Genomic DNA, 64,710 nt, shown 5'->3' on the forward strand with positions numbered 1-64,710 from the left:
CTCCATGAGGTGTCCTGTGTCTCTGACAGACCTGTCTTCTCTGGAGTCTGAAGGTCCAAAGAGTCCTCTGTTCCTCGTCGACATGTCTTCTACTTTCTCCATCAGCTCTTTCACTTCTGAGATGTCCAACTTGGAGAAGTTTAGAACATGGTACCTGTAGCCACATTTCTCCAGGATCCTCCTCAGAGGTTCTCCTTCAGCCTCGATGTACTCCTCAACACGTTTCCCTCCCAGCCACCATCCCCATGTGAACAGAACCAGAGTGTGTCTCCAGACTCTGTCCCCCAGCAGCTCCATGTGTTCCTCCACTGATCTCCTGTCAGCTTCACAGAAACTGTAACAGACAGGAACATTCAGCAGGACAGCGTGGGGTCCAGGAGAACACAGAGTCACACCGTGTAGAAGGACATCTTTGATCTCCTGTGATGGAGGTGCAGTCGACCAGCCTGGACAGATCACCACACTCACATTTCTGTCAGCAACTCGTCTCTGTTGTCTGACACATTCTGTCTGTTGAGGATGGAATATGAGGTTTACTGTATGTTAGTTAAATCAAACAACGATGGACATACTGTAAGTATGGAGACAGTTATCAACAGAAACATGACACATTAACACAACCTACTGTAAAGTAGACAATGTAAACCTAAAAGACACCACAGTAACAGTGGATTAATCCAGCATTCTAGTTGATTGTATCATAGGAGGAAGAATGGTATACAAGATTCATTAAATGTTAATACAGGAGACAGACATGGAACACACACACACACACTCTCGCTCGCTCACACGCACACACACACACACACACACACACACACACACACACAACGTGTGTGTGCGTGTGGATCACTGACAGTCCAAATTGGGCACATGATGGTCACATGATGGCTCAAACATTCAAGACATCATACTTTCACAGAAAACGTTGATATTTGATGTATTTATGACTTTGAGGTCATTCATTATAAAATGAAGTTCATATAATATTACTCATGAAGTTCATATAATATTTTTACTCATTATAACATGAAGTTCATATAATATTACTCATGAAGTTCATATAATATTTTTACTCATTATAAAATGAAGTTCATATAATATTACTCATGAAGTTCATATAATATTTGTACTCATTATAACATGAAGTTCATATAATATTACTCATGAAGTTCATATAATACTTTTACTCATTATAAAATGAAGTTCATATAATATTACTCATGAAGTTCATATAATATTACTCATGAAGTTCATATAATACTTTTACTCATTATAACATGAAGTTCATATAATATTACTCATGAAGTTCATATAATACTTTTACTCATTATAAAATGAAGTTCATATAATATTACTCATGAAGTTCATATAATATTTTTACTCATTATAACATGAAGTTCATATAATATTACTCATGACATGACATTCATATAATATTACTCATTATAACATGAAGTTCATATAATATTACTTATTATTACATGAAGTTCATATTACTCATTATAACATGAAGTTCATATAATATTACTCATAACATGAAGTTCATATAATATTACTCATTATTACATGAAGTTCATATTACTCATTATAACATGAAGTTCATATAATATTACTCATAACATGAAGTTCATATAATATTACTCATTATTACATGAAGTTCATATTACTCATTATAACATGAAGTTCATATAATATTACTCATAACATGAAGTTCATATAATATTACTCATTATTACATGAAGTTCATATTACTCATTATAACATGAAGTTCATATAATATTACTCATTATTACATGAAGTTCATATTACTCATTATAACATGAAGTTCATATAATATTACTCATAACATGAAGTTCATATAATATTACTCACCATCCATGCTGTAAACACATTCTCCTGCAGTATGTAATCTCCAGCCGAGCTCCTCGTAAGCTCTTCTCCTCCAACCAACATCAGCCTCACATCTGGCAGACTCTGATGTTCTCCTGACACACAATATTTGACAGTTTGGCCAATTTGGTATTAACACATTTATACATTTTTAACTTTATAAATGTGCAGATAGACTGTATGTTGGCGCCCCCAGAGTACTTTGGGGACCTCCCAGAGTACTTTGGGCACCCCCTTGCGGCAGTGGTTCCCAGTTTAGATTGACTGACTGACTGACTGACTTTATAATCACCTTCAAACAGAGCTTTCAGAACAGCTCTGTGTCTGTGTGTCTTGGTCATCAATGTCAGGACATGTTCCTCCATGTTCCTCTTCCTCTCTGCAACAGCTCCATCAACTTCATAGTGTCCACCTCTGTTTCCAGCCACCATCTCCTCTATCTTCTCCAGCAGCTGTGTGACCTGAGTGTCATCTCTCTGCTCATTGTTGAAGACATGATACCTGTTCCCACATTTGTCAACAAGCCAACGGAGGTGTTCCCCTCCAGCCTCAATGTGCTGCTCAATGCTTCTGTCTCCCAGACGGTCTCCAAAGGTGAACAGTACTATAGTGTGACTCCACACGTTCTGTGACAGAAGTGACATGTGTTCCTCTAATGCTACTCTGTGTTCTTGGGTGAATGCTTCATGAAGTGGAACCGTCAGAAGAGCAGCATTTGGTCCAGGAGGACAGAGACACACAAAGTTCTGGATGTCCAGTTTGTCCATCTCTGGACACTCCTGTAGTGGTATGTAGTCCCTCCAGCCTAGTGAGTCCACCACTGTCAGATGTCTCCCTGATACTTCACCATGTCTTACACTCTGCACTGACCGTAGAATAACTCCAGCTTTAAAAACACTTCCTCCCAGAATGGTGTTTCCTGATGAACTCTTTCCAGACCAACACTCTCCAAACAACACAATCCTGAGGTAAGCCATTCCTGTCAGATAAAACATTGTTTAGTCACAATAAGTCACAACAACCACAATACACAAACGCATGCACACACAAACGCACGGACGCACGCACGCACGCACGCACGCACGCACGCACGCACGCACACATTGTGGTTCACATCTGATATCATTTATAGATTAGGGATCATTGTAACATCTGACATATCAAGATACATAAAGAACAAGCTTTTATTTGTCCTTTTCTTCTTTACAAAGGTCAGATTCTAACCTCTTATCAGGATGGAGTCAAATGGATTTAAATTCACAGGGTTGGATTGGTCAATATGTGACCTCATTTGGGTCAGATCAGTGCTTTAGAAACATTTTCATATGAAGGACCCCCAAATGTATTTTACCATGGACCCCAGATAGCAGACCATGGATAGCAGATCTACAAGCTCACAATGTGTCACATTGCGACGTAGTCAGACAGATGGTGATGCTACACAAGGTCCATCCTTCAGCATGGGGTCTGTACACCAGTGGTTCATCCATTAGTCTACTGACCCCTGCATCCTCCATCCTTCAGCATGGGGTGAAACGGTGTGTTTCTTGGGGAGGTGAGTGTGGGATCCAGACTGATTGTTTAGTTTATTATTTTATTTTTTATTTATGTTTTTTTGAGCGGTACCTCCGCTCCATTACGGAGCTATGTGTGTTTATAAGCGATTTTGGGATTATTTTTTGTGTAAAGTAGATTGAAAACATATTGTGGGTCCTTTGCTCTTGGCATGGAAATGTTTGAGAACCACTGCTCTAAAACGATATTAGACACAGTTTGAGCCACAAACACATGTCCTCGCTCTAATCTCCTCCTTTTGCCTAAATTAAATAGTCCTATTCATGATTCTGCTTATAAATACAGAAGTAGCCTATGTTAGTTTGTTTTATGGAAACAGTTGTTTGTGTTGAATGTGCTAATTGCACAGAATTATTCAAAAGAGAGAAAATGGGATGCACTTTGCACTTCTCTTTTCATACGTCATGTGGAAATAAGGCAAATACAAAATCATTAATGTTGTCATTGTATCAACCGGCCCCTGGCCCCTTGCCATTTTCATAATGTGGCCCACATGTTCAGCTATTTGAGTATCCCTGCCCATTCTGGTCCTTTGTATAATAATCAGAATCGGTCATAATCGGTATCGGCAGATATGACCCTGCATATAATCGGTGATCGGTGATCATAATTTCATAATAGTGCTTCGTCAGGTGCTATGACGAAGCTCACGGCAAAAGGTTTTTCTCGTTTTTATGTCTATGCCTGCTAACTAGACTTGCACCTCCCACGGGTCTTTTTGGATGTGCAGGAGTCCTTTTTTGTCTCTCATATATATATATATATATATATATATATATATATGAGAGAGAGAGAGATATACACACACACACACACACACACACACACACACACACACACACACACACACACACACACACACACACACACACACACACACACACACACACACACACACACACACACACACACACACACACACACACACACACACACACACACACACACACACACACACATACACACACACACACACACACACACACACACACACACACACACACACACACACACACACACACACACACACACACACACACACACACACACACATCTAAGTAGACTTGTTATGAACCATATATTGGAATAGGGAGCGCCTTCAATTATATATGTGTTCTTTTCCTCTCCAGGTTGGATTGACTGTGTATTGCCTTGTCATTGACAGTGACATCAGCGAGGGGCCGGCTTTAGTCAGGACTCAGGAGTCTGATCAACCCTGCCTTCCTTATTGGCTGCCGGTCAGGTGACACCCAGTGGCCATGGGTGCACCGTCACCTACATATTTCGTCGGGGAACATCACTATGGTCTTCCTCCGACCCGCCACTACTGTGAAACTTCCTTATATTGTTTGACATCTTACTCTGTTCTGAACGCCCTTCGGAAAGGCGTTGTTTTGCTCATTGTATTTTCTTTTGCTAGAGAGCCATTTATTGTAAATATTCACTTGATTAACTTATTATTATTATATTCTATTATAATACAACTTTGCATTTGATCATGGTTTCCTGTTCCTCCTTCATATGTTGCTCACTCATCTTACCCCTAGACTTATGAGTTGTAAGTGTTAGTTATAGAGTCAGTTATAAGTGTTAAGTGTTATATTGAGTCAGGTATAATTTGCAAGTAGTGTCTTTTTGTAACACAAGATCATTTTGATTAGGTTGGATTAGAGTAGTTAGTTTACTCTTGTCTTGACTCTTGTTGCTTGTTTCTCTGTTTTGCCTCATACTGTACATCCGTCCTTAGTTGTTTGTTTAAACCTCACCATAAGATCTTAGGGCTAGGACAGAGTGTTCACTCTTTAATTAAGTTGGTTGGAAACCCGTTAAAATACCAAATCTTAATAGTAGTACGTCATGGTTGTCTAAAAGAGTACTGGCATTATATTATTCCCTGTTAGGTCTGTGATTGCATTGTGACCGCTTTATATGGAAAAACAAGAAATGATTACATAGTGATATTTGTCAGGTGAAAGAAGGGCCGTCTCCGTTGTGTTCCCCCATATTAGTATGATTATTATTGTAGTAACGTCTATGTTTGTGTGTCTGTGGCCAGGTTTACATGAGGACTGAAACCCCCTTTTAATTCTGAATAAAAGTTAAATCCTATTAAAAGTTGTCATGTAAACACCTACAATACTGACCGGATTATTCCGATGTTGAATGCGATGGAAAAACAAATGGATTCATGTATACACTCATTCGGATTTAAGTTCACCCTGGTCTTTCTGAGCATGCTCATTTCCAAGGCGTTCCAACTCCAAGGCGCTTAATTTATTCCAAGGCGCTCATTTCAACAACAACAACAAACGTGGAGCAGCAGCAGTGAGAGGATGATCCCCCTGTTTTGATCACTGATAATTTTCAAACATGTTTGATATAGGCTAGCCTATAGAGCGTCGCAGTCCCGCCCCCTGTCATGACGACGCCAGGCCCAGGAAATGAATCCCAATGCATTTTCCCCATAGACATTTCATAAAGTATTTATTTAAATACCTTTTAAGCGCCGTACGAAGCCAACTCGAGTCGTGACAAATCATGACAACAAACACAATATTTTGGACCAAACTAATAATTACAAAGAAGAAAAACAACAAAAAAAAGTGTTTTTTTCTACTTTCTAATTCTTTGTTTGGCCCAAAACATTGTGTTTATTGTCATGATTTGTCACGACAAGAGTTGGCTTTGTCCGCGGCGTAAACGTCTTTATATAAATACTTCTAAAAGTCTATGAGGAAAATGAACGGGGATTTCTTTTCCGGGTCTCTCTCGGGGGGGGGGGGGGGGGCGGGACTGTGACGCTCTATACATGTATCTGGATTGCTACTGTACAGTGCAGCAGGGCACTCACAGAAAGACAGTGCAGGAGAGGACACAATATAATGCCGTCATCCCGCTGATCAGTGATCACACACACACACACACACACACACACACACACACACACACACACACACACACACACACACACACACACACACACACACACACACACACACACACACACAGTCCCAAGGATACGCTATTATCGCTATACTGTCCAAAGTGTCCATATCTATCCTATCCCCTTAAACTTGTATATAACTTGCCTATTCCAAGTTGCAACCAAAACGTTGATGAAACATAACGGTTGATGAGCAGCTGCAATCACACTAGTATTAAACACCCAATTTATTCTCTGGTATAGCCTCAGGGCCGTAGGAACCACGGGGGTCCCGGGGGTCTTGTCCCCCGTGGGCCGCGAGGAGACAAACAACACCACCGAGCTGCCCCTGCACCTGATGTACACTCGCTGTATGCGCTCTCGGAGAGCCCACTCGGCTCCTGCAAGCTGCGGGCCCTGGAGCACGGGGCCCTGGAGCAAGGGGCCCTGGAGCCCAGGACCCTGGTAAACTGCGGGCCCCATTCCACTGTTAATCCGGGCCTGCAGCCAGGTATTAACTAATCCACCAGTGTATTCGGTGTTTTTACCTTTTTTGGTGGAACCAAAACCAGACAAGGGATCCATGACTGCAGAATACAAAGCGGAGTTGGAGTGGACCTGGAGTGGACGCATGTCTTTATTCCACCCCCGAAAAAAAACACTTTAGAAATGTGATCATTGGTTGTTTATTTAGTTTGGGCTGTTAAAAAAATGCTTGTTTTGATGCTTGGCGCCCTATGGGTGAGATAAATACACTGTCCCTATGTCGCGCCTGCCCCAAAAACCTGCTCAGCCGGTCCACCATCCAGCCCTTGCACGCACGCACGCACGCACGCACGCACGCACGCACGCACACACACACACACACACGCTTGCAAAAGGATCGCTTGTGTGTTCTGGCAACAACCCTGTTCATCTGTATCACTGTTATCTCATACAATTATTGGTATTATATTATACACCACATGTGCCACATACTCATCATAATATTCTCTTTAGGATTCGTACCTGGTGAATTCACGTCCAGTCAAAGTTGACCTTCATCTGCAGAGGATAGAGACGTTGATAATGAAGACCATGTTTTGTTTTTCCACCTTCGTCAGTGCTGACTCATAGTGTAGGATCTGAAGGAGGGTGTGGTCATCACGCATCCTCATACTTCACTCCTTCACAGTCTGACACACGTCTGTGTGACGTCACACTGTAGTCAGGTTACTGTAGCCAGGTTACATGTTGTCTCAGTAAGACGGCCATCCCCCCCTATCCACAAGGAGGAGCAGTGCACCAAAGCATTATGGGAATTGTAGTAGACTTCTTCACAGTCTAACACACGTCTGTGTGACGTCACACCGCTCTAACACTGGATCTAAGTGTCAGGTTACATTTGCTGTCATTAAAGGCTCATTCATAGTCTGGATTTTAGGTGGTGAGGTGACCACCGAACTACAACATGACGTCACAAGCCGCGGTGAAGAGCAAACCACCACCACCGCTCCAGCCCTTATCTCTGTTTTGACTCACTACCGCTCAATGTTATTTCATCTCCGGTGGTCAGCTCACCACCGAAAATCCAGACTATGAATGAGCCTTAAGAAATCTCTCAAGACAAAATATTATTATTATTATTAATATTACTTGCGCAAGCAGAGCGCGCAAGTAATAGTTTTCGTTTTCGTATGTCGCCGTTTGATGTGTATATGTGCAGTGCCAACATATGACGTAATGACTACTTGTGCTTGATATGGCAGTGGTGTCAGATTACATACATGTATACATAGGGGCATTACCTTCAATCCTCCCGATACTAAAACATATCGTCATTACGTCACCATCGAAAACCAATTACACCCTGGCATTGGGTCCTTTAATCCACATCTTTATTACGTCATCATTGAGAGCTAGTTATAACAGTTATACCCTGACGTCATATGCTACGATACATACGCATCAAACAGGGCATACGCAAAGTAACCACAGTCAACTTACAAATTACATATACATATACATACTTACATAGAGGCATTTCCTTTAATCCACCCGACACTGATCGAGATATACGTCACCATCCTTTAATCCACATCTTTATTACGATACACTTCATAATACTACTCTTTTACGTGCAAAAAGTAGGTACGTAGCAAATAGCTAAACCTAATAATTCAATATTTAAATCGTTCTTTCAAAGCGAAGCTGAGATTTGACAGATTGTAGCGGTCGACAGTACTTGCGTGCTCTGCTTGCGCACTAGTAGGCCATTTATGGCCTACTTGTGTGCAACAAGCAAGTAGGCACTCGACAGAGTGCAGTTCTAGTTAAAGGACCAAGCAGTTTTGAAAGAACTTGGTCCTTTTTTGAAATTGCTATTTATTTTCTTCCGCCAAAAGTAGCAGTTCTGGCTGAACCGTGCAGTCGGTTTTCGCAAAATTTGGAGATATGGTAGAGGGCCATGCCAAACGGTGAGGATGCGAAGCCCACAACCATTGGCCAAAGGGTGGCGCTATATTGAAAATGCAAACTTTGACCAGGCATAGCTCATGAACCGTTTGACCGTCGGCAATGAATCCTCGACACACATATGCGTCTCCTCATGCCGAACAAGTTCTGTGCTGTTACTTTTGACCTCTGACCTCTAGATCACCCGCCATTTTGAATTATATGAAAATCAATTAAAATGCATCTCCTCCCATGATCTTTGATCAAAATGCACGAAAACTTCTACACGTGAACTTTGGACCTATACGGACATGGGAAAGTATAGAACGTTTTGTAAGTGAAAAAATTAAGGTTTTATGAGCCAATGAAAATTGCCGTTTTGTGAAATTCTGTCTTTACTTTGTTCTGTTGTAGTGCCTGTGACTGCTGACCTCTGCTGGTCTAAAGTGCCTCACCTGTCAATCACCTGAGCCACACCCTTAGTCAGCTGTTCTTGATTAGTTGCAGGCTATATAAGAGGACTTGTGGCCAGCAGCTCATTGTCTCCCAAACACCCAAACTGAACAGTTGTGTTCCCTTTTTGTTGCTGTTATTAGTTAAGTTTCAGATGGGCTGGTCGTAAGTACTGTATTCTTGTCCATCAGTCCCTGTTTTCCAATGCAGGATTTTAAATAAATGTGTAATATCTTTGTAAACTTTTGATCTGACTTTGTGTCCTTTTATGTTAGCCCTTGGTTGAGCCAAGTTTAAAGGGCCGTAACAATGCTAGAAACTGATTTGTTTAGTGAGAAACATGTATAAAGAACTTGATCCTGATCAAATCAGGTTCTTTACTCATGAATTGATAGATTATTTGATGTTGTACAACAGTGATTTTGAAACAAAGACTGATTTGGACACCTGGCCTTTCAGTTCAGGTTTTTTGTGTCCTGAAAGGATTCCCTTGCATGGATGGTTCTGGTACCGGATGGTACCCAGACCTGGCGAGCCGACCCGGAACTCTGAACCCCCCCCTTCACCCACAAATGTGGTAATCTGGTTCTCCAAATTGGAGAAAGAGACTGCTTTCCCTGAACTGAATAGGAACTGAACTGGGACTTTTCAATTCAACAACTTAAAGTGGGCCCCATTTGTTTGTTTTTCATGAATGTTCAAAGCTGTTTATTTTCTGTGACGTTTAATAATAATTTTTCAGTTAACCTTTAATCCCTGTTTCATTTCATTGGTTTTCACTCACTCATTGAGCTCCTCGTCTGAATCTGGTACATTTTCTGGTTTATATGCAGTCAATTAATTTATCTTTACCCACCTTTATCATTAGTTCTCCTTGCGCAACTTGCTACAAAAACACTGAATGATTTTGCTTGTTAGCTCGGTAGGTAGAGCTCTTGCCTTTGCAACAAGTTCATGGGTTCAAATCTGGGCACCGCCAACTCTGTGTATGAGTCTTCAAGAACCCGTACCTGCCCCCCACTATAAAAAACCGACCCTGTCACAATTCCATGGTCTTTTTCTCAAGTTTAGTCTTCCATGTTTCTTGTGCATATTATTCTTATTGCCTTCCTGCTTGGTCCGGCCTTATCGCTGCTTGCAGCGATCCTTTTCTAGTTAACAATATTATTATTATTAAAGAAAATTACAGCACACAACCATTTGCATGGGAAAGATTATCACTGATTTAGAAGCCCAAATAATATTGAGGACAATGACAAAGACAAACACACATCATGCTAAGTACAGTGCATTTTGTCTCAAAATGCCCCATCAGTTAAATCTAATTAGATTCTGACACCTGGCTGTTCACAAATCCTTTTGGGATTCAGTACATTCATCTGTTGACTACATGCAAAATACAGAGGAAGAGTGTTTCTGCTTGGCTGCTTGTTTGAAGAGAATGGATGACTGGTTGTAGATTGTGTCTTATATAGAGGATGGATGGGTTTACTCTTTAGAGTCTTTACTGCTTTCTGTCTGTGAGGCTTCCTCGTATAGAAGGCGATTCCACTGAAGTACAGAGTATAGAGCGTCGCAGTCCCGCCCCCTACCATGGACCAGGAAATGAAACCCAATGCATTTTTCCCATAGACATTTCAAAAAGTATTTATTTAAAGACTGTTACGCCGCGGACAAAGCCAACTGGAGTCGTGACAACTCATGACAACACAAACAATATTTTGGACCAAACAAATAATTACAAAGAAGAAAAACAACAAAAAGTGTTGTAACCTGCCGTTTTTTCTTCTTTCTAATTATTTTTTCGGCCCCAAAAATTGTGTTGTCATGATTTGTCACGACTCGAGTTGGCTTTGTCTGTGGCGTAAACGTCTTTAAATAAATACTTTCTGAAATGTCTATGAGGAAAATGAACGGAGAATCATTTCCTGGTCCATGGTAAGGGGCGGGACTGCGACGCTCTATAGTGAACAGATTTGTAGCGCCTGAACTGATCAGACAATGGCCCTTTCTACAGCTTCACTCACTGCCCTGCTTTTGACCTTGAGCAGTAAGAATGTATGATACCCACAACTCATTCTGTTTGAATATAATCTTTGATCTTTCTTTTTAATAAGTGAGTTTGTTATGGTTTTAAAAGTCAGTATACATAAACATATCTTTGTATTGTACACAGGTTTAGAGGCGGCTCTTGTTCTGACCCAGCCCAGGTCTGTCTCTGTGAACCTGGGAGACAATGTTCAGATCTCCTGTACTCAAAGTGGTGGCACCTATACTTTGTCCTGGTACCAACAGAAACCTGGTGGTGTTAAGTATTTACTCTACACCAGTACCACTGGCACTGGACCCAGTAGATTCTCTTCATCTGGTTCTTCTTCAGCCCAAACTCAGCATGCTCATCAATGGAGTCCAGGATGAAGATTGTGCCATGTACTACTGTGCTTGTGCAGGCTGTGGCTCAGACCACAGTGTTATACAGTCCAACGAGACTCCCGTACAAAAACCCTACCAACATGTTTAGAATGAACTAGAAGCAATGGAAGAGCAGAACCTGTTTGAGTTGTGTCAGGTAAAGTGATGATCATACATTAGACTTGGGCTCAGAGTCTATAACATCATGGTGTTTCATGAATTAAAAGTTCAACTTCTCACTTGTAGTGAGTGAAGCATGAAGAGAACCCCTGAGCAGCAGATTACAGCACAGAGGTTTTTGTACGGAGACAAATCACTGTGTAGACACTGGCTTTGGTGGAGGGACTGAAGTCATTATTGGTAGGTTTCCTGAAATTATTGAAAATAATGTGCAGCAGAAAACTATTTCACAAGAAAGCAAATGCGTTTTGTATTTTATTTAGAACTTTTAAAATGTCAGTTTTTCCAGATAAAAATCAACATGATTATAAACTTTAATTTTGATTCTGAGTTCTGACTTTAATAGTTTTTTGTAATTGATTTAATAACTTCTCTTTTCTGATTCCCTCATTAATGAAGTTAATACTTTTCTATTAATAATGATTCTTTATCCAATTAGCATCCAACTTACCGTAATATCCAAGTCTGTAGCAAATGAAGCTCTGAATGGAAAGTACACTAATGTGCTGCTTAAAACTGCTTAAAAATAAATACGTGGATTTTGTGCATTTTTTACAGGCATTTAATGAACTTTTAAAATATTGCAGAGGTTTCCTCAATCTATTCAAATTTGAATTTTTCAGTCTGTAGGTCAGAAACAGATTTTTTTTGTTACAGTAAACATTAAGTGACATGTTGGTCTCATGTGCCCTCTCCTCTCAGCTCGTCCTCCGTCTCCCCCCAGTCTGGTCCTGATGGCTCCGGTCCAGCCTCCTCTCTCTGGGGACAGTAGTGCCGCCCTGCTGTGCCTGGCCAAGGGCTACCACCCTGACGGTGCCACCCTGTCCTGGTCAGAGGACGGAGCCTCTGTGACGGGCACCCAGGTCCACACGGGCCAGTCGCAGCGCCAGCCTGATGGCAGCTACACCCTCAGCAGCCATCTCACCCTGGCCTCCGCGCGCTGGCACTCGGGACACAGCTTCAGCTGTCACCTGAGTCACTCAGCTCTCAGCAGCCCGCTGAGCAAGAGTGTCAACAACAAGCAACAGTGTTCCCTCTGAGACACGCAGAAAACGTGTATGAGGAAGATGCTCACCGATGAGCAGAGAATAGAAGGGAAACGTGAAAACACACACATGCAAGTAAAATAGTCTGCTATATGGTCTATATATTATGTGTATATACTGTATATCCACTGACTGAGGCCCTTTTTTCATATTTTGCTTCTCTGTGTTGAATAAAGTCATTAAATCATGAACTGTCTCTAACAAGTTTGTCTTAACACTCACTGTTATTGTTCAAGGTTCTAGTTATTGTGTTATGTCTTGTGTACAGCTAATAGCTATACACATATATACATGTGAATTTAAATTACCCAAAGAAATTCTAATCACTACTTAAAGTAAACTATCACAAAAGTATGGGCATCATACCCTCCTGCTTTAGTCTGTTTAATCCAGATGTTCAGCAGCTGCTGGACATCTATCTAACACTAAATTCAGATGTGCTATCATCATTAACACATTGTCGTAACAAACCTTCTGGAAAATTAAAATAACAACTCAAAAATAAGTTGAACTTTCCGGGGAATAGACCCTTTTGTGTAAATAGCATAATTATTCTAAATGATTAACTTTGTAAAAAATAAATAATATTATATATTATTATATAGTTGGTTTTATTATGGTAAAATAAAAACATTACTTTCCTCAACCTCCTATGGGTTAGGGGGTCTTTAAGTTGAAGTTACTAATGCTATCTGGGAAATGCAGTGGCATACTTTGGGCATGTTTTGATACATGCATGTGCATGTATGCACATAAGACAACAAAAGCATATCATTTAGATGTGATTTCAAATGCTTTTATATCTGCAATAGCTTCATCTTTAAAATGTAAAATCATCAAAAGAAATGTAGTTGCTTTACTCTGCATTTCATAGTGATATGTGATTAGTGATCCAGATCCTGATTTGCATGTAGTTTCAGGTAGAGAGCTTCAGGACAGAAACCGACATCTGAACTCGCAAAAAGACATGAAAGAGGAACTGAAACAGCGTGCTTGTCCTATATGGGATCATATAGGACTCTCTCTCTCTCGCAGGCAACAGTGCAGCACTATCTCACTCTCTCTGTTTCTGGCACAACAGCCCCACTTTGTGTGTGTGTGTGTGTGTGTGTGTGTGTGTGTGTGTGTGTGTGTGTGTGTGTGTGTGTGTGTGTGTGTGTGTGTGTGTGTCTGTGTGCGTGCCTGCGTGCGTGCGTGTATATCTTTGGCATGTACCTGCAGTGCACAGCCTTTGTGATAGAGATGTGACGTTCGTGAACGAGTCGGATCTTTTGAACGGCTCTTTGAAAGGAACGATGGGATCCGGTTCACAGTAGGGAGCCGTTCCTTTTTAGAGGAGGAGGGGGGCAGGGGGGTTTCAACTGGGGGGGGGGCACTGGGGAGACACTGGGGAGGCACTGGGGAGTCCCTAGGGAGGCCCTGGGCAGATATTGGGGAGGTACTGGGGAGGCACTGGGGGGGACACTGGGCAGACTTTTTTTTTTTGCCGCCCTCCCCCCCCACCCCTCCCCCCCCCCCCCCCCCCCCCCCCCATCGGGAACGTCGTTCAAAAGAGCCAGTCTTTTGAACGACTCTTTGAAAGGAACGGATCCCAGAGATCCGGCTCCCTTCAAAGAGCCATAAATCCCATCTCTACTTTGTGATCTACTGGTAGATGGCATCAACCTTTTGGGCTACAGTCATGAATCATTTTTCAGAATTAAATTATTAACTTTTCAGCTCAAGACCCAACAGAGGAATGTAGTATCTCCCATGCAGGACCCAAACTTACAAGAATACATTACCAATTCACCACTCATGACCTGCCTATAGTTTGTTGTATATTATGTCAAATGGCGTTAATAGCTTGTGAACTTGTACTGTAGATCTGTTCTACAGTATACTATTGATTGATTGAAATATGTACTAACAGTTTGCAGAATTACAGTACATTTCAAGCACAAACTCAATACAAAGACTGTTAACTGTGAGTGGACGACCCAATTAAGCATTACACTTGTTTACAAGAGGGTCCACCATGTTCAATTCATCAAAACATTTAGAGACGTACAAATAGTGGTTATGTTATATGGCTGTGTCTGTTGTTATCTCCGCCATGCTCTGACTGGACATATCCAGATCCATTATAAATAAACACACACAGAAAGCTCTTGTTAACATAAATGATCAGGGTATTCAGTTCCTTGGCCCCTGCTGGCAGAGTGGCCGTGCACGCAAGAAATGAGAGCACCAAGTTCCTTATGGACACTGCCAGTGTAGGAGAAAGAAGTACCTCGGTGCATCGCTTCCACGTATTTTCCATGTATTTTTGAAATATTTCACGTAAAATCGTAAAAACTTACTATGTAAGTGAATAGGGCTTGGATGTATAGCTGAAACCTTTGCACACATTTAGCGTCATGTAACTGTACATCATAGATACATCACAGACTGACGTCATAGCTGTCAGAGATACACATCATCCTGGGAGCCACACATGTATTATTAGCACTTGTTACTTGTGCAGGCAGTGCGTGCAAGTATACTGTGGTCGGCTGGATCCAAATGCATGGTAGGCTATGCGTGGTTATAATTGGCTGTTGATGGTGACGTAAGTAAGATATGTTTCAATGTTGGGTGGGTAAAAGGTATAACTCATAGGAATAGACTATGTGACAACCAGGTATAGTCTGGTGACCACCGGAGAGACGGGTGACAGCCGGAATGTAGACGGCACCCGGGTGAGCAGTATGGGTTAGCGCCCCAGCCTGTGTCCTCCGTGAGGAGGAAGCCCAACAAACCCTCGCGGTGAGGCCTTTAGGAGGGCCATTCAAGCAGCAAGCGGAGCCCGCAGCACCACCTTCTCGCTCGGGTGGAGTCTGCGGAACCATTGCCCACCACTCCTGAATGAAGTGTCTGGTGCTGGGACTCTGGTGCAACGCACAGGTCCTGGGCCTGGTGAGAGCAGGAGTGGACCTGGTGAGACGTAGGAAGGACCCGGACAGGAGTCAACCCACGGAGCCTAGTCCTTCCATGCGCCAGAAGCGTACCTCCCAGCCCTGGCAGAGTAGTTCTGGAGTAGTTCCAACGGATTGTGTGGCCCTGGTTTTGCCCTAGTGGGACTGATTGAGGGTACCTAGCTACTGGGACGTAAGTCGGGACTTGATCACCCCGGCTGGGTCGCCTGAGTGAGGGGTATGATGTTGGTAGACCCGAAACCCTGTTGACCTCAGGATACATCACTGAGGATACGTCCCAGGTGCATCCATGCGATGTATTTCTTAGTTAGTTATGTATGTATGTATGTATGTATGTATGTATGTATGTATGTATGTATGTATGTATGTATGTATGTATGTATGTATGTATGTATGTGTCGGTAAGAATGGTGGTCCCTTATTGGCTGTTGACGGTGACGTAACTAAGATACGCTTCAAGGTAGGTATATATATTTTATAGAGGAGCTGATCGTATGTTCTTAGAGGTCAGAGGTACTTGCGCGCTCTGCTTGCACACAAGTAGGCCATGCATGGCCTACTTGTGTGCAAGTTGGCACCTCGACAGAGTGCATGTCTAGTTAAACCCTGTAGCCCACCGTTATTATGTTGCAACCTCACGTTTGATTGGCTGAGAGGGATAATCCACGTCATGCCTCAGTGGACCGATTGGATACTTAAACCGTCAGTCTAGGCTTGTTTAGTTTTTCTATGTTTTATTTCTGCGTAGAGCACAAAACCAAATGTGCCGCATTAGTATCTGCTAATTTAGATACGGCTGGATCTTCCTCCCCGACCAAAGAATGGCCTGTGGCTTCGGGAGAATTATCGTCGGCTGTAATGTGGAAATAAAGTGCAGCGACGGGCAAATCCACCAAGTCATAGTGACCTCTCTGAACGAGGACAGCGAGAGCGTCAACGTGGAGTGGACCGAGAACGGAGACACAAAGGGGAAAGAGATTGAAGTGGAGAGTATCTTCGCTCTGAACCCAGATGTGGCTCCGGAGGAGGAGCCCGCCCAGCAACCCGCGCAGCCCCCGGCAGCGCCGCCAACGCAGACCCCGACTCAGCTGAAGAGCTGGAAGAAGTCCAGCTGTGTGAAGGAGGTGGAGAAACTCCAGGAGAAGAGGGAACGACGCCGGCAACAGCAGCAGGAGCTGAGAGAGAAGAGAGCGCAGGAGGGAGACACTCCCAACTGCGAGATCTTGTACATGATCAAGGACTTCCGAGCCAGTCTAGACTACAGACCTCTGACCCCGGGGGACGCCATTGAGGAACACAGGATATGCGTTTGCGTGCGGAAGCGCCCACTGAACAAAAAAGAGCTGACTGCGAAGGACCCGGACGTGACCACCATTCCCAATAAAGACGTGGTGATGGTCCATGAACCCAAACAGAAGGTGGACCTGACCCGCTACTTGGAGAACCAGACCTTCCGCTTCGACTACGCCTTCGACGACTCGACGACCAATGAGATGGTGTACAGGTTCACCGCCAGGCCTCTGGTGGAGACCATCTTTGAGAAGGGCATGGCTACCTGCTTCGCCTACGGACAGACGGGAAGTGGGAAAACACATACTATGGGCGGAGAGTTTTCCGGGAAGAACCAGGATTTCTCCAAAGGGATCTACGCATTAACGGCCCGGGATGTCTTTCTCATGCTGAAGACGCCCAACTATAAGGAGTTGGAACTGCAAGTGTATGCGACCTTCTTTGAGATCTACAGCGGGAAGGTGTTTGACCTGCTCAACGGCAAAGCTAAACTGAGGGTGTTGGAGGACAGCAAAAAGGAGGTGCAGGTGGTAGGACTGCAAGAGACGGAAGTCAAATGCACGGAGGACGTCCTGAAACTCATCGAGGTGGGAAACAGCTGCAGGACGTCGGGTCAGACGTCGGCCAACGCGCACTCTTCCAGGAGCCACGCCGTGTTCCAGATCATCCTGCGGCGGAAGGGGAAGGTCCACGGGAAGTTCTCGCTCATCGACCTGGCCGGAAACGAGAGGGGAGCCGACACGTTCAGCTCCGACCGCACGACTCGCCTGGAGGGAGCCGAGATCAACAAGAGTCTGCTGGCGCTGAAGGAGTGCATCAGGGCTCTGGGTCGCAACAAGCCTTACACTCCCTTCAGGGGCAGCAAGCTCACACAGGTCCTCAGGGACTCCTTCATCGGGGAGAATTCCCGCACGTGCATGATCGCCACCATATCTCCCGGCATGTCGTCGTGCGAGAACACCCTCAACACTCTGCGCTACGCCAACAGGGTGAAGGAGCTGACGATCGACACCAACCACATCACGGAAGGCAGTCGACCCTGCAACGTCCACGCGGGGAACCACCTGCTCGACGAGCAGAGCGAGGAGGACGCGTGTCCTCAGCTGTTCACCTTCCATGAGGCGGCCGTGTCCCAGATGATGGAGACGGAGGAGCAGGTTCTAGAAACCCACCGGGCCGTCGTCCAGGAGTCGATCCGCTGGCTGGCGGACGAGAAGGTGCTGTTGGCGATGACGGAGAAGGTGGACTACGACGTGGACTCGTATGTGAGCCAGGTGGAACAGATCCTAGGCCAGAAGATAGAGAGGCTCACAGAGCTTAAAGACAAGGTGAAGCTGTTCCGTTCTGCACTCCAGAAAGAGGAGCAGGCCAGTAAGCAGATCAACCCTTAACTTTATGCTATGGGGGCCCCCAGTAACAGAATCATTTAGCCTGTGAAGTCAGACAAGAATAAAAGGATTTCAGGCTAAATTAGTTACATTTATGAACCACTTAAACACTATTTCGTTGACATAGGGTCTGGGCTCCTCCCTTTTCCTCTCAAACCAAATCACTTTGCCAAAAAATAGCCAATCTACAAGCTCGCAATGCTTTGCAACGTGTCACTGTTGTGTGCTTGGAGATCTGCTATTTTTGCAGAATGTTTGCCCGCTATGACATTCCTAGAACAGGGGCGCTATAAACCCATGTGATAGGGGATAAACAGTACATGCGCTGGTGTAAAACCTGAGGAGGGAAGTCATCTTAGCTCGAGTTTATATTCATTTTCAACAGCAGCCATTGCACCTAATAGTTAGGATGTTGACGTAAGTGGAAGAAGATAACATATCCTGTTATGTGCAGATGCAATATGGGCTATAGTTAATCCCCAAGAACCACTAAAGGGGACAAGATCTTGGCAAGTCGGCTCACAGGTTCCAGCAGAGACTCCCATACTTCCCTTTCCCGGAACACATTAGCTAACTCTAACTGGGGGATCCCGAAGCATTCCCAGCTGGGCCAGCATGGAGATGTTCTCCACCCCATCTGGTCCTTGGTCTCCCTTGTCGGTTTCTTCCCAGCAATTGAGTGCTGTAGACGAATAACAGTCCAAGTCCAAATTTCATTCTGACCCCTCCACGAAAAGGCCTAGTTGTCCTGACCCCTTATCCATAATTTATACATTATGGATAATTGGTGTGAACTTAGACTGTTGCTCGTCTCTAGTACTCAATTATTAATGAAGAACGTTTTTGCCATCTTGGATTTGATGTATTTATTTGCATTTTATTCTGTTGGACTGCCTGTTTTTTTTTCTCTCTCTCTCTCTCTCTCTCTCTCTCTCTATCTCTCTCTCCTTTTTTCTATTTGTCCCCAATTTAGTCCTTGTCAATTCCCGCCACATTTGTCTTGTCCCTGTCCCGGTCAATATATCCCTACTGTAGACAACCATCTGTCTTCTCTAATACATTTGGCAGCTCGGCCAAGCTAGAGTCATCATGGATAAGTCAAACCCCGGGGACACGGGGTGTGTGCGTGTGCGTGCGTGCGTTTCGACATTTGCCTCTTTGTGCCAATAATCTGTTTGCCTATTATGACAGAATAAGGTTGTTTAAGTGGCTAAAGTATCATTAAAGGTAAAATGCCTCCAAATGCACCTCATTATTACAACATATTGTTATATTCAGGAATCCAGACCAGCTGACCTCCCTGTTTTCATGGATTAAATAAAATAATCCAGCCTTCCTTTTTGCTCACTAAGGAGGTCTATAGCCTATAGAAAATACCTCCAGGCCAGATGACGCACAAGTAGATACTAGATAGATATTAATAGACTCATGAAACATTTCAAATACCTTATTAATGCCCCTTGAGAGGAAGATACCAGCTCATTACCTCTCTTGTTTAGTCTAGCACAGGGCTATACTCTGCCTTTTGGCTCTACAGTATTATGTCTTGTAACTGATGCCGAAGGCATGGGGAGAGAGTATGTTTTGCACTCCGTCCGTGTGTGTGTCCGTCCTTCCGTCCGTCTGTGAACAGCTAATCTCCGGCACCGTTAACCCCGTCGATGCCAAACTTTGCACACACACTCCCTGGATGCCAACGATGAACCTCTGCCCTGCATTTTCCAGAACGGCCTGTTATAGCGCCACCATGAGGCAGCTTTTCACATTTTTGAGTGGTGTAAACCACTCCTACGACTGGCTTTGTTAGTTTACGTGTCTGTCTGTCTGTCTGTTCGTACCAAAAAATGAGCACGGTTGCTATGGTCACCCAGTTCACACGGGTGTGATTTCATTACGTCAGACATTACGTCAGACCACAGCTGATCAGTCTATATAAGACCTTACACCACTCAGTTCACACGGGTGTGATTTTTTACCTACAACTGCACCGATCTGCGTGAAACGTTGCATGCACACTCCCTAGAGGCCAAGGACAAACCTTTGACCTGTATTTTCCGCATCTGCCTTTTATAGCGCCAACAGGAGGCCGACTTTTGTAAAACACATTTTTTGATATTACTCCTCCAGATTCTGTCCAAAAATCTCACAAATCGTTACACAGTATCTCTATGGTCATGTGCTCAAGTCGGATCTGTCCGATATTTCATATTCCATCCTAATTGGCTATAATTGGCTTTCACAGTTTGCAAGATTGCCCCGTTTTGAACAAAAGCCTCAAATCATGAACGCAGCATGCAATTTACGTGATATCTTTCACACATTTTCTTACTAGGCCGAGGAATATATCCCACCCTTTTCACATTGGCCTGTTATAGGTTGATTTTTGCAAAACACATTTTTGGAACAAAATGCCTCAAATCATCCAATTGCCATCAAAGGCAAAGATGTTTATATTACTCCTAAACATTTTGCCAAACATCTCACACAGTCCTATCCTCCTGGTGGAGACCTGTGCCCAGAAGGGCACTTTTTCTAGTTCAAATTGTAATGCTTTGATATGCATCTGAATAGTTTTGAAGACTGGCCAATGATTTCCCCTCTTACAGTGTATGGTTTTGATGCTTCCCAAACAAAATGTATTTAGTTTATTTATTTCTAAAAAAAGGTCTTAACATTATTGAGCCTCCATGATCGGCCTTGTCTGTCAACATACAGTATACTTAATTACGCCAGAGGGGGTGGTTTAACGTCATTAATGCACGCCTGCGATGCTGCAGGAACGAGCCTGCAGGGCGAGTTCCGAAAGCAACGCAGGCGCAGTAATATTGCAATTATACAACAGTTACCCTTAAAACTAAGAAAATAGCTGAAAAAACATGTTTTTTTTTTTTTTAATGACAGATGTAGTCACTACGACCACAAATGTCCCAAGAAACTAGCTAGCCTATAGCCACCGAGTTTGCTGCGCTCTGGGAGAACAGAGCAGCTGAATTCTTTGTTTTGATGTGGAGTGGTGCTCGTTTGAACCACGGCTAGAAGGCTGTTTCAACAAATCAGATTGCTTCCTCGAAACCACCTGTTGTATAATGATTTATACTTACTGTAGTTGCGCAAATTGACCCCCTTTCCACCGGTTGGTTCCCAGCGGGAACCGGTTCAGTTCTTTTTGGTTCTTAGTCCATGAGCCAGAGCTCCAAAATTGGTGGGAACAACTAGACCTATATTAAATTGTTTATAGGATCAATACAGGTAAATCAATACATGATAACCCTTCCACAGTAGTAGCCTTTTCATATTTTCTATTATTTTGCATATTTTCCTACATAGGCCTAATGCCTCATTTGCATATTTAAAAATGTAAAACTTGTAATACAGTAAATCATTGTCTTCGTGTAAGTAATCAATTGGGGAAGTTTCATGGTGATAACAATCTAGTATGGTTTTTCCCACTCAATTCATAATTAACGTTCCAATTTTGGAGCTCTGGCTCATGGACTAAGAACCAAAAAGAACTGAACCCGTTCCCATTGGGAACCAACCGGTGGAAAAGGGGCCACATGTGTGCTTTTATAGACCTGCTATTTTCGGTGCACAACCAACTCCAAATCAGGCGTGTGTCATTGGTCACCAGCGGCACATGTCTCGCCATCCACAACCAATACTAAAGTGTTAGGTTAAAAATCACACCCGTGTTAACTGAGTGGTGCAAGGTCTTATATAGCCTGATCAGCTGTGGTCTGACGTAATGTCAGTGACCATAGCAACCATGCTCACCCGTACAGGCACAAACACACACGGGTACTACGGTGATGTCAGTGACGTCACATACTAACCATAGCAACCGCATGCTCACCCCTACAGGCACAAACACACACGGGTACTAACAAAGCCAGTTGTTGGAGTGGTTTGCACCACTCAAAAAAGAAGATTCTTGAATGTAACTAAATGGGCGTCCTCTCACATTGATTGATTGATTGATTGAAATATTTATTAACAGTTTGCAGAATTACTCAATACAAAGGCTGTTAACTGTGAGTGGACGACCCAATTAAGCATTACACTTGTTTACAATAGGGTCCACCATGTTCAATTCATCAAAACATTTAGAGACGTACAAATATACACTTCTATATAGACAAAGAACAGAACAGGAATTCATCATAATGGAGGTAAAAAGGGAAAAGAAACATATACAGTGAGGGAAAATATTATGTAGCCAAAATATTGTCCTAACACAAACATTAAATGCCATTGACAATGAATGGACAATGCTGAGTGTTTGTGTAAACACAAACATTGCGTAACACAAACATTGATGACGAAGGTGGGGATGCAAATTCTGATTGGCCGGAATGAGATGATGTCATCGTCATCATTTTTCGACTGCGGTCGAGATCCTGGATTTCACAATATCACGTCAGACTTTCCGGTTCTTCAATGCCGTCCCCAGTTCCTGCTTACTGAGGCCTGTGTCCCCAGCGATGACATCAGGGAACGACAGTTTTCTACCTCTGGTCTGCTTTGAGGCAGGACTCCATGCAGAGAAGAAGGGAAGATATAACCTCATTGTCAGCTCTGTAGCAGTGCTTTTGGTACTATTATTTTAGTTATGATTAGCACATGAAATGGTTAAAAAATTTAAGAAATGTGTCCATCATACATCATGTTCCGTGCTCAGCCAACAAATCATCCCTGTCATTCCGACCAATCACTTTTGGCGTCTTCACTTTTATGCCCTCACTTTTTACACTCAATGTGTACTTTGCTCAGCAAATCAAATCATCGCTATATATGGGGTGATCAGCCAATCAAATCATCGTGTTTGTGTTCACACGAACAGACATAGCTGGGCATAGGAGGGGCTAGCGCCATATAGGCTACATAAAATCACACCCGTATCATCTTCCAACATCGCTACCAATGTATACATATTTTATGACGTAATTATCAGACAAAACAAACATTAAACTCTGTCCATTTCAATAGCGTTTTTAATGTTTTTTTTAAAGGAGAATTCCATGCTAGAAGGCTTTCTTACCTTTATTTGTACGTCCCCACCAAAGAGGTCCAGGTGTTATTTTGTGCCAAAAGCGCATTATTGGCTATTTCCCCTACCATAAGCCCTCAATGAATTGAATTGAATTGAATTGAATTGAATTGAATTGAATTGAATTGAATTGAATTGAATTGAATTGAATTGAATTGAATTGAATTGAGCATTGGGGTGCTTATTTCCATCGCTCAAAAAAAAATCCTCTCTTCATAATGTAAATAGTATCCCAAATCGGCACACTTTACTACTTATTTTGATGGAAATACGCGAATTAGCACAAAAACCCAACCCCCATTGAGGGCTTATATTAGGGGAAATAGCCAATAACGCACTTTTGCACAAAATAACTCCTGGACCTCTTTGGTGGGGACGTAACAACTACAAATAAAGGTAAGAAAGCCTTCAAGCATTAAACATTAAACCTATAGGAGGGGCTAGTGCCCCTCAATAACATATTGTGCAGGAGAAGTTAGAAGCCAAGAGGCTTATCGAGAACTTCCCCTAATTTGAAGAATCAGACGCCAGTAATACGTACATACAGTACATGCATTACAAACATAATAACCACCTGCCTACACACCTATATACTCACTGACATAATCTAACTGTATATTTATCTACTGTGTTTTGGATGTGAGCTTTTTGTTTTTGTACAGTACTTCGATTTAAAGACCAGCAGGGATAGAGATTTGTTCAGCCTACGATCAGCCGCATTCCAATATACCTTATTGAGAACCGCCTAAGTAGAGAAGTATGAGAATTACAGTTGGGTGCCACCGATATTGTCCCTTATCATTTGACCCATTTAGGCCTGACCTCAAAATTTAAAAAAATCCTTCCAAATCCTCCAGTTTTCTGAAATAAATATTTTCACGATTTAAAAAAAATAGCAGACCTACAAGCTCGTAGCGCGCCACTCGGTGGCGCGCTATGAGCTTGTAGATCTGCTATTTTTCAATAGCTAAATTATAACATAATGTTTAAAACACCAAAAGGGGTTCCCGTCCAAAATGGGTTAACTGTCCTTTTGCGCAGATCACGCAAACCTCAGCAAAAAGAAAAGGACAATATTGATGGCCTCCAACTGTATGAATGAATATCTGAATGAAAAGAAAGAAAGAAAATAGAAGAAAGATAGACGGGGAAAGAGATACTGTACAGGCAAATAAAAGTAGTAGCAATAACAATAATAATGAATGTAATAGTGTAAGATAATATAATATATACAGTGCTATAATAATATAGCACTGTATAATAATAAGAAATAAGAAATTGCATCTGTCCACAAAAGATCACAGGATCTACTGAATGTGTCAAACTGACATATTGAGCCTATGACAGTATATGACAGTGTGGCCTCCCCCCAGTAGGCTACGTTCACATTCAGTAGATCCTGTGATCTTTTGTGGCCAGATGTAATTTATTTGGGTCTAGTAGGACTATAATAAATAATACAAAAATAAATCGCCATAACATAATTTGTAAAATCGCCCCATGCTCGAATACCCCCACCCCCTGTCAAAAATAACTAAAATCCCTAAAACTAAAGAAAGCAGCAAATGGAAAAAAATTAACACTCATCTTTTACTTTGTCTAATAACAACCTAAAACATGAACCTTGGTTGAAAAAAACTAAATTTGTCCTTTAAAAAAAAAAAACCCAATACAATGTAGATGTTTCCCAGGTTCTATATGTTCCCCACCATGCAAAAAAGGTTCCCCACTTAAAATAAACCTAAACCTAAACCAGAAACCTAACCTAGTAATTGTAGTAGGCCTAATTATAGTAAGCCTAAAGGTATTTTAGCAACTTATGGCCCCTACACACTGTAGCAGTTTTAAAGTTGTCGGCGAGTCATCAGATCGTTGTGTATTTCACACTGCAGGAGTCTTTTTTTAAAATCGGCTGTCATTATATCTTTGTGGCTTTCACACTAAACGATTGATCGCCGACCAGGGATCACACACTGCAAGAGTTCACCAAGATGCGATCCAGACCCGATACATATAGGCAGCGGCTACATCATTTGTTTTTTTATTCCAATTCATTTTGACATGCACGTGCAGGGCGCATCTCTCTCTCTCTCTCTCTCTCTCTCTGCCACACACACAGGAATAGCCATGCAGGCTACACACAGGGCGGCATGTTTGTGATAGCGCGATAGCGAGACAGGACGTTATAATCTTGAGTTTCATTAAATAACTCTGTCTCTCTCCGCGCGCGCGCACACACACACGCACACACACACACAGCGCACGAGGTCCAAACCAAAAGTTTGCTCTGCAATTCCGATGCGGTTTTACCGTTGTATCAACATTATTCAAGTGAAATGCGTAACGGCCATATTGGGCTAATATAGGCTACCAGTATGTGGGTAGCGCCGGTAGCCTACAGGGATTTACCGACGGAATGAAGGTTATATATACTATATACTAGCCAGGTATATATATCTGATCATCTATAGCCTACAGTCGACAGACTGTATCCAGTCGGCGACAGAGTCAAATATCAAACGTGCTAGATGTTCAGAAATGGTCAGGGAGGCGTCGGCGAGCGCTTTTATCGGCGCTGGAACTTCTCGCAGCTCCTTTCACAAATTCACACACAGCAAATATCGGGCTGTGGACGAGTCACGAGCCATAAGTCTTAGTGTTACTTTTAGTAGCACATTCTGATTTAAGCTCAGTCTTTGAACAATCCATTGAACTTTAGGCCTGCCTAGGCTACTTAACTGCTATCTAGTCTAGTCTTAGCCAACTAAAAAAGGAAATAAAACGTCTGGGTTTCCGAGGCTAACTAAAAATTAACACTGGCATAAAATAAACGAAAACATAATTGCTCAGACTCTTCAACAAAGATGGCAAAAACAAACATTCTTTGTTCTAAGATACCCATGTACCTGTCTAGATACTTCCTTAATGTTAACGAAGTCCACACCCACAACACCAGAGGGTGCAACGAACCATGTACAACCCAGATTCGGCACAAACAAGGGACTAAATTCTTTTCGCTCCTATGCCACCAAAATGTGGAACGCCCTACCAACTGTCATTAAGACATGCAAATCCCTTGACTCCTTCAAAACCGCTCTCAAAGGGCACCTACGGATGGCTGCAATTCGAAACTGGCCCCCGTAAAATCTGAATCCCCCCCCCCCCCCCCTTTTCCCCTCACTGTATATGTTTCTTTTCCCTTTTTACCTCCATTATGATGAATTCCTGTACTGTTCTTTGTCTATATAGAAGTGTCTATTTGTACGTCTCTAAATGTTTTGATGATTTGAACATGGTGGACCCTATTGGAAACAAGTGTAATGCTTAATTGGGTCGTCCACTCACAGTTAACAGCCTTTGTATTGAGTTTGTGCTTGAAATGTACTGTAATTCTGCAAACTGTTAATAAATTCTTCAATCAATCAATCAATGTACTTATAAATACAATTGTATAGTACAAAACACTGAAGTCCTTAAACCAGAAACGCTAACCCTAAACCCTAAGGTACGGGGAACATAGAACCTGGGAACATAGAATCTGGGGAACATAGGGATGACCCCATGTAGACAGATTTTAGCAGGCAATCCAAAAAGCACACACAAAGCAGACATTTGCACAAAATAATGAGGGGAGCAGGGCTATACCTCAATTCAATTCAATTCAATTCAATTTTATTAAAGTGTCAAATCACAACAAGTTGTCTCAAGACACTTTACAACCAACAAAGATCCACCCAGAGCAAGCAATATTGCGACAATGGTAACGAAAAACTCCCCTTTAGGAAGAAACGTCAGGCAGAACCCGACTCTAGGGTGGGCGGCCATCTGCCTCGACCGTGTCGGGGGAGAGGGGGGGAGGGTAGAGGGGAATAGGAAGAAAGAATAGAAGAGAGATAGACAGGGTGGGCTCCATGGAGGGGCCTGGTCCACATCTGGTCCAGGTCGTGCACTGTGAGGCCGGGTCCTGCACGGTCACACTTCTGGTGGGCTCCATGAAGTGGCCTGGTCCACGGTCACACTCGGCAGTCAGTTGGGGGTTAATATTAGAGGTCCACGGAACTGCGAAGTGGAGGACAAAAAGAGACTCCGGGGAAGGATTCCCCGGATGTTGGGTTAGTGGCAGGCCTTACTGGAGCCTATACAGTGTATATTACAAGCACTGCTGGGAGACTGCTGGGCTCCATGAAGTGGCCTGGTCCACGGTCACACTCGGCAGTCAGTTGGGGGTTAATATTAGAGGTCCACGGAACTGCGAAGTGGAGGACAAAAAGAGACTCCGGGGAAGGATTCCCCGGATGTTGGGTTAGTGGCAGGCCTTACTGGAGCCTATACAGTGTATATTACAAGCACTGCTGGGAGACAAACCCACACAAACAATGTACAATTATGGTATTTAGCAGACACACAACACAGGTGCGGGGTTTGGTGGGAGGTTCCCCTTACTCAGTTCTCACCCTTATGACTTTATCGGGTGAGCGAGTACTGGAGACAAGTCTAGCTATAGGCTTTGTCGTAGAGAAAGGTTTTCAACCTAGTCTTGAATGTGCAGAGCGTGTCAGCCCCACGGACCGAAGCCGGGAGAAGGTTCAAGTGACACTAAAGGCTAAGGAGAATAGATAAGTTTTAAGCAAAGATTTAAAGGTAATTATGGGACTGGGCAGCTCTGATGTCAAAGGCCCGCTCACCCTTTGACCTTTTGTTGGTCACAATCACATCCAGCTGGTCGGCCGACCTCAAAGCCCCAGGTGGGCTGTAATTAGAAATGAGGTCTGCAAGGGATGATGTAGAAGTATTATAGTAACATAATGGGGAACAAGAAAAGGACAACTTTATTAGAAAAAAACGAGTAAATTGAGAATAAAATCACACCCGTGTGAAGTAAGTGGTGCAACTCCGTGTGGGGGTCCCCGGGGGTGGGGGGGGGGGGGGGATTCCAGACCCACAGGAACGCACCCAGGGTGCCGGCCTGATTCCGGCGAGCCACCCCGTGTCCAAAAAGGTTGAGAAATGACAGAGTTACCGTGTGGGGGTCCCTCTACTGTACCCTGTATTGTACTGTACTGTACTGCAGGGGTTCTCAACCCGTGGGTCGCGACCCCTCGGGGGGTCGCCAAATTATTTTAGGGGGTCCCCAAATTATTTTCAAAAACAAAATATATATATATTTTTTTAAATTTTATTTTCACGATTTTTCAAAAATAGCAGACCTACAAGCTCGTAGCGCTATGAGCTTGTAGATCTGCTATTTTTCAATAGCTAAATTATAACAATGCTTAAAACACTGCTCAATGCTCAATGCTTAAATTATAACAATGCTTAAAACACCAAAAGGGGTTCCCGCCCAAGGGGTTCCCAACCAAAAGGGGTTCCGGGGGTCCCCGGCCAAAAACGTTGAGAACCCCTGCTGTACTGTACTGTACTGTACTGTACTGTACTGTACTGTACTGTACTGTACTGTACTGTACTGTACTGGCACACCTGAAATCCCCATATATACAGTTAATATGTGCGTGTGTGTTTGTGTGTGTGTTAGGTTGCGCACAGGTGGTGAAAAACAACCATGCTGTTTTCGTGCTCAGACATACCCAGGCAGCCAGCCAGCCACCCACACACATAGTCACTTAAGGAAGTGGTTTGCACCACTTAAAAAGCAACAAAAACAGTACATGTAACAAGTTCAAAACAAGTGAAGTTAAAATAGCACATCTACAATGCGTGAGCTCTGCTATTTTCAAATGCCCGAAATGAAATGGTTGATGTATGTTGTTGTGTAATAATAATCAAAATCTACAAAGGAACTAGTAACTAAAAATTTGTACCCGAGATGTAGTGGAGTAGAAGTAAAAGTACTGAAAATACTTGGAAAATACTCCAGGAAAAGTAAAAGTACCTCAACATTTGGTGTCAAGACAGTACTTGAGTAAATACATTTAGTTACTTTACACCACTGAGAATATCCCTGATTTGCCATTAGGCCGTGGCACTATTCTAGTTTGATCCCCTGTGTAGTTCTATTAGTAGCACTTGTCAGAAGATATGGCCCCTTTGTTAGGGGCCCCCGGTCTGCGTTAGAGTTCTCATCGGGCCGAAAATTAAAGCCTGGCCCTAACTGGGCCCTAACTGGGCCCTAACTGATCAGGCCCGAGGCCCGGCCCGACTAATTAGCATAGATGTTAGGTCGGGTTTGTGCAGAATTTGAGAACTCTACACAGAGTAAAAGTGAAACGCCAGTCAGCATCATCTTCATAATAGATAAATACACAAACAAATTAAATATTTTTTCATGGAGCACGAGGCCCGGCCCGGCCCTACTGTTTAGCATACATTTTAGGCCCGGCCCTACCCTAAAAGGTCGGGTCGGGTCGGGCCTGGTCGGGTTCGGGCAGAGTTTGAGAACTTTAGACTCTGCACGTTGAAGTGTCCCATGGAGCGAAACACTTTAATCCCAAACTGTTTGTATAACTAGACTTACACCGGGGCTCCACCGGGCGCGTCAGCGTCGCGTCTCCGTCACCGTCAGGGAATGTTCCCTTTTTAATCAATGAAGGGTGGCTCCACTGCCCGCGTTGCGTGACATTAACGTGTGCATTAAAATTGAACCGGTGCGTTTTTTGACGCACGTGACGGAGACGCAACTCGTCTGGTGGAGCCCTGGCGTTAGATAGCATTTTATACAGACTTATAGCATGTTACGTAGACAGCACTAGAATTGCATTTTATGTAGTCATAGCACTGTATAGTATATGTATAGCATAGTATAGTATGTATGGTTTATATGTATAGTTTCATTATATAGATATTCCACGGTTACGTTCTTAGCTTACGCGTGTTTCATGATAACTACTTTTTATGTATGTGATATATTGCCATGCTTTTTGTTTTTGCTTAATGTAAATCGCTCTGGATTAAGAGCGTCTGCTGAATGCCTAAATTGTAATTGTAAATTGTTCCCCTCTCCGAGCGGTCATCATAACCATCTGAGCCGAGCGGTCATCATAACCATCTGAGCCGAGCGGTCATCATAACCATCTGAGCCGAGCGGTCATCATAACCATCTGAGCCGAGCGGTCATCATAACCATCTGAGCCGAGCGGTCATCATAACCATCTGAGCCGAGCGGTCATCATAACCATCTGAGCCGAGCGGTCATCATAACCATCTGAGCCGAGCGGTCATCATAACCATCTGAGCCGACCACAAAGGTCTTCCTTCCTTTCTCCCTATTGGGGTTCTGCGCTCGTTTTGAACTGGGTCCAACCATACAATAACAACACACACACACATGGTATACCATAGTGGTTTTCAACCAGTGGTCCGGGGACCACCAGTGGTCCTTGAGGGGGCTCCAGGTGGTCCCCCTATAGCTAAATGATGGGGAGTTGGTAACCAAATGGACCCTTTATTAGATCTTTAACTTTTTGAGAGTGTAAAATGAAACCAAACGGTTAGTTTTCATTTCACACTCTCAAAAGTAAAATTATTGTTAAACATCTGCTTTACTTAACTTGCAAGAGGTCTACACAATTGGAGAATGTAGGAGAATTGTTATTTTGATCAATGTTGCCACATCAACACAGCATGGAATCTTATCCAACGGTAAAATATTCAAAGTTTTGGGTGTGGTGGTCTGTGGCTCATAATGCCAAATAAATGATGCCTTGGTATGAAAAGGATTGAAAACCAACTGGTATACAGCCTGCCTGCCTGCTGGCTACCTGTGTCTGAGCACGAAAATAGCATGTGTGACCAGATTTGACTGAGAGCCTGTCATCGTGCAACCTCCAGCTTTTCACCAGAGGAGAAAAACTTTTTTTTTTATCCAAAATGAGTTAATAGCACAGGCAGACTCTTCACATACTAGAGCATGTCTGAAATAAGTGTCAGAGCTGAAATCGACATGTACATATGAAATAAATGCTTAAACATGTAGCTAGGTGTAATGTTAGAGACCACAGAAGTGAACCTTTCAAGCCTGTTTTCTCAACTCGCTGTTTTCTGCAAGACATTATATACGCCATATCTCCAAAACTGGTGGGTCAAACTGAACAACCAATATGTCAATTCCCTGCTTTCATATGAAAAAAAAAGAAAATTCAATGGCAGTCCCTCAGCGTGGGACCCCCACGCGGAGTCGCACCACTCACTTCACACGGGTGTGACTTTCTATTTTTATTTAACAAGAATTGACAGCCAAATTGGATGCGTTAGCATAAACACAAAGTGGTCATAGGGTCATAGGGTTGGCCGGACAGTTTGTGCTTTCCCTGACCTGCTATTTTTCATGCTGGAACAAGGGAGTTGCCTGCAGCGCTTCCCGCTCATGTCTTGCACCATACCAGGTTGATTTATGTCTCCCCACTCTCCCCCTGTCAGCGAGGAAGCCTTTAAAACTCCAGCGAATCCTTGCATCGGTGCAACAACCAACAAGAAGAAGTCTTACCTCCAGCACCGACTTGCATCGGTCAAATTAATCCAGACGGACACCATGGCTTGGGTGAAAGAACTGCTCATGTTTCATGCTGCTTTATTTGCTCTCATTTCACACGGTGAGTTATAGTATTTTAAATGTAGCTATGACCATTTTGCATGTGTTTGCATCCTCGTTTCACCCGCACAGTAAAATGCTCATTGTTAGCGCTGAGGATTTCATACTGTGTGACATTGCTCGTTGTGTTGCATTTTGCATCCATCCTTGTGTTTCATCATAAAGCAAAGCATGCATGCGTCATAACGCATCATAATGCATGTTTATACAGACTTATAGCATGTTACGTAGACAGCACTAGAATTGCATTTTATAGTATATATGTATAGTAGGGCTATAGTATGTATAGTTTATAGTTTCATTATATAGATATTCCACGGTTATGTTCTTAGCTTACGCATGTTCATGATAACTACTTTTTATGTATGTGATGTATTGCCATGCTTTTGTTCTTGCTTAATGTAACCCCTTTTGGTGTTTTAAGCATTATGTTAAGCATATACTTTAGCTGTTGAAAAATAGCAGATCTACAAGCTCACAGCGCGGCACTCAGTGCCGTGCTATGAGCTTGTAGATCTGCTATTTTTGAAAAATCGTGAAAATGTGGTGCAAATCTTTGTATATATATTCTTTCAGAGCGAACGTTTTTAACTCAAATCCTTGGTTGTGGGCGCGCCCTTGCAACAACATATTTTCAGTTGGTGGCCAATTACGTATATTTTTTGGGGTCCTTGACATTCAAATATTGAGAATCATATAGGTATTTCAGAAAAGAAAAGATTCTCGACGTTAGGCCTAAATGGGTTTTAAACTTGCATTTCTGTATCCTTTCAGGCGAGGCCATATTGGGGGGCAGAGAGGTGGAGCCACCACACTCGCGTCCCTACATGGCATCCATCCAGGTCGCTCAGGGAGAGACCACGAGGCACGAGTGTGGCGGCTTTCTGGTGGCTCCTCAGTGGGTCATGACTGCAGCTCACTGTCAACCAGCAGGGTGAGTCTCTGGTGGCTCCTCAGTGGGTCATGACTGCAGCTCACTGTCAACCAGCAGGGTGAGTCTCTGGTGGCTCCTCAGTGGGTCATGACTGCAGCTCACTGTCAACCAGCAGGGTGAGTCTCTGGTGGCTCCTCAGTGGGTCATGACTGCAGCTCACTGTCAACCAGCAGGGTGAGTCTCTGGTGGCTCCTCAGTGGGTCATGACTGCAGCTCACTGTCAACCAGCAGGGTGAGTCTCTGGTGGCTCCTCAGTGGGTCATGACTGCAGCTCACTGTCAACCAGCAGGGTGAGTCTCTGGTGGCTCCTCAGTGGGTCATGACTGCAGCTCACTGTCAACCAGCAGGGTGAGTCTCTGGTGGCTCCTCAGTGGGTCATGACTGCAGCTCACTGCCAACCAGCAGGGTGAGTCTCTGGTGGCTCTGACTGCAGCTCACTGTCAACCAGCAGGGTGAGTCTCTGGTGGCTCCTCAGTGGGTCATGACTGCAGCTCACTGCCAACCAGCAGGGTGAGTCTCTGGTGGCTCCTCAGTGGGTCATGACTGCAGCTCACTGTCAACCAGCAGGGTGAGTCTCTGGTGGCTCCTCAGTGGGTCATGACTGCAGCTCACTGCCAACCAGCAGGGTGAGTCTCTGCGGCTCTGACTGCAGCTCACTGTCAACCAGCAGGGTGAGTTTCTGGTGGCTCCTCAGTGGGTCATGACTGCAGCTCACTGCCAACCATGCAGGGTGAGTTTCTGGTGGCTCCTCAGTGGGTCATGACTGCAGCTCACTGTCAACCAGCAGGGTGAGAAGAGAACACCTAAGGCTCCATTTTCGTCCATTTCGCTCCATTTCTTATCCCTAAACATATTTGCCATTTTTTACTATTTTAAAACATTTAAAAATAGTTCAACTAGCCAATATACATTGACACGTTGTTAGCTTGTAGACCGGCTATTTGTACTCTTTTAAAAGGTTTTTAAATAGTAAAAAAAATAAGTTTTTGGCAGCAATCTTGAATAGTTTTAGTCACATTTTAGTCACCTGGAATGTTTTGGTGTCTAGTTTTAGTCGACTAAATATCATAAGATTTTAGTCGACTTTAATCTACAGTTGATTTAGTCGACTAAGAGGTTTTGGCGGGCCTTGATGCCGTCGTAATGACTGATTTTACAATTGCTGAAAATAGCTGATCTACAAGCTCACTAGCTTGTAGATCTGCTATTTTCAGCGTGAAACCAAGTGTAAAATGACTTTATTTATACTGGCTCTCTTGTCCACTAGTCCCTTCCTAACATTTTAGTTTTTATTTGTTGAAGAAATTGTCAATATATTTAGTCTTAGTTTTAGTCATCATAGCTTAGTTTTCATTTAGTTTTCGACAGTGAAAAAAGGTAGTCGACATTTTTCGTTTTCGTTTTAGTCGACAAAAACAACAGTGTTAATATGATTCGAATATGCTGTTTCCTCAGGGGAATGAAAGTACTGCTGGGGGCCCATTCCCTGAGTCAACCTGAAGAGACAAAGCAAACCTTTGATATTATACAAGCTCACAGTCACCCACAATACGACCCGACGAATTATGATAACGACATTGCCCTAATCAAGGTAAATATGAACAAACCAAAAGTATTATTATTATTATTATTATTATTAAGTATAATTTGTAAATGATTGAGTGTTTACTTTACTTTACTTTACTTTATTTGTTTATTTAGTCGGGACAGTATATTAATGATTACATTAAAAATGCAGTGTAAATATACCAGATTTAGCAAAACATGCTAATTTCCATCTGCAGTCCCCAGACATCAAACATCAAACAATACAAACAGGACTGACATACAGGACATAGCATACAAATACTAGTAAGAATAAAAAATAAGAAAAGATTAAACTATTATTAGGGTCATTGATAAAACAAATACCTAGTACATAGCATACAAATACCTAGTACATTTCAACGTAATAAGACTAGTAAGAATAAAAAATAAGAAAAGATTAAACTATTATTAGGGTCATTGATAAAACATGCGGCCATTATACGGAAGAGAGATGAAAGCCTTATCGAGACTATTTCTATATGTCTAAAGCTCAAACCACACCTGTAGGGACTCCCTGGAACAAAACCGTTTTTGAGGTCAACCACACCAATGCAACTCAATGAGTTGACTCGTCCCGACCCAACCCTTTGGTGTGGTTTGGGCTTAAAGCTGCTATAAGCAATAATATGTCAACATTTGAATTTTTTTTCTCTTCTTCTTCTTGGTATTCAGACAGCCAGCAATAGGTAGAACGCTCCCCCAAAAAATTTAATCTCTGTGACACATCTAGGGGCCGCAATCTGCATTCAAGGATGTTCCTAGAAGCTTTGTCATTGGTCGAAAGAAAACCCGGTCGCAATGACTAACCATTAGACAGGCAAAATGACAAAGCTTCTAGGAAAATCTTTGAATGCAGATCGCGGCCCCTAGATGTGTCACAGAGACATTTTCTTTGGGAGCGTTCTACCTATTGCTGGCTGTCAACAAAGAAAAGTCCTTAAAATGTGTGATATATTATTGCTTATAGCAGCATTAAAAGGGGGTGCAAAATAATATGACTTAGAAAGAAACGTACTGTATAACCACCTCTATTCTATTCAACCACTAACACTATGTTCTTTGTGCCTATAATTTATTATTCACACGGACACTTCACATGATGAAGTCAAGTGGCTTAATCAATCAAGCCTGATTTATACATCTCAGTGGGTTTTAATTGCGACCTTGTAGATCTGCTATTGGACCAATTATTTTAAAATGTTTGCCCATGCATGTAATGACATGCCCCAAAATAGGGACCCATTCTGGGCGGGAACCCCTTTTGGTGTTTGAAGCATCGTGTTATATACTTTAGCTATTGAAAAATAGCAGGTGCCGCGCTACGAGCTTGTAGGTCTGCCATTTTGGAAAAATCGTGAAAATGTGGCGCAAATCTTTGAATAGGTATATATTAATAGGGAGGGGGGGGGGGGGGGGTTGGTCCCTGGAACAACATATTTTGAGATGGGGGTCGGCGGCCAAATACATATCATTCTGGGGCTCTTGAATTGACATGAAATAGCTTTCCAGAAAACTGTCAACATTTGTAGAATCGACCCCAGGTCTCATCACAATTTAAAGGATAATTCCATGCTAGAAGGCTTTGTTACCTTTATTTGTAGTTGTTACGTCCCCACCAAAGAGGTCCAGGTGTTATTTTTTGTTATTTCCCCTACCATAAGCCCTCAACGAATTGAATTGAATTGAATTGCATTGAATTGAATTGAATTGAATTGAATTGAATTGAATTGAATTGAATTGAATTGAATTGAATTGAATTGAATTGAATTGAATTGAATTGAATTGAATTGAATTGAATTGAATGGGGCATTGGGGTGTTGTGCTAATTCGCTTATTTCCATCACTCAAAATTCTTTTTTTTAAATATATCCTCTCTTCATAATGTAAATCGTATCCCAAGCGGCACACTTTACTACATATTTCGATGGAAACCCAACCCCCATTGAGGGCTTATATTAGGGGAAATAGCCAATAATGCACTTTTGCACAAAATATAACACCTGGACCTCTTTGGTGGGGACGTAACAACTACAAATAAAGGTAAGAAAGCCTTCTATAGCATGGAATTCTCCTTGAATCCGCTGCTGTGGACTTTCCGCAGCTGGACCGTCCGGTCACCGTAACCGAGGCCGTGAGAGAAGTGAAGTACCTGCGAGCGGGCGGCGCCAACCCCGACACAGGCGACGCGGTGGACACGGCGGGCTGGGGCTCCGTCAACAACCTGGAGGGCAGGGCGGACAGGCTGAAGGAGCTGACCGTCAAGCTGCTGGACAAGAGGCTGTGCGGACGCGACGACTACTACGGCACTAAGTTCACGGCGAACATGATGTGCGCGCACAACAGGAGGCCCATAGAGGACAGCTGTGACGTACGTTTGCATGCAGTGGGGGCTGCAGCGGGGTCGTTTTTGTGGCAGCATTTTGATTTTAGTTTTTAGTCATAGGGCTATATCTTATTGCGCCACCCCTTATCCCTAAACTAATCCCTAAACTATCACCATGACACTTCCCCAATTGAGTACTTACACGAAGACAATGATTTATTGTATTACAACATTTACATTTTCAAATATGCAAATGAGGCATTATGTAGGAAAATATGCAAAAATAATCGAAAATGTGAAAAAGCTACTACTGTGGAAGGGTTATCATGTATTCATTTACTTCTATTGATCCTATATGAACAATTTATAGGTCTAGTTTTTCCCACCAATTTTGGAGTTCTGGCTCATGGACTAAGAACCAAAAAGAACTGAACCGGTGGAAAGGGGGGGGGGGGGGTCACTGTGACACGCGTTGTGAGCGGCTAGATCCGCTACATTTTTTTTGAAACATTTCGAAAATATGGTTCTCGGGTGGGATTCAAATACGTCGTCAATTTGGAGTCCTTTTGCCATGGAAACCTTTGAGAACCACACCGCAGGGTCTCTGGTGTTGTTTATGTCGATCCGTATGTGATCAGTCGGTGGTGGAAAGTACTTTTACTTAAGTACTGTACTTAAGTACAATTTTGAGGAATTTGTACTTTACTTGAGTATTTCCAATTTCCAGTACAGTAACATTTGTACTTTTACTTCACTACAATTAATTGAAAACTTTAGTTACTATAGTTACTTTGGCGATTTTAAAAAACACAACACAACTATACATTTCGGCCATTTGAAAAAATAGCCGATCTACAAGCTCACAATGCGTCGCGTTGCGACGCATTGTGAGCTTGTAGATCGGCTATTTTCAACAGATTTTGTACACATTTTGAACTTGTGAAATGGGACATTCTGCAATATGAATACTTTAACTTTTAGTACTTTAAGTGCATTTTGATGCCGATACTTTTATACTATTACTCAAGTACATTCTCAACTCCGTACTTTTACTTGTAACAAAGTACTTGCAGTATTGGTGTACTTTTACTTAAGTAAAACAACTGAGTACTTTTTCCCACCACTGGTGATCAGTGTAATGTGTGTGTGTTCTCTTTGCAGGGGGACTCCGGGGGTCCTCTGCTCTACAACGGCACGGCGGTGGGCCTCACCTCCAACGGAGGCGTGAAGTGCGGCCAGGCCAGAAAGCCTGGCGTCTACACGGTTATCTCCAAGTACACCGATTGGATCGACAACACCCTGGCGCTGTAGACCGATTGGATCGACAACACCCTGGCGCTGTAGACCCCCACTGTAGACCCCCACTGTAGACCCCCACTGTAGACCCCCACTGTAGACCCCCACTGTAGACCCACTGTAGACCCCCACTGTAGACCCCCACTGTAGACCCCCACTGTAGACCCCCACTGTAGACACCCCACTGTAGACCCCCACTGTAGACCCACTGTAGACCCCCACTGTAGACCCCCACTGTAGACCCCCCACTGTAGACCCACTGTAGACCCCCACTGTAGACCCCCACTGTAGACCCCCACTGTAGACTCACTGTAGACCCCCACTGTAGACCCCCACTGTAGACCCACTGTAGACCCCCACTGTAGACCCCCACTGTAGACCCCCACTGTAGACCCCCACTGTAGACCCCCACTGTAGACCCACTATAGACCCCCACTGTAGACCCCCCACTGTAGACACCCCCACTGTAGACCCCCACTGTAGACCCCCACTGTAGACCCACTATAGACCCCCACTGTAGACCCCCCACTGTAGACCCCCACTGTAGACCCCCACTGTAGACCCCCACTGTAGACTCACTGTAGACCCCCACTGTAGACCCCCACTGTAGACCCACTGTAGACCCCCACTGTAGACCCCCACTGTAGACCCACTATAGACCCCCACTGTAGACCCCCACTGTAGACCCCCACTGTAGACCCCCAAAATGTACGCCAGAACACTATTAATCAAACATGTTTTTGGACACTGCGCTTCATTTCACTGACAGCCCCTTAACCCATTTAGACCTGAGGACGATTCTACAAATAAATGCCTTCTAAATCCTGACAGTTTTCTGAAAAACCTCTCGTTTCTGTGTCAGTCAGTCGTTCTCAAACAAAAAATGTGTTGTTCCAGGGACCCCCCCAGAAGCATTAAAGATTTGAGTTAAAAACGTTCACTGTGCAAGAATATATATTCAAAGGTTTGCGCCTGCACATTTTCTCAATTTTTCAATTTTTTCAAAATTGTAGATCTGCTACTTTTCAATAGTATAACGTAATGCTTAATACACCAAAAGGGGTTTGTTGACGAAATTGTCAGTATATTTAGTTATAGTTTTAGTCATCATCACTTTAGTTTCTATGTAGTTTTGTCAGTGAAAAAAGGTTTTTAGTCGAGGAAATCAACACTGGGATGAAATATAGTTTTGTGCAAGCTCTAAAACCATGCAGTTACATGAAGAGATATGATGGAGAAAGAGAGAAAAGCAACACAGATCAATCAGGTCAATAACAGATGTATACTACATTTTTATTTGATTTTACTGTTTGTGTTTGTTGCGTAACTTTTGTTTTGAAAATTGCTTTATAAATAAAATGTACGTACTACTTACTGAACCACTTGGTTATCGGGTCACCAGGGTGTTACGGACGAACAGACTTCCTCTGTTAGCTGATCTAAGTTTGGTTGGATCTTGTCCAGACAGACAGACAGACAGACAGACAAGACAGACAGACAGACCCTTTCGTAAATCTCTTTGCCTCATAGAGCGATGCTGTTACAAAATCACTCTTGTTCAATTGTCTGAGTTTATTTTTGAAAAACAGAAAATGAGAGTAAATTAAGTTAGTGAACAAAGAGAGAAAAATTAACCTTTTGGGGTGCATAAGACATGGGTTAAGGTTAGGGTTAGGTGTGCTGCCCCGTGGGAGGTTAGGTTTAGGGTGAGGGTTTGAGATAGTTTGTAGTTGTAGGACTAATGACTGGTCTAACCAATGAGACTAGTCTAAACCAAAAACTGTCTAAACTAAGAATTAAGAAAAAAGAACCGGCCTTTTACATGAATTCAGACATTGCTCATTTTGACAACTTAACACCAGCTAAATCAAAACGACAATCATGTCCTCAAGCTGTCTATGAGTTAAGGTCTATGTAATGGAGATTTTTTTATAGGAGTGGAAAAAAAGAATAGTGCATTAGTGCAATTAAAAAGAAATATCACAAGACTGATGCATCTTCCACACTGAAACATACAACAATGTTAAGTGTAGTTAGTTGACAACAATGAGGAGTGAGACATTTCACTATATTAAGTGTAGAACCAAGCTATAAAGAGTGACAGAGTGCTCCATAGTATTATCAACAAGATGACAGTATGGCTTTGTACTGCACACACATAGGCCTAATAATTGGATGCAGTAGAGTTATCAGTACGGTATAGTATACACATTGTTCTTACACATGCTTTATCTGTATTCTGTAATGGCCTAAAGAAAATAGCTTTCAATTAAACTCAGTGCTTTTTTATGCTCACTCAATCACTTACATACTTCTCCTGCATTTGATTTTTTTTCAATTTATTTTGTATTTTTTTGAGTGCTGGGAGTCTGGTGCAACGCACAGGTCCTGGACCTGGTGAGAGCAGGAGTGGACCTGGTGAGACGTAGGAGGGGCCCTGGACAGCCGTCAACCCACAGAGCCTAGTCCTTCCACGTGCCAGTTCCTCTCACTCCCAGTTCCGGCAGAGTAGTTCCGGAGCAACGGATTGTGTGGCCCTGTCTTTCCCTAATGGGACTAATCGAGGTATAGCTACTGGGACGGAAGTCGGGACTTGATCACCCCCGGCTGGGTCACCTGAGTGAGGGGTATAATGTTGAGAGACCCGAAACCCTGATGACCTTGGGATACATCCCAGGTGAATCCATGCGATGCATTTTTAGATTTTTGTTTTTGCTGTATTTATTTGACCAAAATAGTAATGGCACGCTGCTTCACATGTTACGTGGTGTGACTCCAAGAAAGCGATAATTCCATGATAATGGAAGAAGCTGTGGGCTGTTATACCTGTGCTCACATGTAAATACTACCTAATGAATAGCATCATAATATGCAGTATTCTCAGTGGTGGAAAGCAACTAAGTACTTTTACTTAAGTACTGTACCTAAGTACAATTTTGAGGCATTTGTACTTTACTTGAGTATTTCCAATTTCCAGTACTTTTACTTCTACTCCACTACATCTCAGAGCCAAAAATTGTACTTTTACTTCAGTACAATTATTTGAAAACTTCAGTTACGAGTTACTACATACATTAACCACTCCAACCCTATACATTTCAGCCATTTGAAAACAGCAGATCTACAAGCTCACAATGCGTGCAATACAAAGAGACTGGAATGCAGAAAATGTGACGGGACAACTCTACCCTACAAAGATAAAGTGCAGTAACAAAACAAAGAATCAAACTGATTTAGTACTTCAATAGAGGGTATGCGCGTGATATCATCGTACCTGGAAGTTATGCGCCCACTGAGTGGCAAAAAACTACTTACTGGGCTTGACAGCCCATTCATCCAAACAGAAAGGTCATGTCTGATTGCATTAAACAATGTTAAACTCACCAACATTGCAGCTGTACGAAAATCATGAATTATCCTCTTTCTATCTGCAAAGTTTTTGTTTCATAACAATCCACCATAGAAACGTTATGAGCTACTTTCTGTCAAGAAATGCCCTGCATTTGATTATTTTTCTAAGTGTCAGAGTTTGGAAGTGCTTGTTTTCAATAACACAACATTTTGCTGCCTCCTGCATTATGTGACATTTAGAAACAGGTGGTACGGCAGGACGGTTGAGTGATTTCCAACGAGCGTTTCCAAACTCCAACACCGCCCCACGCTGCTCAATGTTTTGCCACTCAGTCTAGATGAGGGGGGCGTGTCCTGATAGGAAAATCATGCATGTGCATACTCTCCATTGGCCAGCCAAATGGGTTATCAATATACCATGATGTGCTGATGATTCAGTGAATAATATATTATCTAGTGACAAAGTGAACCTAACTTGTGATGTCAAAACATTCCATGACATTTTGGGACACTGTAATGTTGATGGTGTTGAAATAGAGGGTATGCGCATGTTTAAAGTGAATGGCACATCGAGTGGCAAATCGAGTGGCAAAGCAACAGGCAAAGTGAGTTTAACATTATTTAATGTTGTTTAATGCAATCAGATATGACTTTTCTGTTTGGATCCATGGGCTGTCAAGGCCAGAAAGTATTTTTTTGCCACTCAGTAGGCATTCCTGCATAACTTCCGCGTTTGATGATGATGTCACGTGCATACCCTCTATTACCAGATGTGGTAGAAGGGATGAAAATCACAGGCAACACCAAACTAGACTTCAGTATCTGCACTGGAGGAAAATGTACTAATAGCAGAAATAGGAAAATGGATGCTAAAGCAAAAACACCACTGGAATTGGTACATACTGACCTGGCAGGTCCCATTGACCCAACTGGTCAAGATGGGCATCGATATGCCATTTCATTTACAGATGATTTTTCTGGGGCAGTTTATTTCATTAAAATGTAAGTGACGCAACACAAGCCACACAGAAATTCCTATCAGACAGTTCACCTTTTGGTTCAGTAAAATGCATGAGATCAGATGGTGGAGGAGAATACACAGGTGAAGCTTTCCAGTCCCTTTTAAGAGATAAGAGGTATAAGATATGAAACATCATGTCCCCATTCTCCACACCAAAATGGTACTGCTGAGAGACAGTGGAGAACCCTTTTTGAAATGGGAAGGTGCCTTTTATTAGAAAGCGGATTGCCAAAAATATTGTGGCCTTATGCAGTTCAGAGTGCAGCTCATATCCGCAACAGATGTTACAACGACAGAGTTAGGAATACTCCTCCATACTTCATGTTAACAGGAATAAAATTAAAAACAAATCTAGCATGTTTGAATGTTTGAATTTTATGCATACAAACATGATCACAAGAAATTGGATCCCAGGTGTGAAAAGGGAATATGTGTGGGCTAAAGTAAGAACAGTCCAGCATATCTGTTCTACAATCCACATACAGCAAAGGTGTCAAAACATAGGCTGGTGAAATTCATCAAAAAGAATAGTGTGGATTGATTGATTGATTGAAGAATGTATTAACAGTTTGCAGAATTACAGTACATTTCAAGCACAAACTCAATACAAAGGCTGTTAACTGTGAGTGGACGACCCAATTAAGCATTACACTTGTTTCCAATAGGGTCCACCATGTTCAAATCATCAAAACATTTAGAGACGTACAAATAGACACTTCTATAGACAGAACAGGAATTCATCATAAAGGAGGTAAAAAGGGAAAAGAAACATATACAGTGAGGGGAAAAAAGGGGTGGGCGGTGGGGGGATTCACGTTCAGCTCCGTTAATTTGTTTGTTTTCCTTGGAGGAGCTGCGTTGGGTCCCCAAGTCGGCTCCGTGGCCGTACCTTGAGTTGGCTGTGTGGCCATGGAACAACAAACACAAACTGATGATTATGAGACTGAGGTCCAGGAATACACAAATTCAAAAAACATAGAGAATCAAAGCCTAGAAGAAAATGATGAACAGGCAGAAACAGATGGGTCACAAAATGGTGAAATTACAGAAACTGAGGGCCCTATTATGCGTGTCTTAAGTACCAGGTCTTATTACTTAACTTAAGACCTGGAGGTGTGATCAATGCCATTTGGCTATTCTGAGTGGCCAAACAGCATTGACCACGCCTCCAGGTCTTAAGTTAAGTCATAAGACCTGGTACTTAAGACACGCATAATAGGGCCCTAAATCTCAACATGAGAACAAAGACAGTGCAGAAAACAGAAAACCTATAGTCGCAAAAAAAAGCAACGCTACCCGAGAAGAGAAAAGAAACCCCCCAAATACTTGGAGGATTACATATCAGACCTTGATGATAAAGATGTGTGAAATGCAAGTGTTGATTATTGGGTAACACTTTCTATGAAGCCCACATTTATAATGCATTATGAGGGCATGCATAGTTCATTATAATGCATTCATAATTACACTCATAAACACACATGATGCTTTCTGATGCACTATATTTGTGTGTTTATGAGTGTAGTTATGAAGCATTATGAATGCATTATAATGCACTATGAATGCCCTCATAATGCATTATAAATGTGGGCTTCATATAGAAAGTGTTACCAAAAGGAATAATATTACGTTACTTATTACTTGGAATCAAGAGTATAGTTACATATTACTTTATATTACTTTTAAACCGGGCCCCTTCCACCCGCTAAAGAACACATTCTGTTTAGCCATCTCCTTTTACAACTGAATCCAATTCATTGGAATAAGAAGTCTCCAATCAGCCAAACTGAATAATTGCAGGATATAAAACAAAAATATCCAACAGTCTCTCATCAGTAATTTTCAGCTTCATATTCCAACAATCTGAACTGCACACACTGGCTGCAAAATCTCAAAACAGACAGTATATTGTATACATAAACATTGTTGGGCAATATACAGTACTATATATGTTACTTTTGCGCCCCTGCACCTGCAAAAAAGGATCCTACAACAACACAATATGTTTAGTCAGCTTATTTTTAGAACTGAATCCAATTGTTTTGAATAATAATATTAGGAAGAGTCGCCAATCAGCCAAAAAGGCTATAAAATAAAGGAGCAATCTCTCTTTGACCTTTTAAATGAAATGTTTTCAAACGGTAGCCAACAAATCCAGAGTAATATGAAATATGTGCTATTTTTTACAAAGTAAATAGGTATAAAATGACTGGTTTGGCAGAGTAATACCTTACTTTACTCGTTACTGTAAAAAGTAATAATATTACAGTAATGTAACTAGTAACTTGTTACTGCCCAACACTGGAAGTGAGGGGCACTCTTATCATTATACATCACCAAACAACTGAATTGTTGAACAACTGAACGTACATTTTCCCTTCATTGTCAATGGCATTTAATGTTTGTGTTTCCACAAATTTACGTCATATTTGGCGGACATTTGACCTAATTTCTCCTTTCATTGTCAATGGCAAACGTTGAGACGTGTGGGGACAAAAGCTGTATATAGGAGGGGCTAGCGCCCCTCAAAAAACCGCACTTGTGTGAAGTGAGGGGTGCTCTAATCAATACATCACATTCCGTGCTCAGCCAATCAAATCATCACAAATGTCATTCCGGCCAAACACTTTTGGCGTCTTCACTCATTTCTTGCATTTATATAGCGCCTTTATCCAAGGCGCTTTACATTGCATTACACACACACACACACACACACACACACACACACACACACACACACACACACACACACACACACATACACATACACATACACACACACACACACACACATACACACACACACACACACACACACACACACACACACACACACCGATGGCAGCTGAAACCATGCAAGGCACCAACCAGCACATCAGGAGCAATAGGCCTGTCTCACAGCCCCCTTGCCACGCCCCCTTCCAGAGCTAGTGGTGTCATTTAACCATTAGCATTTACACTTTTTTTCTCTGGAGAATCTAAGTACATTTCCTAATGTTAAAATGTCAAAGACCGATAATAATATGAAGAAAACACAATGGTATAACAACTCAAATAAGTAAAATAAACCTTACCTTTACAAAACAGTAGTTTGTGGCTTTACTTGTGAAAATACCTCTTTTAACATGGAAGCCTATGGACCGCAGAAAAAATAACACCACTAGCTCCAAAAGGGGGCGTGGAAAGGGGGAGGGGAAATGCTGTGAGATAGGCCTATTAGGTGTTCAGTGTCTTGTTCAAGAACACTTCGACACTATAGGGCTGTATTTTGCGTGTCTTAAGTACCAGGTCTTATTACTTAACTTAAGACCTGGAGGCGTGGTCAATGCTCTTTGGCCACTCAGAATAGCCAAATGGCATTGATCACGCCTCCAGGTCTTAAGTTAAGTAATAAGACCTTGTACTTAAGACACGCAAAATACAGCCCATAGGGCCCTATTTTGCGTGTCTTAAATGTCCTTTCATGTGTTATTTTGGTTCTGTCTTGATATCTCAATGCTTTGATGTTTTATGTAAAGCACTTTTTGTTGTTGAAACGAACTAATAAACTTGCCTTGCATTGCCTTGCTTGAATGGATATGCATAATCCTTTAATGTGGCTTATATCTCTATACACTCACTTTCTCACTGAGTCTCAGTCTGATAAACATCGTTATAAGCTTTTCATAGAATGTTTGAAGAGATCTCTGTGCTGGTTATGGGCTGAGTTACAATAACCAGTGGTGGGGAAAAGTGCTCACATGTTTTACTTAAGTAAAAGTATCACTAGGCCTACTGCAATGTATAAAGTACTCCATTACAATTAAGTCAAAGTATGAAATTAAAAATCTACTTGAGTAAAAGTACAGAAATATTGGTATCAAAATGTACTTAATGTACCAAAAGTAAAAGTACTCATTGTGCAGATTTAAAGTTTTCAAAATCTATTGAAAGTAGCCGATCTACAAAGCTCACAATGCGTCGCAGGACAGACTGGTAAACTGATGTTCTGGCGCCATCTAGTGTCCATCAGCAGACACTGCATGATACATGATGTTATGGGTGTAAAACTGTTTCTAAGAGTTACATTAATTAAAGTCCATAGTGGTTTAAATCCGTTTTATTATCTTTATTTAAAAGTTAAATTAATTAAAGTCCATAGTGGTTCAATCGGCTTTATAATCACATGCAGCACAATTACAGGAGCTAAAGTGAACTGGAACAGTTTGGAGGAGTACCAGCCCTGATAGCTCTGGTCCATAGCCTTCTACTGCTTCTACGATTCTGCCCTGCAGTATAAGGCTATGGGACTTTCAGTTTTAAAGGTGTAGTGAAATGAAAAATACGTTTTTCACACTTTTAGACCATCTCCGTGGTCATCATATGAGCATACCTAACAATGGATGCCAAAAAAATGGGAAAATTCTAATTTTTGTGTGTTTTTATATCAAAAGTCCATAAGAATATATTTTTTATTACTTCCTGAAAACGAAAACGAACACACACCACGCTGCTGCGTATAGCATAGCAACATTCCCTAGCTACCGTCCCATCGCCTGAAGGGATGCGACGCTCTGATTGGTTCAGAAACTTCATAGCGGTGTTTCAACTTGAGACCGTCTGAAACTTCAAAATAAAATGTCCACCATTTCCGTTTCACTACGCCTTTAAATCTCAAATCGAAATCAGACCAGCCGATCCTCTTTAGCGTATTTTAAAAGAACGTTTTTGCTACTCACCAAAACAAAGGCGGGTTGTGTCATTAGAAAGCCTACTTTCCTTAGTGGACGCACTCTGAGCCCCCCACCACACGTATAAACGGTACTTTTTGGCCAGAAAGGGATTTTTTTTCACGCACACACGCACTCACCAGTGTTGAATTCTAGACATGGCAACTTGCCTGATAGCCTCCAACTTCATCAGCACTGTGCTAGTGTTGAAGTGTCTGTCTGTCTGTCTGTCTGTCAGACTATGGGAGTATGGGATTGTTTGCTTCTTTTTTTTTTAAATCAACGTTATTATTGTTCATATTCATTGCATTTTGACATTACAGGACTAGCAAATCTGGAGCATTACACTGACTCACCAACATGAAACAGGTGCACTTTCTATCAGTGCAGTCAAAATGCCACAATCTATAGGGCCAAAATGACATGGTTGTAACATTGCATTTTGTTTTCAGAAACGCCCAGTGTATTATAATAAATACAATAAAACAGGAAAACAGCAAAGACACAATTGTCGCAAGATTAACCCCTAATGTACACTATTATGTAAAGGCATAATGATAATAATTAAGGCAAGAGATCAAAATACTATAGAATATAGAAGCCACAATGGGTGTCAGTCGTCCCCAAAACATGTTTAGCTTGACCCAAGAGAGAAATTTGATGTCTCGCTGGCTGGGGCCCAAACTAGTGAAAATAGCAGATGTACAAGATCGCAACGCAGTGTTGTCGTCAAAATCTTGACGATAAATGATCATCGACTACCTTTTTTCACCAACGAAAACTAAATGGAAACTAAGCTACGATGACTAAAACTAAAACTAAATATACTGACAATTTCATCAACAAATATAAACTAGACTAAAATGTTAGGAAGTGACTAGTGGACAAGAGATCCAGTATAAGTCATTTTACACTTTGTTGCATTCATGCTGAAAATAGCAGATCGGCTATTTACAGTGTAAAATCAGCCATTACGACGGCATCAAGGGTCGCGAACATCCATTTTAGTTTAAACAACTGTAGATTTAGTCGACTAAAATGTTATGATATTTAGTCGACTAAAACTAGACTAACACTACAACATTCCGGGTGACTAAAACTAAATGTGGTGTCTGCAGACGAGCACACACACATTATCCACTTGAACCCTCTCCACAGCAGGGGTTCCCAAACTTTGTCATGACAAGGACCCCCAAATTGACACTAATTAGCCCCCCATTTGAAAACATATGCCAGGGACCCCCATAAGAGAAGACTTTTACAGCTATAGAAAAACCAGTTTGATTTCAAGGACCCCCAGTTTGACATGCAGATTAGTCTACGGACCCCCATTTAATGGCATTTCTATCTCTGAGACCCCAATTTATATCGTAAAATCTATGTTAATTGAACTCTGAGAGTGTACAAATGGAACTCTCAGAGTTACAGACCCATAAGGGTCCATTTGGTTCCTAATTATCATTTAGCTGGGGACCCCCTGGAACTCCCCACCCCACTTTGGGAACCACTGCTCCACTGCAGTGGTTGTCTGTTCACAGTCCATTATGCCATTATACTGCATGTCATGCTGTTTACAAGTTTGTCCACCAGGGGGTGCTCATGTAACACACTTCTAGGTTTGCTCATGATCAGTTTTAGCTGTCACGTTAGCAGTAGTCTCTCGAGACAGACTGTTGACTGGCAAAGAGGACGCTTTTTTTCCTTTATTGTTTGACGATGGGTTCTCAGAATGTGATAGCAGTGACAGTGGTGACCCTGCTGATGTTCTACATAAAAGAGAACCAGAAAACCACAAGGTGAGTCTTAACTTAGGGCAGCGGTGGCCGAACGGTTTGCGGAGCGGTCTTGTTATCGGAAGGTCGCCAGTTTTAATCCCCGGACCGGCACGTTAAAATTACCACCGCTGAAGTGCCCTTGAGCAAGGAACCCCTACCATGAAATGTTCTATGAGCAGGGTCTGGCTGTAAACAAGCATCTCGAGCTTAGTCCATTCACCCTGGGTAAACAAAGAACTTTGCTTTGCTTTGCTTTACACACACTTGTAGGACTGTACATGCCCACGCATGCATAGGCTACTAACATACTGTATGTTAGTAGCCTATGTAGTAGCTATTTATGTGTAGGCCTATGTTACATACACATAATAGCCCTGCCTATAGTCCTGAATACTATATCTCATTTGGCCAGGGGGACTGAGAACAAAATGCATTTATTTTCAGTTAGAATGAACACATGTTTTGCATATATTTTCCAGTGGACCCGGCCTCCGTGCCTGCAGGAACCCCCCTGAAGATGATGGAGAGGTGAGTATTATGATTATGATCTGATTCTTCATCGTTCTTTGCTCTGGTGTAACGTGTGCGCTATTGTGATGTTTTCACTCTGCATTAACTGTTTTCGTGTTGCTTTGAATGAAAATGTGTTTAACGAGGCTCTTTCATGGCCAAATATTTTATCTATGTTAAAATGTCAGTTTAGTTATCGTAGCAGCTTGTCTCCTGCTGCTGCTGTTGGATGCGTTTGTGTTCATGGTAACCAATCGGAGCTTCCTCTACTACACACAACACATTCTGGAGAGAACATTCTTCATTTACAGGACTTTTGTCTTTATTTCAAAAAGGGACAAAGAAACAAACATTACATTATATCATCAATTCAACTGTTTAAAACTATGAATAGTTAAGTCACAACCGTCAACTTTACAGTAATGAAGGCACATTCAGTTCCAATGCGCTTTTGAAATCAATGGACTTTGAATGGGTTTCATGCCTTCATAATGGACTATATGTACAGTATACCAACTTCAATGAGGTGTTCATCCAACAATAGAGATAAGTAACACAAAGAAAAGGATACAATACAAAGTAAAGTTGCTTAACTGTGATTTCAAAATAATCTTGAAATCTTAAAAAATAAATCAAAGAACAAAAACAAGGTAATATATCACATACATAAAAATTGTTATCATGAATCATACGTAAGCAAACAACCTAACAGTGGAATATCTATATAATGAAGCTATGCGTATACACTATAGAGTGCTACTGTATGTCTGCATAAAATGCTATCTAAGTTACATAAGTTGAGACTAAGCAAAGGAACAATAACCTCCTATTTACACTATGGCTTACTGCTCATAACAGACACTGTTCTGTAAAAATTATATAAACAAAACACATCATAAAATGGAGGGATTACACATTAGCTTGAATGATAATGCAAGATTATTCATATTAATACCCTAATCGCATAAAATATGTAAAAGTAACAATTGTATAGCAACCACTGACTATAGCCCTTCATCAAGTTGACTATTTTAATTATCCTACACAACTATTTACATGATGCTGTTGCCTGCTTGGAATATTAATTCTCGGGGCATGGTCCCATAATCTTCTACAGAGGAACCACAGAGAGCATCCTGACTGGATGCGTCACTGCCTGCATAGGCGGCGGTTGAGCCTGACGTTTGGGACGGCTAATATTTGTAGTATTATACAGCGCCAGCATGGATGACTGACATTAAATTAATTGATTTAACCATGCCCCCATAACAAGCTAAATAACAACGCAACAAGGCTTCCGTTTCAAAATCACATCTTCTGTCTGTCCTCGTTTAGCTTTGGTCTGTGTGGACTGGGAGGAATTCTTTCTATTTACAACCACAAACACCAGGTAAAGTACAGTACTTGTTCTTCTGTCTGTCTGTTCCTGTCAATCTTTTTTTTCTTTTTTTGCCCCTTTTTCTCCCCAATTTCTATTTACAACCACCAACACCAGGTAAAGTACAGTACTTGTTCTTCCGTCTGTCTGTTCCTGTCAATCTTTTTTTCTTTTCCCCCCCTTTTTTTGACCCTTTTTCTCCCCAATTTACTCATTATGCCAATGTATTGGCACATTTCTGTACATTGTCACAAGCTCACCTGGAGCTCCTACCGGGAGGATGTAGAGCCTTCATCTTACTCCTCTCACCCAACACTCCCTGCTGACAGGAAGGAATACTCTGTAGAATTATGTACAGTGACTATATATATATATATCACCCTCTCCGCCCGGCTTCTCTACCCCGAACATGGGCCAAATGTGTTCGTGTAGATGCTCGACAAAGCCAGATGCATTGTGGTGGATTCGAACCCCCAAAGACTCCGCAATGGTGGGCACACATACTTTACTGTGCCACCCGAGCGTCTCAAGGTGAAGGGTCTATGGGGCCTGGACTCCAGTCTCAGCACTGGGTCCAGCTTCAACAACTACTTGTTGATCTATCTCTTCATACTGGTGGTATTCTGTCTCCTCACTGGGTCCAGCAGCTTCAACAACTACCTGTTGATCTATCTCTTCATAATCTGAGTCTTCTGCCTCTTCAATGGGGCCAGATTCAACAACTACTTGTTCATCTATCACTTCATACTCGAGGTCAGATTCAGAATCAGAACCAACAACATTATAATACTCGATATCAATGTTCTCATTTCCGACATTATAATGAACCGTCGCAGTGTCCCACACTCCTGCATTATGTCTTCTGGTGGCCTGGAGAAACACAGAAACACCCAACGTTAAGTCACTGAATCATCATCTGCCTGAGAACCCTCCTATCTCTCTATTGTTTGCTTGTATATGAAGACACTTGAACTCTGGTTTAACTGTCATTTACATTCCAGTCTTGTGTTGTGTAAAGATGTATTACCTTCCAGAGACAATAGAAGGCGATGGGTACCAGCATCAACAGCAGCAGCACCACTGTGACTGTAACTTTGATGCTGTCGGTCGGGGGGACTGTAGGAGGGACTGTAGGAGGGACTGTGAAAAAAAAAAAACATCACCAAATCATGTAAGAACATGATAATTTGATAAACCTTCATGTTTGATTGAATCATGCATGGCTGACGGAGATTCATATTGTGAGTTTAACCCATTTAGACCTGAGGCCGATTCTTAAAAAAGGGCTTCTAAATCCTAACAGTTTTCTGAAAAAGCTGTGTTTCTATGTCAGTGGTGCTCAACCTTTTTCATGTCAAGGACCCCCAGAATTATCTGTATTTGGCCCAAAATATGTTGTTCCAGGGACCCCCCAAACACCCCCCCGCTGCCAGAAGCAAAGATTTGAGTTAAAAACATTCACTCTGAAAGAATATATATTCAAAGAATTGAGCCACATTTTCAAGATTTATCAAAAATAGCAGACCTGCAAGCTCGTAGCGTGTCACTCGGTGACGCGCTACAAGCTTGTAGGTCTGCTATTTTTCAACAGATAAAGTATAACATAACGCTTAAAACACCAAAAGGGGTTCCCGCCCAGAATGGTTTAAAGGTAATTTCATTCAGGTTACCTGTGACGGTGAGAGAGAGGATGTCGCTCTCAGAGGAGACATTGTGAGAAAACACGTTGGTGTGATTTAAAACAACGTCGACGTGATAAGCACAGCTGTAATTCCCTTGGTGGCCGGGGCCTGCTTCGAAGAACAGGAAGTTGGCAGAGTGATTGACAGCTGGCTGGGTGTGGTTGTGTGTGCTGTTGACTCCAGTGAAGGTGAGGTGGAAGGAGCCGTCTGGGTACTGTGGCAGGATGGAGCAGCTGATGCTGAAGTTGGAACCTTCCAACACCTGCTGCCCCTGCTGCTGGCCCTCAGAAACCCCGTTTAGAGTGGGGAAGACGCTGATGTTTGGCTTCAACAGAAGATCTGTAACAAGACACGAGTGATTGAATTATAGTACAGCAGATATTTACATACAGTATAGAGTAGCCAATGAGATGGGACCAAGATTAGAGATCCAACATATTGTAAGGCTTTTGTATGGCTTTTGCTGAAATTAGACGATGCAAAAAAAGTTATTTTAAATTAATTCAGAAAAAGAAACATCCTGTTTCTATGCTGTAGATAGGTAGGTTAAGTAAGTAGGCAAGTAGACGGACGTCACTGTTTGTGTTACCTGAACAGATCACCTCCAATGTGACAGTGGAATTCTGAGACAGTGTCATTCCACACTCCCTCAGTGAAGACTCGGTTCCAACACAGTCAGCTGTGATCCACCACACAGGTTGAACCGTTGAAGCAGGACTCCTTTGTGTTGAAACGTCAGAGCCACAATCCATCTGCCTACACACGACAGAGGATGACTTCAGGTTCCAGTCGGACTGACCATCCACGGGTCTCCAGTCTCCCTGGTGTTGCATCTCCAGTACACCGCTACAGTTACTGCTTCCTCCCACCAGCCTGACGTCATCAGGCTCTGTACAGAGACAAGACCGTTACAAACCATTTAGAGCAGACATGCCTTGTGAGCCGAAAGTGTTCAGTTCTCCCACTCCATGATAATGGATGGTGGTGTTCTGTTAACAGATGGTGGGGATCTATTGCTAACACTGTCTAACACTAACACATGGTGAACTGTCACTCCCAAGACGGCAAACGGGTGACTTCTTGGAACGGATTTGACCAAACGTCAAACTCAAAACTCAAAGTTTGAGCACGGAATATCTGCAACTTATATATAACGGGTGTCCCTGGCTGTGGCACACCCTCATGCCATGCTCAGCCAATCACAGTGCATAATGGGAATAATGGCACACCTTCCAGCCAATCGGCCAACCACATCGTCAATGTCGGCCATACATGGTTAATTTTGCTGCAATTCCGTCCTCAAAGTTTGGCGGCATAGATGGTAATTTTCCCTCCTCATACTTTGAGGACATTACTAAAATTATTAGATTATACCTGAGCAGGTGAGTCCAACAGTCTTGTCAGGTGAGCAGGTGGTGTTTCTAGTTGAGTCTGAGGTTCTACAGTCCAGGAGAGCAGACTCGTTGCCTTCACACTGGAACTCTTTGGTCCACATCGAAGCGTTCACTTCTCCATAGAGCGCCCCCTGGGGGACTGAAGGAGCCCCGCAGCCAAGATCCCTACAGACCACCTTTGCGTCCTGCTGGTCAAAGTCATCTTCACACACTGAGACCCACGACAGGTCAGACTTCACCTCCAGTCTGCCTGAACACACACTGGTCCCATTCACCAACCTCACAGACTCTGGAGATAGAGAGGGGGGGGGGGGGGTTGTCAACGTACATGTATCTTATTAATGGCAATTCTTGCAACATGTTTCAACACGCACGCGCATGCACGCACACACGCACGAGTTGTGGAGGTGAAGTGGAGTCCACATTATTGTAATAGTTGAGGTCACTGTTTATGTGTTTTACCCGAACAGAACACCTCCAGTCTCTCAGTGGAATTGTGAGACTCCTTTGTTCCACACTCCCTCAGTGAAGATTGAGATCCAACACATGGAATCTTCCACACAGGTTCAACGGTTGCATCAGACCTCCTTTGTGTTGAAACAGCAGAGCCACAGTTCAGCTGTCTACACACTACAGATGATGACTTCAGGTTCCAGTCATAAATAGAACCCGCTGGTCTCCACTCTTCCTGGTGTTTCACCTCCAGTATACCAGAACAGTTACTGGTTCCTCCCTCCAACATGACGTCACCAGGCTCTGTACAGTGGCAAAACGAGGCAAAAAAGAAAATAAAGTACTATTACTTTCATTGTTAAATAGGAATCCGAATTAGGATAGCAATGTCATTTTCATGTTTTAAACTAGAAATATGTGCTCCTCTGAGCACAGGACTCCACCGACAATATAGTATAGGTCAATCTTAGCCAATCAGGATGACATATGAAATATTGGACAGGTCTCCCTTGATGACATTACTATAGAGGTAATCACCTGCTGGCCATTTGGGTGCCCTAAGCATAATATATTTGTGGTGCCTTGTGCTTTGTGGTGCGGTGCTGGATTACTTCTTCAATTCGACCAATTCCACAATTCAATTGGACTAAGGTGGCAGCAGGAAGTACAAGGTAATAGCCTAAATAGCTCCAGTTTTACCGCCTTGGTGATTCACAACCATATGCTTATATTGGATGTGATTTCTCATCCCATCAGAATCAAAGTAATCACAGACATGACAGTGTCTGCAGCTAGAGTACATTTCACTCACTGCACAGGGAAGTGAATGATGCCAGGCTGCAGGTGACCACAAACCAGTCACATTATGTGAAATGTTCTTTTCTAGTTATGATTATTATTACCTGAGCAGGTGAGTCCAACAGTCTCGTCAGGTGAGCAGGTGGTGTTTCTAGTTGAGTCTGAGGTTCTACAGTCCAGGAGAGCAGACTCGTTGCCTTCACACTGGAACTCTTTGGTCCACATCGAAGCGTTCACTTCTCCATAGAGCGCCCCCTGGAGGACTGAAGGAGCCCCACAGCCAAGATCCCTACAGACCACCTCTGCATCCTGCTGGTCAAAGTCATCTTCACACACTGAGACCCATGACTGGTTAGACTTCACCTCCACTCTGCCTGAACACACACTGGTCCCATTCACCAACCTCACAGACTCTGGAGAGAGAGAGAGAGAGAGAGAGAGAGAGAGAGGGAGTGGGAGAGAGATCATTTTTAATCATAGAACATTACACTTTTTCAGGACTGCTCCGCTCATCTCTGAAATGCCATTTTTTTAAGAGTGGGGATCTTAGTTCAGATCATTCAAGAATACATTTTCCAACATCACTACGCACAAATAAGGAGTTGTCTAAATGTAATAACTAACTTTTGTGTAGTCAGACATGTCTCTGTAATGGACAGTCAGGACTCTAACATGTCTCTGTAATGGACAGTCAGGACTCTAACATGTCTCTGTAATGGACAGTCAGGACTCTAACATGTCTCTGTAATGGACAGTCAGGACTAACATGTCTCTGTAATGGACAGTCAGGACTCTAACGTGTCTCTGTAATGGACAGTCAGGACTCGGTAATCTATTAATATGTGACCATTTTGTTGGTGGTACTTTATTTCATACTTTAGGTACGTAAAGAACGTGTAGCCCTCAGTGGCAAGGGAGGTGTGTGTTCTGTGTGACAGACAGACAGACAGACAGACAGACAGACAGACAGACAGACAGACAGACAGACAGACAGACAGACAGACAGACAGAGTCACCTGAACAGGTGTTACCTGAACAGATCACCTCCAGTCTGTGGGCTGAAGTATAAGACGCATTTGTTCCACAGTCCTTCAGTGAAGACTCAGAGCCAACACAGGGAGATGTTATCCACCATACAGGTTGATTTGTAGAACCAACCAGTCTCAGTGATGAAACAGCAGAACCACAGGTTAGCTGTCTACACACTACAGATGATGACTGCAGGGTCCAGTCAGAATCATCCACTGGTCTCCACTCATAATGGAGTTTCATCTCCAGTATTCCAGCACAGTTACTGGTTCCTTCCACCAATCTGACATCTGTACAGAGACGAAAGTAAGCAGTAAAAAAAAAATCACACCCGTGTGAACTGAGTGGTGTAAGGTTTTATATAGCATGATCAGCTGTGGTCTGACGTAATGTCTGACGTAATGTCTGACGTCTATTGGGCTTCCCACCGTCTTTAAAGATCTTTGGCTAGGTAGGGTCGTCTTCTGATGTGATGATTTGTGACCATGAAGTTGATTCAGCTGGAGTTTTTGTCCGATGTGAGGTATTATATAAGGTAAGGTGTTATATAGCCTGATCAGCTCTGATCTGACGTAATGAAATCACACCCGGATGTGATTTCACAACTGGCTGTTTTTGTGCAGAAAAAACGAGCATGGTTGCTACGGTCATCCAGTTCACCCGGGTGTGATTTAATTACGTCAGAAATTATTTTGAACATAGCAACCATGCTCATTTTTTCTGCACACAAAAGCCTGTTGTAGGAGTGGTTTACACCACTCAAAAAAAGCCAGTTGTAGGAGTGGTTTACACCACTCAAAAAGCAAGAAAAAAGAAAATGCATTACTTTCATTTTAAGTAGAGTTTTAAGACTCTACACAGTCTATCCTGCAGGGGACACAGCACCACCGGTACGTTCCAAAAATATCTGTCAACCTAAATCAGAGTAAGTAAAGGGGCAGTGGCTCAGGGGTAGAGTGGCCGGTAGAGTAGCCGGTTCGATCCCGGGCTCCCCCAGAGTTAGTGTAGGTTCTAAGTAGGTTAGACACTAACTCTGCCATCGGTGTGTGAACGTGTGTGTGAATGGGTGAATGTAATGCACAATCTATGTAAAGCACTCTGGATGAAAGCACTATGTACAGTAAATGCACCATTTACCATTTAAAGCAAATCACACGCATGTTGAAAAGAATGCTAATTAAAGTTTGAAATGATAGGCTGCTGTCATAGCACATTGTGATGTAGGAGGAGGAGGCAGAGGAGATGGGTCAGGTGGGTGTGTCCACATAACTCATCAATTTTAACACATACTGTACAGCAGCGCTACTCAACCCGCGGCCCGCGGGCCCCATGCGGCCCCTGCTTCATGTCTCTGTGGCAGCGGCCCATCGTGGTCATTCCAATGAAATGATAGTTTTTGTACTTTCAGTGTGGGGAAAGCATTTGCAATCGTGATGAGATTCAGCTGATATAGGAAAGTGACCTGGTATGACTGTTCTAGTCTATTTTGCGTTGTTTGTTTCATTAACCCATTTTGGGCGGGAACCCCCTTTTGGTGTTTTAAGCATTATGTTATACTTTAGCTATTGAAAAATAGTAGATCTACAAGCTCATAGCGCGGCACTCAGTGCCGCGCTATGAACTTGTAGGTCTGCTATTTGTTTTAAATCGTGAAAATGTGGCGCAAATTTGGAATATATTCTTTCAGAGCGAACATTTTGAACTCTAACTTTGCTTCTGGGGGGTCCCTTGAACAACCTATTTTCAGATGGGGGTCGGTGGTCAATTACATATAATTTTTGGGGTCCTTGACATGAAATATTGAGCACCACTGATACAGAAACATGAGGTTTTTCAGAAATACCTAATTATTTTAATTTCGACGTCAGGCCTAAATGGGTTAACACAATCAGTGCCGGAAGTCCTTCAAAATAGGAGCTCTGGGGTGCCGGAAAGACATGGCCGCTTTTACTCGGAAACCCATGACCCGGAAACAATCCACTTTACTTTACATAGCTAGCTTACATTGCGATCGTTTTAGTTTATACGATATATGATCCAAAAAGCGTTCATATTTTGCGGGAGAGACGGATGAGGAGCAGAAATGAAGCGCCAGTATATCGATCCGTTCAACACCACGGAGAGCGCCCTGGATTAGGAGAGACGAGTCATTCTTTCCGCCGCGCTAACAGCTAAGTCAATGATAAGCTAACAATTGCCTAGAGTGTAGCATACGGTAGCCGAAAGGCGAACTGACAAATGAAAAAAGGAAAAAAATCAGAATATTCTTATCTCGCCCCGTATCATTGAGGATGCGCTAGGACGTCCTCAGACGTCCGATGTACGGGTCGATTGGGACCCCTAGGACGTGTGGCGACATCCTATGTACGGAAACGGTTAATGTATAAGTATTATTTTTGTTTGAGTATATTGGCTTTACTGCATCATTGCACTGCGGTTACAATTTGTTCTAGATTCCTAGTGTTCATTTAAAATTAGATATTCCTCTAAATCTGGGTATAGTAAAAAAGAAAAGAATCAGGCCACAGCTCTCCTGGTCCCTCTGCACGTCCCTGATTACCTAAGCAGGTGAGTCCAACAGTCTTGTCAGGTGAGCAGGTGTTTCTAGTTGAGTCTGAACTTCTACAGTCCAGGAGAACAGACTCGTTGCCTTCACACTGGAACTCTTTGGTCCACATCGAAGCGTTCACTTCCCCATAGAGCGCCCCCTGGAGGACTGAAGGAGGCCCACAGTCAAGCTCCCTGCAGACCACCTCTGCATCCTGCTGGTCAAAGTCATCTTCACACACTGAGACCCATGACTGATTAGACTTCACCTCCACTCTGCCTGAACACACACTGGTCCCATTCACCAACCTCACAGACTCTGGAGAGAGAGAGAGAGAGAGAGAGAGAGAGAGAGAGAGACAGCGATAGAGATAGAGATAGAGTGGGTGTGGGTGTGTGTGTGGCGGGGGGGAGGGTGTTCAACATTTTCATTCATTAAAGGTAACAGACAACAGACGAGAACATGAGGACACACACACAGTCACACACACACACACACACACACACACACACACACACACGCTCGCAAGCATTGACGATATTTACACACAAGATCAATTAAATAGCAGACTGTACAGATTACTGTTATTGTTGAAGTATTGTTTGTGTTACCTGAACAGATCACCTCCAGACTGTAAGAGTAGCTGCCAGACCTCATTGCGCCACACTCCCTCAGTGAAGACTCAGTACCATCACAGGAAGATCTAATATCCCATGCATCAGTATAACCAGCAGAACTCCTTTGTGTCGACAGAGCAGAGCCACAGTCTATCTGCCGACACACTACAGATGCTGCCTTCAGGTTCCAGACAGACTGAGACTGACCACTCCCTCGTCTCCATTCTCCCTGGTGTTTGATCTCCAGTCTACCAGTACAGTTACTGCTTCCTCCCACCAACCTAACATCATCAGGCCCTGTACAGAGACAAGTGAGAATACCGTAAGTACAGTCAAACAAAGTACTATTACTTTCCTTATAAAATAACAATCCTAACAAAGAGTGTTGATTGTTATGTCAGGCTATCGAAACCACATCCTTGTGTTTGTTTTCTGTTTTTTTAACTGATTCTGTTCTATTTTCACCATCATTTCTCATGTTGTTTCATTTTGTCTTTTGAGGGACGCTAGCCCCTCCCACGTCCCACGTCCAGTGTCCACAGTCGTTGTGTCATAGTGTCTGAGCAAATAGACAATGTGTCGAATTTTACGTCATGCTGATGTGCCCCTCACTTCATTCACATGGGTGTGATTTTTCAAATAAGATTTTGGTTTGTAAAGCATGTAACCTTTGTCCTATTTTTGAGGGACACTAGCCCCTCCTATGTCCAGCTTTGAGTGTTTGTGTAAACACCAACATTGAAGACAAAAGTGTGTAAACACAAACATTGAGGACGCAAATTGTGATTGGCCGGAATGTGATGATGTATGTTGATAAGAGCACCCCTTACTTACACACGGGTGTGATTTTTATTATTACCTGAGCAGGTGAGTCCAACAGTCTTGTCAGGTGAGCAGGTGGTGTTTCTAGTTGAGTCTGACCTTCTACAGTCCAGGAGAACAGACTCGTTGCCTTGACACAGGAACTCTTTGGTCCACATTGAAGCGTTCACTTCTCCATAGAGCGCCCCATGGAGGACTGAAGGAGGCCCACAGTCAAGCTCCCTACAGACCACCTCTGCATCCTGCTGGTCAAAGTCATCTTCACACACTGAGACCCATGACTGGTTAGACTTCACCTCCACTCTGCCTGAACACACACTGGTCCCATTCACCAACCTCACAGACTCTGGAGAGAGAGAGAGAGAGAGAGAGAGAGATCATTTTAATCAAGAACATTAATGAGTTGGGATCTTAGTTGATTTGAATAGAACGAAGGCGTGAACGAAGTATGCCATTGTTACAGGAGGCTATTGATCTGTTATCAAGCTAGGCAAAGCAGTAGCCATGCAGTGGGAAATCAGCTTTCGATGGGCACAGTCTAAGACGAAATAAAGATTACTTTTGTGAGGCAGGTTGTCGCAAACCCCCAGTGAATGGGCTCCAATTTTGACAACCCGCGCCCTGCCAGTCAATAATCAGATCCATAGACCCGTCCAGTCACCAGTGATTATATCAAAATACAAACCAGACCTGCCCGTTGTTCGCCCTGTTACCCATGATTACATGCAGTAAATAGCCTATAGCCAATCACTCAATTTAAAACTGTGTTAAAATGCTTTTAACACAAGACTGCAGCCGTCAACCATAGCGGTACATTCAGTGGTCAAGTTCGTTCAAAAATCTACACGTCAAGTGAAGAACGGACGAGTGAGCTTTCCATATAGCCACGCGCGAGAACGTTCATACATGCAGTACGCGTGTCGTTGTTTGCATTGTCAGATGATTTTAATTTGAAGGTTAAACAGGATGTTAAATGTGTTTTTGTGAGTTAAGTCAACTGACCGGCGTGCTGTGTTAAGTTACGTGCTAGTGCTATGAGGATGATATCCCAAAGAGCCTTCCCGCTCATAAAACATGTGTTGGACTCGGGCCGTAAATGAAAGCCCTTTATAAGTTTGCAGCATGTGTGTGTGTGTGTGTGTGTGTGTGTGTGTGTGTGTGTGTGTTGTGGTGTTCACTGTGAGGCAGTGTCTGGCCAGCAGCTACGATCTGAATGTCCTTTGTCTTTATGATGAATTCCTGTACTGTTCTTTGTCTATATAGAAGTGTCTATTTGTACGTCTCTAAATGTTTTGATGAATTGAACATGGTGGACCCTGTCGTCCACTCACAGTTAACAGCCTTTGTATTGAGTTTGTGCTTGAAATGTACTGTAATTCTGCAAACTGTTAATACAATTTTCAATCAATCAATCAAAGTCCGGTGTTTACACAGAAACGCTAATAAACAGCTTAAATGTTAAAAACAGGCGTTGTGGTTGTGTGCATATGCTAATGGTCAATGCCCATGTGCAGATCAATTGCTCAAGCCACTGAGGAGAACCATCCAGAACAGACAGTAGTGACTGACTGACCGGTTTCCTTATTATAGTAGGATAGGATAGTGAAGGTAGCAGATCTACAAGCTCACAATGTGTCACATCGCAACATGTTGTGAACTTGTAGATCTGCTATTTTCACTGTATTTTAAAGTGCATTTAAGTGGTTAAACTTTTCCCTTCCTAGAGATGTCTTTGAAATGTAGTGGAGTAAAAGTATACAAAAATAGAAGTACTTAAGTAATAGTACTCAATACAAGTAAACAAGCTACTGTCCACCACTGTGCATAACAGACACGGACATGCGTTTCAACAAAGACACAGACAGACAGACAGACAGACAGACAGACAGACAGACAGTTCAATTAAATTAACTGTACAGATTACAGTCATTGTTGAAGTGATTGTTTGTGTTACCTGAACAAGATACCTCCAGGATTATATTGGAAGTATCAGACGTCTTTGTTCCACACTCCCTCAGTGAAGATTCAGACCCATCACAGGATACTGTCATCTTCCATACCGGTTGTGTTGAAGCATCACTCCATCGTGTTGAAACAGCAGAGCCACAGTCCACCTGCCTACACACTACAGAGGATGACTGCAGGTTCCAGTCAGACCGACCATCCACAGGTTTCCAGTCTCCCTGGTGTTGCGTCTCCAGTCTACCAGTACACTTACTGCTTCCTCCCACCAGCCTGACAGGCTCTGTACAGAGACAAGGGAGTAAGTAGTAAAACAACGTTTTATTTCATCAAAAACTAAAAGTGTCGTTATCTCAGAGAGTCAGTGTCTTTTTGAATATCTTCAATTTGTTTTAAGTTGATACTTTTTCTCATGTATCTCGTTTGTGTTATATTATAGTAAAAGTTCTATCTTGTTTTGTAAAATGCTTTAAATACATTTTGGAAAAGCGCTGCACACAGTGCTTGTAAATTCTTAGAAGCCCAATATTTCATGACATGAAATAAATTGATTTAACCATAATAACCGTCACAAAAAGGCCAATATAACTGCTCGAGGAACGCTTAAAACTATTTATTTATGAACGTGGAAACCTCTCCCTCTCTCTTGTCTGTGCATAAACCCTTGTTTCTCTTCTGTCGGTGCGTAGGGGACGAATTGTTACGGCTCGCTCCTCCTCCTAACCTTGGTAACAAGACAACTCACCCCTTTTCCGTTTTCCTCCCGGAATTTTCCCCAGTGAGGGGTGGGAGAGGCTGGACAGCAGACGGCTGGACTTTGAATTTCTCTAACTATAAACATTCACGACAGCAGACAGCCTAAGTACAAATATATTTATGAAAAGCTACTACAGTGAAGTCTGTTCACAGAAGTTGTTGTAGGCTATGTGGGCGTCAAATGGAGTCTGTACGGCTGGAGATAAACGGACACATGACGTCGGTGGGAGCAGGGGCGCAGCTACGGGTGGGCCTGGGTGGGCCGCGGCCCACCCATATAGAGAGCTGGACCACCCATCCGTTTTTGGGGAGAAAAATAATAATATATATAAATATATATTTTTTTTATAAATAAATACATAATTATTATTTTCATAATCATATTCATAATGTATTTGTTGTGTTTTTTGCGTGATCACCTTCCTTAATATGAATAAACAGGCTGTCACTTTTATTTCGCTCTGAGCCTCTGAGTCTGAGTGCGCTATTTCCGAACGCGCCCTAAGCTTCTGTCTGTGTTGTTCAATCGCGCAAAAACTACAAATCCCACTATCCCAGAATGCTGAGCTCCCCAGTCTCCCCAGAGTCAGACCACCCCAATCAAAAAGCTGATCGAAGCTGTGAAGTTCCTGAAGTTGAACTCTGAACTGTCATGATGACCCGGTGATTAATGTGAACAGGACAGGTGGAGAGAAAGATGCTAAGACAGCTAACCAAACCAAGCCAAGCCAAGCAGCGTGTCTGACTCTGATTGTGTCACGGCAATTGGCAATATAACCGAAATACGGAAAATAAATAAATGAGACGATTTTTTTTACCGCGGCCGCCACGCACGCGCGCGCAGCGCGCGTGCATGCCGGCCCACCTTGCCATAGCGGGGCCCATCTAGAATTGCATTTCTGGCTGCGCCACTGGGTGGGAGAGCAGATTTTGTGTGTTTCTCTAACTATAAACATTCACGACAGCAGACAGCCTAAGTACAAATATATTTATGAAAAGCTACTACAGTGAAGTCTGTTCACAGAAGTTGTTGTAGGCTATGTGGGTATTATCTGACGAGGTACCATTTGAGTGGGAAAAACCTTACATATACTAAATAATACTAAATTGTTTATAGGGTCAATATAAGTAAAATAATATAGCCTTTCCACAGGAGTATCTTTTTATATTTTTCCAAAAAGAATACAAACAGCCAATAGCATATTACAAAGTTATCCCCCTCACTGGGGAAAATTCCGGGAGGAAAAACGGGCAGGCACCGGGGTGAGTTGTCTCGTATTCCTAACCTTCACATCCATGTACTGTGACAATGTGCACGTGCAACAGGCTTTATCACACTAAACACAATGTGCACGTGCAAACACGCTTTATCACACTAAACACAATGTGCACGTGCAACACGCTTTATCACACTAAACACAATGTGCACGTGCAACACGCTTTATCACACTAAACACAATGTGCACGTGCAACACGCTACATCACACTAAACACAACGTGCACGTGCAACACGCTACATCACACTAAACACAACTTGCACGTGCAACACGCTTTATCACACTAAACACAATGTGCACGTGCAACACGCTACATCACACTAAACACAACGTGCACGTGCAACAC

The 64,710-nt window shown here is 42.7% G+C and overlaps 3 protein-coding genes across 4 annotated transcripts; all 3 read left to right on the top strand.

The window, feature by feature from the left end:
* Nucleotides 1-11,278: 11,278 nt before the first annotated feature.
* Nucleotides 11,279-12,957, top strand: LOC306942646 (immunoglobulin kappa light chain-like; the record flags this gene model as incomplete). The annotated part of the gene is made up of 4 exons (XM_079528654.1): nucleotides 11,279-11,327; nucleotides 11,454-11,589; nucleotides 11,952-12,049; nucleotides 12,572-12,957. The coding sequence occupies 4 exons, from the start codon at nucleotides 11,279-11,281 to the stop codon at nucleotides 12,907-12,909; spliced, it is 621 nt and encodes a 206-aa protein (XP_079384780.1). The 3' UTR covers nucleotides 12,910-12,957.
* A 3,736-nt stretch (nucleotides 12,958-16,693) lies between these two features.
* Nucleotides 16,694-18,553, top strand: LOC306942647 (kinesin-like protein KIF2A; the record flags this gene model as incomplete). Its single annotated transcript, XM_079528655.1, has 1 exon — nucleotides 16,694-18,553. One exon carries the CDS (start codon nucleotides 16,694-16,696, stop codon nucleotides 18,551-18,553), a length of 1,860 nt encoding a protein of 619 aa, XP_079384781.1.
* Nucleotides 18,554-32,021: 13,468 nt separating this feature from the next.
* cfd (complement factor D (adipsin)) lies at nucleotides 32,022-38,357 on the top strand. Of its 2 annotated transcripts, XM_079527645.1 has the most exons (6): nucleotides 32,022-32,143; nucleotides 32,917-33,076; nucleotides 34,532-34,667; nucleotides 36,765-37,031; nucleotides 38,148-38,289; nucleotides 38,336-38,357. In XM_079527645.1, exons 1-6 carry the CDS (start codon nucleotides 32,083-32,085, stop codon nucleotides 38,341-38,343), a joined length of 774 nt encoding a protein of 257 aa, XP_079383771.1. In that variant the 5' UTR covers nucleotides 32,022-32,082; the 3' UTR covers nucleotides 38,344-38,357. The 2 variants fall into 2 exon arrangements, with proteins under 2 accessions (XP_079383771.1, XP_079383770.1); XM_079527644.1 differs by having other exon boundaries at nucleotides 38,148-38,351.
* The last annotated feature ends 26,353 nt before the right edge of the window (nucleotides 38,358-64,710 follow it).

Source organism: Electrona antarctica (genome assembly GCF_951216825.1).
Source record: "Electrona antarctica genome assembly, chromosome: 18".
Classification (NCBI taxonomy): Eukaryota; Metazoa; Chordata; class Actinopteri; order Myctophiformes; family Myctophidae; genus Electrona; species Electrona antarctica.

What these genes read in the sequence shown, in the direction of transcription:
- cfd (XM_079527645.1), top strand. Translation starts at nt 32,083, where the DNA reads ATGGCTTGGGTGAAAGAACTGCTCATGTTTCATGCTGCTTTATTTGCT. An exon ending in GCTCACTGTCAACCAGCAGG is followed by an intron (nt 33,077 to 34,531) that starts GTGAGTCTCTGG and finishes CTGTTTCCTCAG; the next exon opens with GGGAATGAAAGTACTGCTGG. An exon ending in ACGACATTGCCCTAATCAAG is followed by an intron (nt 34,668 to 36,764) that starts GTAAATATGAAC and finishes GACTTTCCGCAG; the next exon opens with CTGGACCGTCCGGTCACCGT.